General features: G+C 47.8%; 1 protein-coding gene, 1 non-coding gene and 1 pseudogene across 2 annotated transcripts; 2 read left to right on the top strand and 1 right to left on the bottom strand.

Moving 5' to 3' along the window:
• Positions 1-21,877: 21,877 nt before the first annotated feature.
• FAM241B (family with sequence similarity 241 member B) lies at positions 21,878-24,715 on the top strand. Its single transcript, XM_045842322.1, has 3 exons — positions 21,878-21,920; positions 23,153-23,302; positions 23,994-24,715. The coding sequence occupies exons 2-3, from the start codon at positions 23,210-23,212 to the stop codon at positions 24,261-24,263; spliced, it is 363 nt and encodes a 120-aa protein (XP_045698278.1). The 5' UTR covers positions 21,878-21,920; positions 23,153-23,209; the 3' UTR covers positions 24,264-24,715.
• A 32,780-nt stretch (positions 24,716-57,495) lies between these two features.
• Positions 57,496-57,602, top strand: LOC123821221. The gene has a single exon (XR_006786073.1). It is a non-coding gene; the product is annotated as a U6 spliceosomal RNA (small nuclear RNA).
• An 8,941-nt stretch (positions 57,603-66,543) lies between these two features.
• Positions 66,544-67,596, bottom strand: LOC123821170 (annotated as a pseudogene).
• Between the last annotated feature and the right edge of the window lie 3,725 nt (positions 67,597-71,321).

The following is a 71,321-nucleotide window of genomic DNA, read 5'->3' as shown; positions in this document are numbered from 1 at the left end:
AGGAAGAACTTAAATACAATTTCTGTGTCTGGTGAAAGAATACTTCAGGAAGGGAGGGAAGAAACCCCAAACACTCCCTAGAAGTGTCTGATGGAATAGTGTATTCTATTTCCCTAGAACAATTTGTCTTTAGCAGGCCTATCCTTAAAGGACAGATAGAAGGCAAATTCTTTAAACAGGAAGAAAGTGATAAAGGAAAGTCTCTTGGGGGGTTTGGAAAGAAGGGAAAAACAAGAGAAAGAGCAGAAATATGGATTTTCCTTCTCATGAATCTTATGAATTCATATTATAATGATAAAACAAAAATTATAACACCATCTGATATTTAAGAGAATAATATTTAAAAGTGGGGAAGGTAAAGATACCTAATTGGAAGTCAGGTTTGTGTACTTGAAGTGGGAGAACGTCGATGGGTGCTGGTGGCTTGTGTAAGTCACACAATAAAGGGTATAAAGGGTGTGGCAAAAGTAGATTTACAGTTGTGAGTGTGCAAAACAGTTTATTCTTGTGTTACTATTTAATAATTATTATATTGTTTTTCATAGGAACGACTGTAAGCCTGCTTTTGACCCAGTCTGTGTATTATAGTTCCAGAGAAACTGACAAGAAAAACATACAAAATGATACACTCAGAAACACAATAAATAAGTAAAGTTGGAATCCTAAAAATATGCAAGGAAGGCAGGAAAAGAGAAACAGAGCTGCCTTTGTAAAGTTCTGGCTGCCTGCCTGATAGAAGAACTATGTCACTCTCAGCAGGCGCTAGAAGTACTAGACAGAAAATCAGCAAGGACCTGAACAGCACAGATCCGCAGGAAAACAGCTCTTCCAAGGCAACTGTTTGGTATTGCATCATACATGCATTTTTTTTAAGCCTGAATTACTTAGCATGGAGTTGAGGCTCAAAAATATCTTTAAAATAAATAAAACAACAATTTATAAAAGGGAGAAGCAAGAGATCAAAGAAACAAACAGAAAAAAATTAAACAGTAGAGTAACCTATCAATAATTACTTTAAATGTAAAGGATCTAAATATACTAATTAAAAGGCAGATGGCAGAGCAGACAATAAATACAGTACCCAACAACACACAGCTTATAAAAAATACTATAAAACAACATAAGTAAGTTAAAAGTAAACTAGTGGGAAGAGATATGCCACATGAACATTAGTTGTAAAAAGTATGATTACTTATGTTACTATCAAATAAAGTAGACTTTACACTAGTGAAAATTACACCAAAGATACACATCACTTAGTGATAAAAGCATCAATCTACCAGGAAGATGTAATGATCCTAAATGGGTATGCTGCAACCAATGGAACCTCAAAAAACATGAAGAACTGATAGAGCTGAGAGGAGAAATGACAAACCATGTTTAGAGATGGGATTTCAATGCTTGACTCTCAGCAGCAGCTAGAAATACTAGAAAGAAAATCAGCAAGGATCTGAACAACACAGATCCATAGGAAAATCTCTAAACACTTGGAAATTAGCAACACCTTCTAAACAATGCATGGTTTAAAGAAAAATGAAATAAAAATATTTAGAACTGGATGAAAGTGAAAATATATCAAAATGTGTGGGATTCAGCTAAAAAGGTGAAAAGTTCCACCCTCTAATCATATAGTTTGTTTCCCCGGCAACTAGTCCTCATCTTCAGGGACTTTCCAAGTCACCTCTGTGGAGGGGCTCCACCCACAGGGCCCCACTGCCACCATGGATGAGAATAAGTCTACCAAGACATGATCTGCTTGGGGAGGAAAGGTGGCCGATCTCTCAAAGGAGAAGGGCCAAGAGCCTTTTTCTTGATGGGCTTTTATTGGGTTCAATTTGCACAGGAATACAGGTAAAACTCATCAATCATTGTCAGGCAGTAAGGATCAAACAATAGATAACATACAAAGAACTAAGAGGGCTTAGTCTGAGTCAAGGTCCAGTAGCTGAAGGGCTATAAAACTCTGGGAAACAAACTCATCCTGCTTGGATGCTTATCAGAAAATTGACAGCATTCTTAGCAAAGCAGGTTTCACAGGATTTTATGTACTCTTTTTCAGGACCGATCTCCCAGGGGAACCTGTCCTTTCCAGTACGGGGCTGCACCGCCCTCTGTCATTGTTTCAGGCTTAAATCAGGCAGGGGGAGTAAGACAGCCAAGAGATTAGGAGACTTCTTGCAGACAGAATGAGGACTCAGGCTATGTCAAAGCCAAGGGGTGAGGGTCTATCACCCACTTTTGCTATAGCCCCCAAGTCCTTCCCTGAGAGTCCCCTCATGATCATGCCTGTCTTAGGTCGTCCCTCCCTTGAGGAATCTTACTCGTCATTGGCTAATCAATCATGTAGTGGGGGCCAGGCAGGGTGAAGTAAAAGGTGCAGAGGCGGCACCCCTGCCAGGGAGATAAGCTTTGTCTCCTTAGTGGCTTATGGTCCCAAGGTCTTTCACTCAGTCTTAGCCATGGGGGGGTTACAGTTTCTGAAACCAGGCAGGGCGGTTCCCAGCATACCCCTTAACACAAACTTGGATTTGGTTAATGGGGCTTGTTATGGATAACAAAGGACACCTTTAGCTCTCTTATCACTTAAGAAATTCCAAGGGTTTTAGGAGCTCTGTATGAGAAAAGGGTATAAAGACAAAATACCTATTTATTATTTTAAACCACAATATCACAAGTGGCTTTATTTCTCATAGCCCAAAACTGGAAACAACCCAATTGTCCTTTCATGGTAAATGGTTATATAAACTGTGGTATATCCACACCATGAAATACTACTCAGCAATGAAAAGGAATGGACTATTATTAGATACAACAACCTGGATGAATCTCCAGATAAATATCTGGAGTGAAAAAAGCCAATCCCAAAAGATGACAAAATGTGTGGTTCCATATGTAACATTCTTGAAATGACAAAGTTATGGAAAAAAATTATGGAAATGGCAAACAGGTTAGTGGTTGCCAAGGAGTAAAGAGGAGGTGTAAGAGGGCCACAGGAGAAGTCCTGGTAGTGAAGGAAATGTTTGGTGTCTCGACTGTGTCAGCGCCAGAGTCCTGGTATACACCAGATTGCACTAGAGTTCTGCAAACACTACTATTGGAGGAAACTGAATAAAGAGCATAAGAGATCTCTTTGCATTTTTTTCTTGCAACAGCATGAGAGTCCACAATTATCTTAAAATACAAAGTTGAGTTAAAATAAGCCACAGCATCTGCTTGAATTTACTGAGGTCGTAGCAGGTAGATTGTGGTAGATTTAGGTATGGTAGACTGTGAGATGACCAGACTCCTTCCACGCACACCTTCTGCACTGACACAGTGCTGCTCCTGCCAGTGAGAGATGGGGGTCTGTTTCTCCATCCTTTGCAACTGGTATGAAGAGTCCATTTCTGGTGTGCATTGACTGATAGGACATTAGCAAACATGATGCAAGCAGAAGCTTGAAAAGCATTTATTCATGAAAGCTTGCTCTTTTTGCTGTGTTTCAAACCCCGAGACCATGATGTGAATGGGCCTGAGCTAGCCTGCTGGAGAATGCATGTCCAGGAGAACCAACGCTGCCTGGGCAACTGCCTGCAAACTGCCAGAGATATGAGTGAGTTGGCAACAGAATGTAAAATATCCCTCATCTTTCTTAAATAAAAGATATCATCTAATATGTTGTTCTGCACCTTGGTTTTTTTCACTTGGCAATCATCATTCTGTAGCTGTGTATCTGCAGCTGGATTTTGGATGAGCTGGACTTGCTAGGAGGCAAACAGAAAACACCTGTCATTGGTCCCCATTGCCTCTGCAGACTGGCTCTCCCATCTTCTTCACCGTCCCTCGGCGAAATCTCTGGCCTAGCTTCCTCTTAGTGGAAGCACTGAGAGAGCCTTCCCAATCACTGACAGCTAACAAACAAATAGCATCTTTTCCCAAGTATTAGAATGTCCATCTAGTATGATATAAAAACTCCAATTTTATTTTGGGCTTCTCCCCTCCCTCAGCTCAGACTACCACTGGGACCCTTGCTGTGGGACAGGCATGCTCCTGGTCACCTCTCTAGCCGCTCATTTGAGCCCAGGAATGGGGAGAATTAGGACAGTTCTTGCCTGATTGATTGCTGCAGTCGGGACCTGGTTCTAGTGCTCCCTGGGAGGGGTTGTTTCTAATTGCGGATCATCTCCCTCTAGAAGTAGCTTCATGGTTTCTTTGGAGACTACCCCCATCACTCAGCTCTCTCACCTACAGTTCCCTTGGCTCAGGCTGGAGTCCTGCTATCCCCACAGTGCCTTCAGGCTCCAAACCTTCCACGGCTCCCTGTGCCCTACAGTGAAGCATGGTCTTAAAAATCCTTGAGTTCAGGGCTCTCTTTGGAAAGCTAAGGAAAGAGATGCCCAGAGTCCTTGGCTGATTTGCATTCACGTTTCATATTCTGACTCAAACAACACTCAGAGCATTCTGTCCCACCACGCCCCAACAGGATCTCCATGTAGCCAGGTCAACCTGCCATCCTTAAACACACTGCTTAAAGCCCCAGCCTCACACCTCTGAGTTGCTATTCCCATGCTCAAAGGCCACCCCACCCTCAACATACTCGGGTTTTGCAAGACCTTCAACCCTCCCATCTACAGAGCTCTCTCCTCATCTTGAGCTTCTGCAGCAGGATGGGCTGTGTTGAGGTCCTATTCTTCACTCTACTCTCAGTGTGCTCACGGGCTTGTGTCCCTTTTCTTTCACCACCAGGGCTCCAGGTGGGGAAGGTTCACCGGTAATGACCATGGATGCTTGTAACAGTAGACACGCATGAGGCACTATGAGCAGAGGCTTCCACACAGATAGTCCTCGTCGATTCCCACTCCGACTTTACAGGTGAGGAGACAGATTCAGAGAGACTGAGTCACTTGCCCAGGGTGACACAGCTGGTGAACAGCAGAGTGATGATTCAAAGTTTGCCTCCCCTCTAGCTCAAGCCTTTATTGTTGGGTTGGCAGCTGCTGGGGTGGACCCTGCCTCCGTGGAAGCAGGTATGGGTGGCTGTCGATGACCTCAGCCAGCTTCATCTGAATGGTGCACACTGGGAAACTGGAGCTCACTGAAGGTCACACAGCCTGCTAAGGTGGAGGTATTTCCCACACTGGGGCAGGGCAGGGGGCTCTGCTACTGTCTCTAGTTGTTTTGTTTCCCGTTCCATCAAAGGAGACTCTGTGAGATTCTAAAGATCTCACAGATTGTTGGGCTTCGGAAAAGCCTCCCCACACCGCCTCACCTGCCCCACCTCCCATGGCAGGCCATAGGGCCCAGCACCATTGAAATTTCAGTCCCAAACCTCAGCCAGGCCCTGAACATATGTTTCACCCTGAAAGGAACAATGGGGCCCAGGCTTAATTAAGACCCCACAAAAAGCACTTGGCTGGACTGGCCCCATTCTCTGCTTTTGGCTCCTATTTTGTTCACCCCACCCCCACACTTCTGTTTCTACTCCCTCTGTGGAAGGGATAAAAGGCATCGAAGACCCCCCAGCTCCTCCCCTGTCCCTGCTCTTCTTTTCTCACAGCCTGACCTCCCTCCACTCTCTGAACCCTGGAGTGGAAGAGCCTGCCTGGGTTGTGATGCCAGACTGCCCGAAGCCCCCAAGGCCAGCTGAGGAAACAGGCAGCCAGGGGAGGCCTTCCTGGCTTCCTGTCCCTGCAGGAAGCCCCAGCCTGGGGCTCTCAGGCTGGCACCCCTGCCAGCGTGTGGGCTCAGCCTGGCCCAGGTCTGCAGTCTGGTCTGGATTTTAGTGGAAAGTAGCAGCATTGACTCTAAGGTGAAGCCCCAGTGCTGAGAGCTCTGTATGCACCCTCAGGCCTAATGCCCCTGGCCTGTGAAGGCTTATTGAAGGGCTCAACTCAGCCCAAGCACTCAAGGAATTTTATGTTGAATGAATGTATGAATGTTACTCATCTAACAAAGCTCCTGTACTGTTTACTGCATGTTTAATTGCAATTAATTTCTAAGTTAGGTAGTATTATCATCCATGATAAGGCAATCAAGGCACAGGGAGGTTAAGCACATTGTAATCAGTCACACAGCAAGTAGTAGGTAGTAGAGCCAGAGAATTCAAATCCAAGTCAACTGGCTCAGACCCCAGCCATACGCTTAATCCCTACTTAGGCTGCAGCTAATGCAAACAGGCCTATTTGACCCCACCTGGATAAACCGACTCCTTCCTCAGTTCTGCTCCTCCCTCTTCTGCTCTGCAGTTTAACAAATTATTATAAAGTAAACTTCCATGAAACCATCAACCCAGTCAGGAACTCAAATATTGCCGCACCTCACAGCTCCCCTGCTCACTGTGTATGTGACCCTCACTATGCACAATTCCTCCTTCTCCTCTAGAACTAATCACCAAGTATTTGGTGATAATTTCTTTGCTTCTTATTATACTTTCACCACTCAAGTATGCACCCCTAAACAAATATAATTAAATTTTACCTTCTGTTGATCTTTATATAAATGAAACCATGCAATGAGATTTTTGCTTTTACTTTCTGTAGTTTAATATAGTGATTAAGGTTTCACTGTGGTATTGCAGGCAGTGAGAATGAGAGTTCACAGGCTTTTTTTTTTTTTAATTATGTAGCACTCTATTGTATGGCTCCAGTACAAATTATTTACCCATTTTAGTTTGATGGACATTTGAGTTGTTTTCCAGTTTCTAATATGAAAGATGCTTGTTCACGTGACCTGGTGCATATGAGCATTCACTTTGTGTCCCAGGTCTTAAAGAGTGCAAATATTTACCTCTCCTGGCAATTCCCAGTGGAATTTCTAAAGTAGTTGTAAGAGTTTACACACCCACCAATTGTGTATGGCAATGCCCATTGCTGCACATCGTTGCCAATATTTTTTGTGAGACTTCTAAATTATAGTCTGCTTGATGAGTGTGTGGTAGTCGTGCAATGATTTTTAGTTTGTATTTCCCTGATTGCTAATGTGCTGAGCTAACGTGAAAAGTGCCGAACATCTTTTCAAAAGTTTATTGGCCATTTGGTTTTCTTCTTTTGCAATATGCTCAATCAAATTCTTTGCCTACTTTTTTTACTGATTGTCCATCTTATTCATTTATAGAGGCTCTTTACACATTCTAGATGTGAATCCTTTGTTGGCTGTGTGTATTAGAAAAACCATTTCTTGTATATTGTGCTTGGATTTTAACTTTTTTAAAAAATGTATTTTGTTGATTATGCTATTACAGTTGTCCCATTTCCCCACCTTCATTCCCCTCTACCCTGCACACCCTCTCCCACCCACATTCCCCCCTTTAGTTCATGTCCATGTGTCATAAGTTCTTTAGCTTCTACATCTCCTATACTATTCTTACCCTCCTCCTGTCTATTTTCTACCTACCATCTATGCTACTTACTCTCTGTACCTTTTCCCCCTCTCTCCTCCCACTCCCCTGTTGCTAACCCTCCATGTGATCTCCATTTCTGTGGTTCTGTTCCTGTTCTAGTTGTTTGCTTAGTTTGTTTTTGTTTTTGTTTTAGGTGTGGTTGCTAATAATTGTGAGTTTGCTGTCATTTTACTATATATGTTTCTCATCTTCTTTTTCTTAGATAAGTCCCTTTAACATTTCATAAAATAAGGGCTTGGTGATGATGAACTCCTTTAACTTGACCTTATCTGAGAAGCACTTTATCTTCCCTTTCATTCTAAATGAAAGCTTTGCTGAATAGAGGAATCTTGGATGTAGGTTCTTGCTTTTCATGACTTGGAATACTTCTTTCCAGCTCCTTCTTGCCTGCAAGGTCACTTTTGAGAAATCAGCTGACAGTCTGATGGGAACTCCTTTGTAGGTTACTGTCTTCCTTTTCTCTTGCTGCTTCTAGGATTCTCTCCTTCATTTTTATCTTGGATAATGTAATTATGATATGCCTTGGTGTGTTCCTCTTTGGGTCCAACTTCTTTGGGGCTCTCTGAGCTTCTTGGACTTCCTGGAAGACTATTTCCTTTGCCAGATTGGGGAAGTTCTCCTTTATTATTTGTTCAAATAACTTTTCCACTTGTTGCTCTTCCTCTTCCCCTTCTGGTACCCCTACAATTCGGATGTTGGAACATTTCAAGATGTCCTGGAGGTTCCTAAGCCTCTCATTTTTTTGAATTCTTATTTCTTCATTCTTTCCTGTTTGGTTGTTTCTTTCTTCCTTCTGGTCCACACTGTTGATTTTGAGTCCATTTCCTTCCCATCACTATTGGTTCCCTGTGCATTTCCCTTCATTTCACTTAGCATAGCCTTCATTTTTTCATCTAATTTGTAACCAAATTCAACCAATTCTGTGAGCATCCTGATCACCAGTGCTTTGAACTATGCATCTGATGTGTTGGCTATCTCTTGGTCGCTTAGTTGTATTTGCTGTGGAGCTTTGATCTGTTCTTCCATTTGGACCATTTTTTTTGTCTTGTCGTGAGTGTTACATAGTGAGGGGTGGAGCCTTAGGTGTTCACCAGGGTGGGGCAATCTATTCACTGGGTTGTGATGCTGTATGTGGGGGTGGGGTCCGAGAGGGAACAATGGTACCTGCTCTGCTCTCTGTCAGACTCCAGTCCCCTCCACCACTTCCCCCAAGCAAACTGGGCCTTTCTGGTGCTGATTCCCATGTGGGTGGGCTTGTGCATGTTCTAGGACACCCTGTGGGTGTCTCCAATGAACTCTCCTGTGAAGCTGGAAGTATCTTCCTGCACCTCAACCCCCAGAGGTGCCCCAAAGCTCTATTTCCCCATGCTGGGACCCTGGGTTGAGCAGTCTGTCTTGCTGCCCAGTTTCACCTGGTTTATCTGTGTGCAAATGTGGGACCACCTGGTCAGCCAGCTGCCTTGCACACAGTGCCTCGCTTCACAATCTCCACCTTGCTGGGTCTGCCCATTGCTACCCTGCATATGGGGTCTGCCAGCCACCACTTGTATGCCCAGGGTCTGCCCGCTGCCGTCTTGCACACCTGGGGTGCCTTGAGTACCTGGTGCCACAGCTTTTTGTGCTGAGACCCCTCTCTGCCCCACCTACCAGTCTGAATGAATGCATCTATTTTAACTCCTTGGTTGTCAAACTTCCATACAGTTTAATTTTCTATCAGTTCTGGTTATTATTTTATTTCTAAATTGTTGTTGTCCTTATTTTGGTTGTTCGAGGAGGCACAGTGTGTCCACCTACGTCTGCCTCTTGGCAGGAAGTTCTCAGATTTTAGTTTTTTTAAATCAGTGGCTGCCCTAACTGGTGTAGCTCGGTGGGTTGAGTGCGAGCCTGTGAACCATAAGGTTGTCAGTTCGATTCCCACTCAGGGCATGTGCCTGGGTTGAGAGCTGGGTCCCCAGTTGGGAGCGTGCAAGAAGCAACCACACATTGATGTTACTTTCCCATTCTTTCTCCCTTCCTTCCCCTCTTTCTAAAAAATAAATAAAATCTTAAAAAATAAAGTGTCCAGTTTTCAACAAATTTATGAGAATGAAAAGAACCCAATGTGGTGATGGTTGCACATACCTGTGAATATACTAAAAAGCATTGAATGGTACACTTTAAATGAGTGAATTTCATGGTATGTAAATTATATCTTAATAAAGCTCTTAAAAGAACAGTTTCCTGATCAACAGGAATTTTAATTTTTTAAAAAGATTTTATTTATTTATATTTGGAGAGGGGAAGCGAGGGAGAGAGAGAGAGAGAGAATCAATGTGTGGTCCTCTCACATGGCCCCCACTGGGACCTAGCCTGCAACCCAGGCATGTGCCCTGACTGGGAATCGAACCTGTGATGCTTTGGTTCGCAGCCCGAGCTCAATCCACTGAGCTATGCCAGCCAGGGTATAGAACTTTTTAATTTTAATGCAAGTTTAATATAATAAAGTTTATCAATACTTCCCTTTATGGTTGTCACTTTTTTAACATGTCAAGAAAATTTTCCCTACTCTGAGGCCTAGAATGACTATATATATATTCCTATGTATATACTACACACAGGATCTAGCAGAAGTAACTTGGGTATGGTTGGTAAGGTAATAATAGGGGTGCAATAATTTATAGTTTTAATTTGAACATTTCACCTAAAATAATGGTGTGCTTGAGTGTGATATTGTTATATTACAGAATTTCATGCTTATAATTTTGTAATAGAAGTTTTTGTAATAAAAAGGGGTGTTATTTATGCTGGACCCTGTGTGAGTGTGCATGTGTGCATGTGGCCTGTCCAGAAGGTACCCAGCCAGGTAATATGAAAAATAGAGACATTTATTGAAGAAGATACAGGATACAAGAAGCATTGCACACAGGACAATGACGCCTCAGGCCCTTTCAAAGCAGGCACCTTGGGAGCTCACAGACTTCTCCCAATCACCATCAGCTGCCCCAATGTGCTTTCCTGAATCTCATCAATGGTTTGAAATCTCTTTCCTTTCAAAGGTGACTTTAGTTTTGGGAAGAGCCAGAAGTCACGGGTCACCAAATCTGGGCTGTAGCAGGGCTGAGCCACCTGGGGGACTTGATGTTTTGCCAGAAAACTCTGCACGAGACATGATGCATGAGTGAGCACATTGTCATGATGAAGCTGCCAATCACCTGTTCCCCATAGCTGCAGCCTTCTGAATTATCCAAGTAATTTCTGCAGAGAATGTTCAAGCTTAATGCAAAATTTGTTGCAGATTCATTGCTCTACTCACTCAGTCATTTTGAATGCAATGGCCACACAGTACACATGCTCACTCAACACGTCTATTGCCCCCACTGACTAGTACAGTGAAGTTGTCATTGTTCATGCATGTGCATTCCAGTCCTCTTGCTTTGGCTGCCAGGTTACATAGATGTCGCATGAACCGTTCTCATTAGATTGCAATGTTTGGACTTTTTCCCGACAGACCTCATATATTCATAAAGGATATTGGTCTTTTTTTTTTACTGTCCCTATTTGATTTTGATATCAGGGCAATATAACTTCATGAAACAAATTAGTGTGTTCCCTCCTATTTTCTGGAAAAGATTCTATAGAATTAGTATAGATTCTTTTAAAATGTTCGATAAAATTTACCAGTGAAATCATACAGGCCTATGGAAAAAAAAGTTGTCAGACTTAAGTCCTAATGTATCAATAATTACATAGTCTAAGCACACCAAACAAAAGGCTGATTGGCAGCATGGATTAAAAACATGCTGTCTATTAGAAACTCAGTTAAAATATAAGAATATAGACAAGTGGAAAATAAATTTATGGAAAAAGACATACTATGCAAATGTTAATGAAAAGAAAGCAGGATAAATAGACTTCAGAACAAGGAATGTTACCAGAGGCAGAGGGGAATGTTATATTTGATAAAATAGTCAATCTACCAGGAAGATACAACGTAGTAACAGAACTGCAAAATATGTGAAAAAAACTGATAGACTTGAAAGGTGAAATAAGCAAACCCACAATTTTAGTTAGAGATATAAACGTCCTTCTCTCAACAGTTGATAGAGCAACCAAACAGGAAATCAGCAAGGATAGAGAAGACTCAACAGCATCATCAACCAACAATACATATTTACATGTATAGAACAATTCACCCAAAAGCAGCAGAATATAATTCTTCTCAATCACATATGGAACATTCACCCAGGTAGAACATATCTTGGACCATAAAACAAACTTCAATGAATTATAAAGAACTGAACTCATACAGAGGTGTTCTCTGACCACAGTGGAATTAAACTAGAATCAACAACAGAAAAATAACAGAAAATTTTCCAAATACCTGAAGACTAAACAATACCCTTCTGAATAATCCATGAATCAAAGGGGGAATAAGAAAATGTTTAAATTCATTTAACTAAATAAAAATGAAAATAAATATATCAAAATGTGTGTGGTATAGATAAAACAGTGCTAAGAGGGAGATTTGTAGCACTAAATGTTTACAATAGAAAAGAGGATATCTCAAACAAATAATCTAAGCTTCTACCTCAAGAACTTAGAAAAAGAAGAGCAAACTGAACCCAAAGCAAGCAGAAGGAAAAAATAGTAAAGAGCAGAAATCAATGAAATTGAGAACAGAAAAATAAAAGACAAAATCAAGGAAAGAAAAGTTGGCTTTAAAAAAATAATATAAAATTGACCAAATTCTAGCAAGAGTGAAAGGAGAAAAGAGAGAAGACACAGATGCCAGTATCAAGATTGAAAAATGGAATATCTATCACTGCAGACCCTAAAATATTAAAAGGATCATAAGGGGATACCACAAATAACTCTAAGAACATGAATTTGACAACTTGGACAAAATGGAGCAATTCCTCAAAAAAGCACGCCACCACAACACACTCAGTATGAAACAGATCATTTGAACATCTCTATAACCATTAAGAAATTTGAATTCATAATTTTAAAACTCCCCAAATGAATCTGTAGGCCTATATGATTTTGCTGGTAAATTTTATCGAACATTTTAAAAGAATCTATACTAATTCTATAGAATCTTTTCCAGAAAATAGGAGGGAACACACTAATTTGTTTCATGAAGTTATATTGCCCTGATATCAAAATCAAATAGGGACAGTAAAAAAAAAAGACCAATATCCTTTATGAATATATGAGGTCTGTCGGGAAAAAAGTCCAAACATTGCAATCTAATGAGAACGGTTCATGCGACATCTATGTAACCTGGCAGCCAAAGCAAGAGGACTGGAATGCACATGCATGAACAATGACAACTTCACTGTACTAGTCAGTGGGGGCAATAGACGTGTTGAGTGAGCATGTGTACTGTGTGGCCATTGCATTCAAAATGACTGAGTGAGTAGAGCAATGAATCTGCAACAAATTTTGCATTAAGCTTGAACATTCTCTGCAGAAATTACTTGGATAATTCAGAAGGCTGCAGCTATGGGGAACAGGTGATTGGCAGCTTCATCATGACAATGTGCTCACTCATGCATCATGTCTCGTGCAGAGTTTTCTGGCAAAACATCAAGTCCCCCAGGTGGCTCAGCCCTGCTACAGCCCAGATTTGGTGACCCGTGACTTCTGGCTCTTCCCAAAACTAAAGTCACCTTTGAAAGGAAAGAGATTTCAAACCATTGATGAGATTCAGGAAAGCACATTGGGGCAGCTGATGGTGATTGGGAGAAGTCTGTGAGCTCCCAAGGTGCCTGCTTTGAAAGGGCCTGAGGCGTCATTGTCCTGTGTGCAATGCTTCTTGTATCCTGTATCTTCTTCAATAAATGTCTCTATTTTTCATATTACCTGGCTGGGTACCTTCTGGACAGGCCTTGTAGATACAAAAAGTCTTCAAACATTAGCAAATAAATACCATTCAGCAATGTCTGAAAACTTATATTATGAACAACTGGGTTTATTTCAGACATGCCAGTCTGGCTTAATATTCAAATATGATTCAATATAATGTATCACATTAACATGGTAAAGAAGAAAAATCACATGATATATTAATCAATGCAAAAAAGAAATCATTTGACCAAATTCAGTGATAAAAATGTTCAGAAGAGCCTTGGTTGGTGCTGCTTAGTGGATTGAGTGTTGGCCTCTGGACTGGGGGGTTGCTGGTTCGATTCCCAGTCAGCGAACATGTCAAGTCCCCAGAGTGGGGCGTGTGAGAGGCAACCATACATTGAGGTTTCTCTCCCTCTCTTTCTCCCTCCCTTCCTATCTCTCTAAAAAATAAATAAATAAAATCTTTTAAAATTTTTTTCAGAAGGATAGAAACAAGGAGGATATCCCTCAATTTAATAAAGAGCATCTTTAAAATGAAACTATAGGTAACATTATATCTAATGGTGAAAGCCATGATTTTTTTCTTAAGATTGGGAATAAGGCAAGGGATGTCTCCTTTCACTGCTTCTGTAGAAATTCTGAATGGAATTTTTATTCAGTACAGTAAGGCAATAAAAGGAAATAAAAGGCATAAAGATTGGGAAGGAAGAAATAAAACTGTCTCTTTTTGCAGATGACATGATTTTTATACAGGAAATTTCAAGAAATCTACAAAAAACCTTAGTGCTAGTAAGTGGGTTCGGCAAGGTCATAGGATACAAAACAAACATGCAACAATTAACTGCACTTTTATGTACGAGCAATGAACACATGGACACTGAGATTAAGAATTTAACACCATGTACAATCATTAAGACAATTAAAGAGATAGATTGTATTGATGGATTCACTTAACATAGTGAAGATGTCAATTCTTCTGAAACTGATACACAAATTTAACACAATTCCTATGAAAATTCCAGCAAGATGTTTTTGTAGATATAATCAAGATTATTCTGACTTTTATATGCAAAAGCAAAGAAACTATAAAAACTATAAAAATTTTGAAAAATCAGATAAAAAGGGAGGAAACATTCTACCCAATCTGAAGAATTGCTATGTGGCTACCTTACTCTAGACTGTGTGGCACTGGCCAAGGGGCAAACACACAGATCAAAGGAGCAGAACAGGACCAAGTGTCCCTCTCTGTTAGGTTACTCGTAAGTGCTTGATATTTTTTAAGTTTGTTTCAAATAGTATTACCTTGGTGATTTAATTTCCTAACTCTTTGCTGCTTGTATTTAGCAATTTTTCTAAAATCTCTTATTAATGCTGATCATTTATTTTGGATTTTCTAGCTACCCAATAATATCATGGATATTAGATGATAGTATTGGGTAGCTAGGGACCTGTTGGACCTTAGTGGAGAGGAGGGCTCAGTTATTAAAAGGCAAAAGGGGACTATGGATCTGAAGGACATTTTACTATCTTTGCTAGCTATCAGGGAAGGGGGCTGTCTCACAGTAAGTATTCACTTTTCCGCAGTCCTGCAGAGTGCGGACTTGGCCCGTTTTGGGTTTTCTGGAAGCACAGTGAGGCAGAACTTAGAGTCCAGTGTATGTGTTGCAGGGCAGAGGAAACAGGGTTGAAGAGAGGGAGACTTAGCCACGATGCAAACCTGACGACCTCAGCTGACCTCAGGAGGAGCCCGGGAGCTGAAATGGCCCATTGACATCTTCTGTCCCCGCTGCTCATTGATGTGGGCAGCCTTGGGAAGGGCTTGGACTTGGGTGAAGTGTCTCTCCCTGTAGCAAAGCAATCTGTGAAGGGACTGACAGATGAAAGCTGCCACTGTCGCTCTCACAGGAGTCAGAGCAACATGTCCTTCCTTGGCAGGGAATCTTGTGGCACATCTTCACCTTTGCCACAGTTCATGACTCAGACCCACTTTCTCGGGGTTCTGGGGGGGGGTCTCTCTTCCTGAGCAATAACAGTGGGACAAACTATCGTCCCCAGTGCTGAGGGAACAAATGATCAACATCTCCATCCCTCACTAGGCATTTTAAGATTTTATTTATTTATTTATTTAGAGAGGGGAAGGGAGGGAAAAAGAAAGGGAGAGAAACATTGACATGAGAGAGAGAAATATCCCTCAGTTGCCTCTAGCTTGCCCCCAACTGGGGATCTAGCCCACAACCAAGGCACATGACCTGACTGGGAATCGAACTGTCAACCTTTTGGTTTGTAGAATGATGCCCAATCCACTGAGCCACACCAGTCTGGATCACTAGGCATTTTAGACTCCCCTCCCTCTCAGCTAGCATCTCTGTGGATTCCAGTGACTCACCTGCTGGCGTCATCCAGGCCCTTATCCCTGAGGGCTGTAAGCTTCTGGTTATGTGCCCATCTATGACAGAATTTCCGCACTTGCTCTTTACCATTGCTTTAAGATAAAGGTGAACCAAGAGTTATCCAGCCCCAGGTGATCCTGGCTGCCAAACACAGTCCTCCTGTCTCCATTAGATAAAAGCAGCCTTCCTTCTCCTGGTGGCCAGGACCAGTTATTCCTGCCAAGACTCCTCCTCCTGTCTTTTGGTCTCCAGGAGTAAGAGCCCGGAGTGCTCAGGCTGCAGCCTTAGCTTACTGTTCTCTGGCAGTTGTGTCCCTGTTTTGGGGAGCAGGGCTTCCAACCCTGCAGAGCCCCGAGCTGTGGGGATGGAAAGCCCAAATTCCCCACATGGGTCATTGGGGATTATGTTAAGTGGGGCTACATTTTTGATTCCCAAATCCATGTGTTTTTTCTAGATGGAGACACAACACCATGTAAAGGTCTTTGATTCAAGATGTAGAATGAATCCTTGAGGATGGCACCCCACTCTTGCAGACGGTGGCCTCAGAGCTGGCACTTGGCTGCACCTTCAGTGGGCTGTTCTCATGTTCTCTCAGTCCAGTAGCTTCTGCTGGTGTAGTCTGTGATATGACCAGTAGGTGCCACAGTCGTGTGCACACTCCCGCACCTGCTTTCCTGTGAAACGGGACCCCTGGTGCCACGCAGTGTTATGTGGGACCCGTGCCTGTAGATGAAACACTTTCTAAGATGTGTGGAGCTCGCTGAGGCCCTTAGTCAGGACAGGCAAACACACTCTCGGGATATGTGTCCGTCCTTGCCAGCAGGAGTCTCTGGCCCTTCCAGGGTGGAAGAGGCCCAGTGAAGACAGCTTGCCACCAACTAGCCAGACGGTCTCCTTGAGGACTGGTACCATACAGAGGGCCCAGGGATGGTCTTTGTTGCTGGCATTGGGAGAGTCAAAGGAGGCGAGTAACTGCAGTTATGAGGATGATGTACCCTGGGCAGTGTTTCATGTTTGGGGCTCAGGGCTCATTATATGAGCGTCTCCTTGTTAGCACACTGCTAGAGCTCGTATTAGCAGAGCTCACTGCTTTGTGTCTTTAGAAGCTTTAAGTGCAGTGGTGGCTGTCTGGCAGAGGATCATACCCTGCAGTTTTTAAAAATTTTCCATCAGTGTCCACAACCTGAGTGCATATTAAATCACATGGAATAGACATGCCAGGCTTCACCGCACAGAGGTTCTGGTTCAATTGGTTTGGGCACCAATAGTTAACAAAAGTTTCCTTTAGTGGTTTTAATGTACAACTAGGTTTGAGAAGGACAATATTAGTTGATAGTGGAATCAAATGAAGTCTTAACTGGCATTTTTTCTTACAAAAATATATTACAAATATATTTTCCAAATATCTGTAAATATTGTGTGTGTGTTGTCGCTATTAGGGTGTGTGATGTGCAATGTATTTCCATCAAAAGATTTTGAAAAACCCTCTGGTCTAAAGCACTGCTTCTCAAACTTCAGCATGTGTAACAGTTACCTGGAGTTTGTTAAAACACGAATTCCTGGGTTGCAGCCGCAGAGACTCTGAGTCAGCAGCTCCGTGGCAAGGCCTGAGATTCTGCCTTCTCTCCAGCTCCCGGCTGGTGCTAGTGTGGTTGGCGGTATGCAAGCTCCGTCGAAGACTGTTACCCAAGCCTGGAACAAAGAGAAGCTGTTTTCCTCCCACGCCATTCTCGGAGCGCTGCTCCAGGGCACTTGTCTGTGTACAGCAAGTGCTAGGTTTTACTTACTTTGTGTGTTTATTTGTAGTAGTTTTGGGTGGTGGAGAGTGGCTACAGGCTCCCAGCCCCTCTGTTTGCGTTCTGGCATTTGGTTGCGATAGTGAAGCTGCCCAGGTCAGGCCTCAGTGGGGAAAGGGTGCGTTCTGTCTGAAAGGGGTTCTCCCCTTATGCTGTCGTAATTGTGTTAGTCAGCTTGGGCTGCTATAACCAAATACCACAGACCGGATGGCTTAAACAACAGATACTCATTCCTCACAGTTCTGGAGGACGGAAGGCAGTCCAAGATGAAGGCACCAGCCATTCCGTTCTTGGTGAGAGCTCTCTTCCTGGCTTGCAGACAGCTGTCTTCGGGTTGTGTCCCTAGGTGGTCGAGAGAGGAAGCTCTGGGGTCTCTTCCTCTTCTTGTAAGAGCATTAATCCCATTAAGGAGGCTTCACCCTCAAGACCACATCTAAACCCAGTTACCTCCCAAGGGCCCCACATGTTATCACATTGGGGGCTTTTCTCGATCATTACTCTCCTCCATCGAGTGTCCATGGATGGAGGACACTGCCCTCGTCTGCCTGGCTCCTTTAGCTCCAGCAACTTTTTCTGGGGCAGCGGGGGCGACAAGAACACTGCCATCACACCCAAGCCATGATGGGTCCAGGGACCTCTGCAAGGCCATCTAAGGGCCCTCCTGTCTGGACTCACTATCCGGCCATTGCCTATCCCGGGTTTCATGCCCTCCTTTGAGTTCTGGAACATGGCGCCTAGACTTCCATCATTTCCTTCTCTCCCAGTGTTCCACTGAAGGGCACCCCACCCTCCTCAGTGGGCACAGACCTGCAGTAGCACCAAAGTCCTCCTTTTCTTTCACACCATTCTCTGAGCAGTGAACACAGGGATTATCCATTTGTATGGGACAAACAGAGGGGAGGAAACACCAGGAGAGAAACATAGAGATGCATTTCAAATTACATTGCCACGACCGTTATCATTGGTATAGAGCAATATTCTCTTAATAAAGCAAAACCATTGTTTTCATCTGCTGGTATGGAACAGGAGCCAGGATACCTGTTGCTGGTTAACAAATGAATAACTTTGCAACGACCAGCAAAAGCAAAATCAAAAGCACCCGCTGGAGTCAGTCTTATGCTAACAGCATTGCATGGGAGGAACACGAAGTGAAGAGGTGGCAGAAATGAGAGAAAGCTGGGAAAGCTGTCTGATGGGTGCGGAGAGCCTAGAATGGAGGGGTTGGGGCAGGGAATCTGTGTTCCTTTGAATCCTGGCTCTGCCACTGACTCCAGGCTGGTCATCGGGAACCTCTCCGAGCCTCAGTTTCTTTATCTGCAAAAGGAGGACAATAACATCTATCCTTATTTCATAACCCCAAAAAGAATGATATGATTTCTGGAAAAGCACTTTTTATAGTTTCTGGAAAGTGGTAAGGACTCTGCACACAAAGGAGTTATTATTACATGGAACAATAAGAACTGAAGTCTGTGCTGTTAGCATAAAAGTTTGGGGATGTGGGAGGTTGCAAATGTAGATCAGTTGAGGAGGTTCTTTGGGCAGATAGACAGACCCAGACAAAACAGGGCTTCAGGTGATACACTTTTTTTGTGCTTTAGGGACAGTGAAGAGCTCAGGTGGGCGGAGCTGAGGGAGGGAGTTGGTCAGGGTGCTGGGGCCAGAACTGAAGGCTGTCGAAGCCTGCCAACCAGTTGGGTTGTGTTGGGGTGGATGACAGGGGCCACTGCAGGCCCTTGAGTAGGGAAGACCTGAAGGAAATGCTGAGGTGGGAAAAGTGATTCATGGCCTCCTAAAGCTGTTCTAATTGTTAATGATAGGCCTTTTCCAAGTCCTGTCAAACAGAACTACCTCCTGAAGCTGTTCTTGACCTTCTTTGGAAAGATTTACTTCAGCCTCTGGGCTCTCATGGTTCTCTCCAGTTGGCTTGTCTCTTTGGCAACCGCTGTACCAGCTCAAGCCTTCCTGGAAACATCCCTTATTCCTCCTTGGTTCCCCCGCCCCGCAGAGGTTGTGAGCCCCATTTATGGGGCTCTGTTCATGGAAGGCAGTGATTCTCAACCCTGGCTGCCCATTAGAATCACCCAAAGATTGTTTTTTTGAACTGTCTTCATGCCCAGGTTATACTCCCGGCCAATGACATTGTCACCCCGGGGTGGAGCTCTGCCATCAGGATGGGTTTTAATGTCCCAGGGAATTCCAACGTGCAGTCAGGGTGGAGACCCACAGACCGCCTCTGACAATCCGGCACCTGGCCTTGGGGTTAGCGCTTATGCATGGGCACTCTGCATGCCTGGGGGGTGTCAGAGTGTGGGAAGGAAGCATTCGGGTTTCAGTTTATATTTATTTGAAATCCCATTCTTTTTTAATGTGCGTACTTTAAAATCTACTTGACATGATGGGCAGCAGTAAACAGTAATGGCCCACAGCCTTTGAGCGCTTACTGCAGCCAGGCTCTCTTCTGAACACTTTACACAAAGCAGTGCTTAGTGCTTCACGAAAGCCTGATGGATGGATACTGTCATTTCATAGACGAAAACACTGAGGGCAGAAAGGTTAAATAGCTGGCCCAGCACCACACCACTGGAGAGCAGCCTTCCCAAGATTCAAACCCAGGCTAACTCTAGAGCTTCTTTCTTTCTTGCTTGCTCTCTTGCTTTCCTTTCAATGTACTATTATTGGGGTGACATTGTTTAATTGAATTATATGGCTTTCAGGTGTACAATTCCACAATATATCATCTGTGTATGGTATTGTGTGTTCGCCACCCCAAGTCAAGTCTCCTCCCATCACCATTCATCCCCTACACACTCTTCTCCCTCCTTGCCCCCTCCTCCCCTCTGGTTCTAGCAGCTACCTTGTATTCACAATGCTAATCGGTTGTCATAGTACACGTGTCTAATTTATAAACAAATAAATAGTACACAAATAAGACACAGATATCAGGGAGGCCTGATCGACATTTTTTTACTGAAAAAATTTCATAGTCAAATAATTAAACCGCGGTGGCATCAAGGCACAGTCTAAGTCTCACTCTTCTTTCCATTCCCCCACCCCCGCCCAGAAGCCAGTAGGCGTCTGGGTCCTCACATCCGCTCACTAAATGTCTGCTTGCTCCCAGAAACACCCACTGACTGATGACCGTGGAAGAGGCAGTATACATCTACAATGGAATATTACTTGGCCATAAAAATGAAATTTTATCATTTGTGACAACATGGAGGGACCTACAGGGTATTATGCTAAGTGAAATAAGTCAGACGGAGAAAGACAAATACCACAGGATTCCACATATGGAATCTAAAAAACAAAATAAACAAAAGAGAAACAAACTGATCCGGAGGGCAAACTGATGGTGGCCAAGTAGGAAGGGGTTGGGAGGCTGGGTGAAAAAGGTGAAGGGATTAAGAACTGCAGATTGGTGGTTACAGAATAGTCATAGAGATGTAAACTACAGCATAGGGAATACAGTCAATAATAGTGTAATAAGTATGTAGGTGTCAGGTGGTACTAGATGTAATGAGGGATTACTTTGTAAGTTATACAAATGTCTAACCACTAAGTTGTACATCTGAAACTAATGTAATATTGAATATCAACTGTAATTGAAAAATAAAAAACTAAAAACACTAATGTTTATCAACACTTGCTATGTGCTGGGGACTCTCGCACTAACCCTCACACAATCCCGTAAGGCAAGTGCTGTGAATATATCCACTTTGCAGATGACCACGCTGAGCAGCTCAGCAGTTTGCTGGAGTCCAGAACCTGAACCCATGTTGTGGGACTGCAGAGCTTGTGTTCTCCCACGGGTGACCAGGCCCAGCCCGTAGGGAGCCACTTTTGAAAGGGGTGGGGTTGGGGTTGAAAACATCAGGAAGGAGGCAGTGGCTGATTATTCCCTCCTTCACCAGGTGGCTCCCTTTGCCAGGAGTGTCCCTCTTCGCCTTGCAAGCAGACTCCTACCTAGCCCTCTGGCGCCAGTGCAAAAGCCGCCTCTTTCGGGAAGCCAGCCTTCCCTCACACTGCAGTTAGTTGCACTGCTCTATGTTTCAAACCTTATCTTCCTCACCGGAGTTGGGAATTCTTGAGGACAGGGCTAGGTTCTACTCAAGGGGCATCCAAGGAGCCGGCTCAGCAAACTTACATAGACAGCCATAGCCTGTGCCCACATTTCCTCCCAGGCTAGGGGAGTTCCATCCCCTGGATTTTTCCTCTGTGGGCTCACTTCCTTTTCCGCTTCTTCTCCCTCCTCCTTCCTTTCCTTCTTCCTCCAGATTTGTTTCTCTCCTCTCCATACTCTTTTCTTCCTGCTCCTTCCCTCCCCTCTGGACCAGTCCTTCCCACCCACCCCCAATTTCTCCCTCCTCCCGCCCTGCGTGCGTCTCATCCTCTGGGCCTGGCAGCTGCAGTTCCCCTGGAGGCCTGCAGACAGCGCTGCTACGCCGCATCGCTGCTCTTGCTCTTCCTGTGAGGTCAGGTGGGAGGAATCGGCCTGGAAGCCACCGCGAGTGGACGCGCCTGCAGGTGGGTGTCGGGGCCCGGGGCGCAGGGAAGCGGGGCGCATTCTTCCCCTACCGCGGACCTGGTTTCAGAGCTGGGCTCAGCGGCGTGGGCCGGGTTCCTCCTGCCGCGGCAGCACCCCACTTCTCCCATCGGTAGGGTCAGGTGTACCGAGGACCGGCGGCGCCCACAGTCCACGCAGGGGGTCGGGATGACAACGCACAGAGGGACTGCGGAGGACCCACTTGGCCTTCCGCAGGGGACAGCAGGCTTCAAAAAGGGGATCCGCCTGTCTCAGGCTCCAGGCCAAGAGCAAGAGATGGGGGCTCTTAACCTTTTTTTGGCGTGTGTCACAAAGGCTTTTGAAAATTTAAATGAAAACTGTGGCTCGTCTACTGAGGAAAAAAAATGGCCTTTACATAGACTCGGGGAGAGGCATGGAAGGGCCCCACCCCCAGCCGCAGTCCACAGGCACCCTTGCGGTCTGCGGAGCGGGCCCTCCCAGAGCCACAGAAGCATTCCCCATCCCGTATTTTAGGGAGGCGGGCCCTGCCCTCCTGTTAGCAAAGGAGGCACTGGTGTTACCCGAGGTGTGGGACAGGTGAGGGGTGTGCCCTCTGCAGGTCTGTTCCTCCCCCAACTCTGGGGCTGCAGGACCACCAGTGCCCTCTGCTGCCAGGCGGTGGATCCTAAGTCGCTCTGAAAACGAGCCTGGATCTCCTAGGAGGGGGAGGAAAGCTCAGGCCCTTGGCATTTACTCCCTAGGGAACAGCACAAGGGGCCAGTTTTTTTTAACAGAAGGAAATTGAGAACCTGGGGTTCCTGGGGCCCTGGACTTGTTAATCAGTACCTAGAGAAGGCCTTCACTTTCTTCCTCTGCTGCCCATAGATGAATGGTCCTGGGCAAGCTAGGTACACCTCCAGCTGGGCCTGCCTCAGAGGGGCATTGGGAGGTGTGAGATGAGCCTTCTCGGACTTTCCACAGTGCAGGGGTGCAGCACGGGCTCTCGGCTCCACTGCTGCTGGTGGCGGTCTATAATAAAGTCTCCTTCTCCAAGGATTTTTTTGATAGTCTCCCCAGTGTACTCTATGTCTGAAAGGTTTTTGTTTGGCAAACAACTTGCATTTTTTTCCTCTCCTTTTTATTAATCAGACACAGTGCCTGCTTAGTCTGGATCACCCATGTGAGCACCTAGAATTGCAGTTTCTCCATCGAAAGCAAGCATCTCTTTATCTGTGGTAAAATTTTTTTCCAGCCTTTTTGAGGTCTGAGGAAAGCGGAGGCCTAGCAGGGACCCAGTGCTCCAGGGAGGATGGTGCGGATCTTGGCCAATGGGGAAATCGTGCAGGACGATGACCCCCGCGTGAGGACCAACACCGGGCCACGCAGCAGCACCTCTAGACAGGTAGGCCCCCAGCCCCCGTGGAAGGGGTGCAACTGTCCTCTGCCCTCTGTCCTAGATACTTCTTAGCTCCCAGAAGCTCCCTTGCTGGTCATTAACCTCTAACCTGAAGTTCTCTTTGCAGAGAGCTGGGCTGGGGAGGATGGGGTGCCAACACTCAGGGAAAACCTGTGGTAGATTTGCCCAGCCCCTTCCTCCCCAGCTCTTCCTCCTTCTGGCAGCCTTCCCAGACTTCAAAATCCAAGAGCTCTCTCTCCTTTAACCTGGTTAGCAGACTCCACTGGAGGCAGCATCTTTCTTTTAAGGCTCATTGGAAGAGAGAGAAGCTGAAGGGTAATCGGAGGAGATGAGCCCTTGGCCACACCATGCTGATTTCAAAGGAGGGAGTGAGGAATGTTAAAAATGCCTGCCTGAATGCTGTGCCCAGTAGTCTAACCTGCCTTGACCCCTGGGCACCTTCTTCCTGGCACCACTGGGGGAGTGCAGACTGGCAGTTTCTGTGCTCTGAGAGCTTGTGACCCAGTAGCTGGGATTCCTGTGGCTGGCTTGTAGGGATTGCTGAAAAAGGGGGGCGTGGCCCTGGTGACTGTAGGGGAGGGAGGGCACAGCTCACAGGGTTTGCCTCCGCTGGGTACCTTACTCCCAGAGAAGCTTTCTTGGGATTCATTTGTTTTTCTCTGTCTTTACCTTCCAGAGCCTTCTCAATAGGGGCCACGGTGCCTCACTGGGGGGTCCTGGCCTCCGGCAGCAGCAGGGGGGCGCCAGGCTGGGTGCTGCTCAGTCCCCCTTCAACGACCTCAACCGGCAGCTGGTGAACATGGGATTCCCCCAGTGGCATCTTGGCAACCACGCGGTGGAGCCCGTGACCTCCATCCTGCTCCTCTTCCTGCTCATGATGCTCGGCGTGCGTGGACTCCTGCTGGTGGGCCTCGTCTACCTGGTGTCCCACCTGAGTCAGCGGTGACCTCTGCTGGGGGGCAGGCGCAGGGGAGAGGGGGTTGCTCGGCTTTGGTGTGAGAGCAGGTGCATTGGGAGGGGATCCAGTGGTGCCTTGAAGGTCTGCTTAGAGAATGTTTCCACATTATGGTAAGCATGATGCAGAGGGAACTCCTAGTCCAGCATTCCAAAGTATCAGGTGAATCCCTTGAGATGTTTTTAAGTGGTATTGAGCCTGCGTTAAGCACAAACTCACAGCAAGAAAGGGATCCCCTTCCCCTTCTCTTCCAATCCTTTTTTGCCAAGAAGACAGTCTCAGCCCAGTGCCAGTATGCCTCGTGCCGCCGGCACACACGCTGACTTCCCCTGTTACTAGGGAACAGGCCTTGGGCATAGGGCAGGTGGGAAGTTTCCAGACTTTTATAGCCCTGTTTTAATGGTATATTTTTAATGGCTACCTTTTATTTATGACAGGTGGTACTGGCATCCTATTAATTGTGGTGATGTTTTCAATAAATACATGCCAGTAAAAATCAGTCCATGTAGAAACATTAATCAATAATGGGGATGCTGTACGTGGATCTGGAAGACATGGTGAAGTTGGTTGGGAGTGGTCGGGATTGGGGAACAAGGTAGAAGTGGGTATTTGACCTTGAAGTGTAGTTCATAACTTTTTCCCACAGGCCCTGGGACCTGAGAGGGGCCCAGGTACAGCCTGAGCTGGGCCTCTTGTTTGGTGCTTAGGTAACTTCTAGGCTCACTCTGAAATGCTGGCCAGAATGGCTGATGGGCTGTGGGGTCAGGACCCTGACCAGAGAGGCCTCTTAACCTCCCAAGGCCCTCACAGCCTCTGACCGTGGCACCTTCTCCACAGAAAGTGGGAGTTTTGGTGCTGACCCCCAGGGCATGTGGGGTGAGAGCTCCTGCTTTTTATGAGAAAAGGCTGTGAGTTGTGGCTGGTGAGCCCTGAGCTGCGCAGGGGTCCTGTCAGGGTATGGGGATGGCATCGGGTGGTTGAAGGTTAAGGGTCAGAGGGAAGCTGGGTGAACTTGAGGACTTCCCCAGCTCAGGGACTAGATCGCTCACCATCTTCTTAGGGTCCTTTGGGGTTGGGCAGTTTGGGGGAGAAAGGCAGGATCTGGGGGGATTCTCCAAGGCCAGTGCTGGAAGAGCACTGTGTGAGGGGATGTGTGAGGGGAGGTGGGGGAGAGAGACCGAGGTGGGTGCTGTCCCTCCTTTGACAACCTGCTGTGGTGCCCAGAGGCACCGCCCACCCCAGCCGGGATCCCGCTGCTGCCCTCAGGGAGCTAGCTGGTGGCCTTCATCACAGTCATCCCTGGGGAGACTTGTGTTGGGACAGGACTCCTTTTCCAGTGTTTTCTGTGTCTTTATTTCCCAGCAGCTGTTGGAACATGTCCCCTTCATGATGGCTTTATAGAGGGGAGGGCACTGGGCCCTTGGCCTGGGGGACCACAGACAGGGTCTGACTCCCGGTGGCTCCTCCAGGGCCTGGACAAGGGAGGTGGTGCCCAGCCGCGCCATGGCTGGCTGTTCCCCCTGCATCTCCTGCCCTGGCATATCTGTCCTTGCCCAGCAGCCACTGGGGAAGGGATGTTCCCACCCACAGCTCCCTCCCCTGAAACTCCCTGCTCAGCTTGTGTCTCTGGTTGGGTTTTCCTTTTCTTTTTCCTATGGGACTCTCTGATGAAATAGTAAATCTTAAGTGGGCTCCCAATCTATAAATACTTAGAAGGGATATGCATCTCAGTCCATAAGTTCAGGGCTGAGAATTGTGTCTTGTTCTAGAATTCAGTTTCCATTCCCAATGTCCAAGCCCTGGGAGAGGAGGGGGCTGGTGCCTCACTTCCAGGCTGACTCGGGGGAGCAGGAGGAGCCCGGGGCAGTGTGACTGCACTGGGGTAGAGGCACCTCCCAGAGGCTTGGCAGCCTGAGGGAAAGGGCTGGGGGCTCCCAGTGCGCTGTGGAAAGAAGCAGGAGTTCTGTGTCTTGTCCCGTGTGTTGACTGAGCTCCAACACACAGGACAGGACCCAGCAGAGCTGCTCTGGTGGGATTGGGCTGGGGGCCTAGGGGCCACCTCTTGACCCTTCTTTCCTCCACCCACCCTCCTGGTACCCCTTGGGCCGTGGCAGAATGGGCTAACCTCTGCTCTGCCCCGCTCTTCGAAGTCCAGGGTCTGAAAGTGTGCCGTGCCTTCCGACCCTGCAGGCAGAGGCAGTGTCTCAGAGGGAAGGCGCCCCCTGGGGTTGTGCAGCCTGTGTGGGCTGTAAGTCTCTCTGCCTCCGGTTTGGATGCCCTTCAGAGAGGCTCCTGCCCGCATGCACAGAAATTCTGGCATGCTCGTGCTCTGAGCAGGCAGAGAGGCTCTTCACTCCGGCAGCCAAATACAGGTCTTGGTGGGCCACTGAGTGAGGCCGTGGGTCACCTTGGTCTAGCAGGTGTCTTAGTCCTTGAAGAGGGTGGGCTCTCCTCCTCTGCCCGCCCTCTGCCCCATCCCACCCACTGTGTGACAGGACCCCCCAGACTGGGCCACCTCGAGGGCAGATTTCTGGGGAGGTTTCTGCTAATCTCCAGGGCTAATCCTCAAAGCTCTGTGTCTCAGTGTCAGGTTGGATTTGCAGCCTGGCTGCCTCTGGGGGCGATACTGTGCTCCCCGCCCCCCGTGTGAGCCACAGCTGGATCCCATCAGGCCTCTGCCACCCTCTGGGGCTGGAAAGGGGAGCTCCTCCCCTCTGAGGAGTTATCTTGACTCCCCGGCTGGGGCTACCTGGTGAGCAGAGCTGCCGGTTTGACCGCCTCAGCCCCATCTCCTGGGCTGCCAGCCTCCTGGGCCATTTCTTCCATATGTTCTAAGCCCTTTGCTCTGTGAGCTCTACCTCTCCCCACCCTCCAGATAGTCTGCAGGTGGGGGTCATTATTTCCATCTTCCCAAAGGGGACATGAAGCCGGAGATCAGGCAAAACAGCACCTCCAGTTTGGCCAGTTCCCCAAGGAGGCTCCCCTGGGCTCCCCACTCTCTGGGCCTGGACTTGGACTCCCTCACTGAGGACTCTTGCCCTGTGAGTTGAGGAAGCAGCCTTGGTGTGGTGGGCAGAGCCTCTGCCCTCGGACTCCTGGCCTGGCTTTTACCCCGGCCTGGCCAGCTGGGCCCCAGAGGAAGCCTGTTTGCAGGCCCTGCTCTGCTTTGTGGGTCCATGACCTTGGCCGCTGAAGCCTGTTCCTCACCTCTGAGAAGGTGTAATGATCTGCATCCCTCCTGCCTTGTGGGGCCTCGTGGATCACGCTTGGCATGGTGGGTGAAAGAGATAGACAGGGGGTGGAAAGGAGGGACTGTGCCAGACCCCGCTGCTCCACAGACGCTGCACCTTGAACTCCATGCAGCCCCTGTGCTGCGGGCTTCACCCAGGGTGGCCGCAATGCCATGGGACTCCAGGCTGTGCTTTTCAGGCCAGGGCTGCCCCTCCTCAGCTGATAGAGAAGAAATGCAGCCACTTCTCTGCTTCTGGAGGCCCAGGGGCTCATTGCAAGTCTCCAGTGTCAGGACGGATGGATTTGCTGAGAGTGTCGTGTGCCTGACACTGTGCTAAGCAGGTGATGTCATTTAATCGTCACCAGAACTTTATAACAGGTACTGTCACTGTCATCTTTATTTCACAGCTGAGCACACTGTGGAGCATTTATAACTTGCTCCAGGATGCTGAGGGGGCTGGGGTTGGAGCTAGGGTTCAAACGGAGGCCCAGGCCCTCGTTCTCAATCACTCTTTTGCCTCTGGCTGTTTGTCAGAATCACTTGCAGACTTTTTACAGAGGCAGATGACCAGGCCCCATGTCCATCCCCAGAAGTGCTGGGATATGGCCCAGGGCCTACCTTGCATGAGGGTGGCTGACAGATGAGAGGGGAGTCCTCCAAGTTCACTCAGAAAAGAGGGAGATGGGGAAGGAGCAGGCCTCACTACCTGCTGGGACCCCCAGTCACCTTCAGACCTTCTCTGGGAGGGCAGAGGGCACAGGGTGGGTGTGAGGAGGCTTGCAGCATCTTTCCAGCTAGGTGGTCTCCATAGCTTCCCAGCTCTGGGTGCAGTCACTGAATGGGCTGTAAGCCCTGTTCTCTGCGTTCCTGAGTATATGATGTTTTCATTGCAAACTGACGGGGGAGAAATCCAGTTACTTCCAACAGGGTCCTTGAAGGGCCTTGCAGGGGTGGGGCGGGGCAGGGGGGGGTGGCAGAGGGCTTTGCTGCCACAGCTAGACAGAGACAGGCCTGCAGCCTGTCCAGCAGGGCATGCCAGTGGGAGATGCAAAGCTCAGTCCTCCTTGTGCTGCTTCCCAGGGCCCCAAAGAGCAGTGAGATAAAGCTCTAGGAGACTGAGCACTTCAGTGTGATTGCAGAGGGCTGTGTGTATGTGTGTTTCTGACCCTCCAGTCTGGGGGGGGCGGGGGTGTGCTGAAACCATTTGCCTGTAGTGACCCAGAGCTTGGGAGGGAGAGGAGGAAGCTATCCAGAATGAAGTCGGAGCTGTTAGGTCAAGGGCCCCACGAGCTGGGGAGGCTGAGTGCTGGCAGAGGCAGGAGGGCTGGTTTGCGTTCACTGGGCCACCGGCTTCAGTCCTGCTGGTATGTGGTGGGGAGGCGGGATGGGCCGTTGCAGGAGGCCGAATCCCAAATCCACCTCCAGTTAACCGGGGACCTTGGGCACAGTCCGCATCCTGCTGTGTCCTCATCTGCCCCGCACAGGGGCAGGAGGATGCATATATTCATACGTGGGAAGCACTTAGCAATTTCTGGACCAAGGTCAGTATTTGGTAATAATACCATATTCACAAAGCAATGGCATTAGGGTTTATATCTATATATTACATCTATATATTACACACACATATATGTTAGAGCAACTCACATTTTACTTAAATCTAGTACTTTAGAAAGGAAGCCTCACATTATTATTATAAATGAAAAGCCAACATTACTTGCCATTATAGTAGACATTAGCGCAAGTAAATTCAGTGTCGAGGAAATAACGTGATTTCATTTTAGCTAACCACTGACACTGGCCACGGCTCTAAGCCAGATGCCTGCTTTCTTTGCGTACCAGGACTTAGAGAGGTATTGAAGACCACTAGCATCCATCCCACAGAGACATTCTCTTCAATGGGTTCAGAAGACTAAAATGAAATGAAAAGGGAATGTGTTTCCCACCATATGATTCAGTGCTGTGTTTGAGAATTGTCACAGTCACCTTGCACACTGTCCCAAAGCGTTTCACATCCCAGCAGGGGAAAGCATCTCGTGGCTGTGGGAAACATGGTATGATCTTGGGCAAGCTGTTTTAAAATTCAGACTTTGAAAGGTAAAACATTTGCACAGTTCAAAGACCAAGCAGTGGGCAAACGTGCACAGAGAAAAGTCTTTCTTCCTTCCCTGCCCCCCCACCCCCATCCATCCCCCTCCACCCTGTGCTGCCATTCCTGGTTTCTCTGAGATCCTTCCAGGGTTTATTCACGCGAATGTGAGCCAACACAAATGTACTAATTTTGTTCTGCTTTTATACACATGATGGAAAATTAGATAATTTGATGCCTTTGCTTTTTTACTTAATAGTACATCCTGGCCAATTTCACATTAGTACAGAGAGCGCTTCTCCACTCTGTGCCATTTCCATATTGGGGTGAGTTGCCGACTCTCTCTTGTCTCAGTGGAGTGGTCTGACCACAGTGGGTGGGCCCCTGAGGACTATGCCCCTCTGACCTGGAAACACTGTTCCTCTGAAACATGGGAATGCCAGCAGATGTCTTCCCTTCATCCGGTTGGAGGGAGAAGCCCCCTGGGTGACTCAAACGTAGTCCTGGGCCCTGAGTCAGTTCAGCAAACCTTCAGGGAGTGTCTTCTGTGTGCCCGGAGAGTCTGGGGCGGAAATAGCCTCGGAAGTCACACTCGATTAATTTTCTCGTTCCCGGTACAGCTGCGCAGGGGTGGCTCCTGTCTTTACCTGGCTTTGTCTGGCTCAGGGAGGAGGCGTGGCGGCCTCACCTGAAACCTGTCCTCCTGAGTCATGCGGTACCCTGGGGCGAGCAGCCCTTCCATTCTGGGAAACAAAGGGGCAAGACAATTTACTCGACTGCCCCTTTCAGCTCTAAAACTGGATGATAACCTGGCACAGGGCCTTGTCGGTAATAGCTGCTCAGTGAACTTGGCTGCGACTTGGCTTGGCATTACCAGCGTTACTGTCCCTCCACCCTCCTCCCATCATGTTTTTGATAAACATCTGGAGTAAGGAGATTTAGGGAAGCCATGAAGACTGACAGAACCTCAGGTTTCTTTAGCTCTGAAATGGCGGATGAAATCGCTTTCCCTTCGTGCAGGAAGACCCTGGAGGCCCCAGCGCTCTCAGCGAGCCGGCCTGAAGGGCGTGAATATTGTACCATGGCGCCATCTGGTGGAATGTCTTTGTGGGAGCATGCCTGTCGTCCCCAAACCGGGTTTCTTAAATCACCCTTCTCCTGCTTCAGGGGAGCGCTCTCACCTCAACCAGCCCAGGCTTAGGATGGCCTTATATTTCAGTGATAGAAGAACACAGGTTTCTGGTGGAGAATGCATGCAACTCCATTGAAATTAATTTACTATGGTCTTGTCTTGGGCTAAGCTCTATGCTAAAGGCCTCTTCTCATTTCATCTTCCCCCAAAGAAAAACATGTCTTTCCCTTTTCACAGATGGCCAGCCTGAGACCAGGAGAGTTTAAAGGCAACTCTCTGTGGTTGCACAGTTGGTAGGTGGTGGATGTGGGCTGGGAGCCCTGGGGCTAGGGGACTGCAGAGAAGAGGCTCAGTGACCACGGTGGTCAGGGCTCCTTTTGAGGCAGATGCCCTAGTACTCGAGCTTCTGGAGTGGGGGAAGAACGAGGAGTCTTGCTCTTGGTTGTTTTCTGGTCCAGGTTTATGGTCATTGTGAGGCAGCCCCGGTGGGAAGGGCTCGCCCGTTTTCTAAGGCTGGGCTCTCGCTAGGTTGGGGTGGCCACGTCTAGGGCAGCTCTGTCCCGTGCATTGCCCATCAGCACCTTCACACTCACCTGTCTTCACTTGGCCTGGTTTCTTTTGATGAATGTGATATTGTAACCTGGTATCATTCAGGACACGGTGTCCTTTGTCCTTTTCATAGGGGCAAGGCGTTGGGAGTCAGGCAGGTCTCCACTTGCTAGTTGTGTGCTTTCGGGCAAGCTGCTTATCTTGCCTCAGTTTCCTCATCTGTGAAAGGGGAATAAGGTGCCATTCAGGGCAGTTGTGAGATCCACATGGCAGACATGTATCTGGTATCTTGCCACTGGTGCACAGTGGTGAGCCCTGGATGATGGTTTGTGTGAGATCACTCCTTGCACACTCGCTGGTGAAAATTGGCCATGCCAAGCTAAGAGTATTCAAAATGTCATCTGCTTTTGAAATATCAGGAGAAAAAAAAAACAAAAACTTTGCAGTATGACTACTTACCAGTGTACCGCACTTAAGAAATTGACCTCTGAGACATTGGCCTGTGCTGGCATCCTCTGCGGCCGGGGAGGGTGTTTCTTCTGCAACTTTCAGCTGAGTCCATCCTGAGAAACTGCCTTCTTCTGACAAAGTGACCGAAATCCAGATGCTATCAGTAAGGGAAGGGATGAGACAACCTTGGGTGCCATGGACAAAGTGCTCCTTTCCCTGTGACAATGGTTCTCAACCCCAGCTACACGGCAGATGGACCTAGACCAGCAGCTCTCACCCCTGAGTGCAGGAGCCGCAGGTGGCTCGCTCCTGGTCTGTGGTGCCTGACCTCTCCTCACACGCCAGTTCTGGGGCAGGGACTGTACTTAGTTCTCTTTTGTTCGTCCAGCCCCTGACGAAGGCCTGGGCCACAGTCAGAGCTTAGGCACTGTGGAGGGAACTGCAGGAGAAAGCACAAGCCACCAGCCCAACCGAAAGGAGAAGGGTGACCCCCATGCCAGGGCCCACCCTCCTTGCCTTGTCTGGGTTGGATCCTGCTACTTCCAGTGGGGTTGGGGGAAAATGTCACCTGTGCCCTCAGGCTTCATTCTCAAGTTATAAGTGCAAACAGCCCTGCTCCCCACCCACTCCAGCCGGTGGGGTGGAAGAGGAGGGAGGAAACAAGGGAAGGAGGGCGAGAGGAAGGAGGGGAGGAATGGAAGAACCCAGGTCAACAGTGTCAATGCAGCCCCCAGTCAGGGCTCCTAGGGCTCACGGTGACATATGCCTGTGTCCCTCTGTCTCTCCTAAACGAGGCAGCAACCAGCCCACGGAGACCACCAAGTGAGAATTCTCCCCTTCCCCTGGTCCCCTAGTTGCCCCTGCTCTTGGACCTGGAAGGTCCCCTCTAAGGCTGTAGTCTCCATGTGCCCCTGTGACATCCTGGGATGCAGGGGGTGAAGTGACACATTGTGACGCATGTGGCCTCGCAGCCTGGGAAGCAGGTGCAGCATTGTTTCCTCTGCTTCATCCCCAGGCCAGTTAGGCTCATGCCCTTTGCTCCGAGGAAACAGGGCCTGTTCTACCCGAGCTCTGACTCCCGGTGCCTAGGTTATGTGGGGTGGGGTTGGAGATTCCAGTGCCCTCGGGAGCCCAGCAGGTGGCTGAGAGAACCATGTGAATGGAGCAGCTGGGTGCCGGGCAATAGAGAGGGGTGGGGCTTGCAGAGAACTGGGCAGGGTGCACACTCCTAAAGGCCTTTATGTAGCTACATAGCACCATGCAGGCTAAGGCTAATGCCACTACCCACAGGCCAGCCTCAGGGCTCTTCCTCATGCGGGCTCTGGAGCCTGTCCCAGCTCCTCCTCCCCCAGTCGAGCCCCTTCCCCAGGCCTCAGTTTCCTCTCTATAAGTGGGGGGAATAATAACCCCTCTTAGGGGTGATATACAGACAAAAGTCAAGTGACATATTCCTTAAATGCTGAGCAAAATATTCTTGATATAGCACTTGCATTCATTTTCTATGTTTGTGACAAATTACCCAAAACTTATCATTTAAAGCAACTCATGTTTATAGTCTCACAGTTTCTGGACATGGCTTAGCCTGGTCCCTTGCAAGGCTACAAACAGGAGCCCCAGGTCTGGGTTCTCACCCACAGGCTCCACTGCCAAGCTCCTGGGGTTGTATACAGGCAGGATTCACTCTCTTGCAGCGACAGGACTCACGGCAGCTCTTTCTTCAAAGCCAGCAGTGGAGAGAGACTCCAGTGCAAGTCCACTGACAAGAAAGAGTCTTATGTAATGTGAGGTAATCGCAGGAGGGGCAGCTTGTTATCTTTGCCACATTCTGTTTGTTAGAAGCATGTCTCTGGTCCCACCCGCACTCAGAGCGGGGGAGGTGAGCCTGGATACCAGGAGGCTGGAATCCCAGGGCCACCCAAAGTCCAGCCACCACAGCACACGGTAGATCATTGGCCATTATTTCAATTGGTTGGGTGCCCACCCTGTGCCAGGTAGTGAGTATATGGAGGATTTCATCTATGTGAATTGTTTTATGGGTAAACGGAAACTCAGAGAGGCCAGATGACTTACCTAAACTCACCTGCTAGTAAGTGGCACAGCAGGGTTTAATTCCGGGTCACTCTGCTGCTTAAGACTCAGATTTTCCCTTGACACTACACATAGGGTCAGGGTCAAGTTGAAGCTACCCCAGAGGAGCCCTCTAACATCCCCAAAGTACTTTGTTTTGGAGGCCATTTCTTTCCCTGGGTCCAAGTCCTCCAGCTCTTGTTCTGCTAGGTCCTGTCCCTGGTTGCTGAGTCTCTCTGTCCTACCCTCTAGCTCTGTCCTCAGGCATCTTCGATCAGGCTTCTCGCCTGGATGTACACCAGCCCCGCTTTATCAGCTCAACGGTTCGTGTGTTTCTCATCAACTGCTCCCAATTCAACTAAACTAATTCTGCAAACAGCTACTGAGACTCCCTCCTTTGAGGAAAGTGCTGGGCTGGACACTGCACTCCCTCTGCCCCCAGGGTTCTTACAGTTTATTAAGGAGGCAGCGTATTTATTACTAACTCTAGTTCAGTGTTTCAGAGCTTTGGAGGACAAGGATAGAAGAACAACAACAATACTGTTTTTAAAGAAGAAAAAGGTCATATTCTTTCAGGAAATGAAAAAGAAGCCAGAAGTGGACAACACAGTGCAGGTTGGGCACCTTCACAAAGTTATCAGGCATGCAATGCCCCCTTTATCCAGCAGCTCTGCCTCATGGTCCAAGATAGCTGCTAAGCTCCAGCCATCATATCCTCATCCCAGTCAGCATTAAGGAGGAAGAGGCATCATTTTTTTCCATTCAAAATGCAGAGTAATTCATTCTTTGTGTCATTGTTTGTTTGATGTCCACCCAACACTCTCCTTTGCCCTTTACCAGGTTAGAAACTTCATAAAGTCTGGCATCATATCTGTCTTTGTTTCTTTAGCCCTGCTCTCCAACACGATGTCTGGCACAGGATAGGTGTTCTGCGAATAGTTTTTGATGGGAGGAACACTTTATATATGTTCTTGACATTATGATGAGTCAGAGTTGGCCTGGCCCAAATCCCAAGTCCTTGCACTGAGTCTGTGGTGGTGAGTGCTGCTTTGGGCCAGTCCCTGTGCTAAGGGCTTTCCCCGCCTGATCTCATCTAATCCTCATCAAAGTCCCCAGAGTGAACTGCTATTATCTCCAAATGGCAAGTGAGAAAACAGCACAAGGCTGTGGAACTATTTGGTGGGAAAGCTGTGATTTGAACTTGGCTCCCCCGACTCAAAGCCTCTTCACTTACTTCCTGCCTTTGGGGACCAGGAGGATGCCCACAGCCCTGGCTCTTAATTGTGAGCAGAGAGCTTGGCAGTCATAGAATCATTTATGGGGGCTCAGGAAGGCTTATGCACTTGGAACCATGTCCCAACGTGGCATCTCCCTGTAGGAAATGAGGAACCCCTGTGTTCAGAGGCAGTGGGCACCATCATCAGTTGGGAGAATGCTGGTTCCCCAGATTTCCTCCTCTGACACATTTCTAGGCATCCTTGTGGACCCAGGAGCTTTTCCAGACCACAGAGAAGGGCCAGGTGGGGCTGCAGGTGCCTGGAGCATGTCTTGCAGAGGGTGCTGTGCGTGCTGGTGCTTAAGCTTCTGTCTCCCTATCAGTGGGCCCACCTGGTAAAGGAAAGGAGATGGGGAAACTCTGGTACCCTCCGGGCCAGGCTGCCCTTGAACTACGTGAGGCTTACAGAGCCCCCAGCCCAGGAGCTGAGCCGCATTAGGGGAAGGGTCTGGTCTCTCCCTTCACACTCAACAAACAACTCCAGGTAGGAACTAAATTCTGGCTCAAGTCCAGGAATCACAGACTGCCCATGCTTCAAAGAGCCCTGAGCACTAATTTAGTCCAAACCTTCACTTGCCCAGGTGGGACACGGAAGCCCAGAGGGGGAGTTGACTTGCCAAGACGACATGCCGAATACATCCTGTGGCTCATTTGACTGAAGAGTTCATCTGGCCCACAGGCCATTCGAGGGGGGTTTGGAGGTTACCAGTTGGGCACCTGGCTTGAAGAGGCCTGTGAGTCTCAGCGGTGGAGGCTACTCTCGGACCAATCTGGTCATGGCTGCCTTGCTTCCAGTGGTCACCAGCAGGTGGCACTAAGCACCCAGTGGCCACTTGGTTCCCAGAAAAGGTGAACTGAAAACCTGTGTCTGGGAGTAATTAGGGCAAGAGGCCAGCTGTGAGGACCACTTCCAATCACCCTGGCTCTGAAAGCCTTGTGCTTGGGCCTCCTGGGGCGAGGAGGGACTGGAGGCTCCAAATTGGGTGCTCCTGGTCCCAAACCCTTGACAGCGTTGTTCTGTGGTCAGTGAACAGGCACCCCAGAGTGTGCTCACTTTGAATAATGATGGAATAAAAGCACTGAGGATCAGTGGGTACCTCAGTTCCTCCCAGCGTGAGACTCGGCCTGGGCTCCAACTCAGGCCTCCACCCCTCACTCAGCTCATCCCGCGTGCTCATACTTAGCTCACAGGGCCCTTCACTCTGCGGAGCAAAGTCCGGAGAACTTCGGGTCCCCCTGAGAGGCTGCCTGGTTCCTGGAGCCTTGTTCCTGGAGACTCCCCCTTCCTTCTGGCGCCCCCTTCTTTCTATCTCCCCTCCCCTCTCTCCTTCCCCTCTTCTCCTACTCTCTTCCTCACCCCAGTTCCCCTGAGGGACCCTGCAGGTCTAGCCCTCACCCTCAGCACCTCATCTGCAAAGGCAAACAGGGACCCATACTAGTGGGGCTTCAGGATGTTGTTTCCATGGCAACAGTGCACTGCCTGCCTCTGTGGTTCTCAGCCCTGGGCAGGTTGCCATGGAGACTCTTACCTTATTGAAGAGTGATTTATGGACTGTTTTTCTTCTTGGCTTTATCTCCACCCTTCTTTCTAGAAACTCTGCCATCCCAAATGGCCTTTCCCCCTCTGACCACAGGCCTGGAAGCCTCCCCGAGGAATCACCCCTTGCAGGTTCTCCTGGTAACCTTCTCATACTCCCGTAGGCAAGTGAGGCACTCCTGAGGCCTGGCGAGAGGACCCCACAGAGAACCAAAGCTGATTTGGGTCCCTTGTCTGCCCACCATGCCCTCCAAGGCCCCTTGCCTTGTTTCATGTGGCCGATGGATGCCAACCCTAAGAATCCTCATGGCTTTGGAGGCAGTGAGAGGGGTGTGGCAGGGAAAAAGAGGGATGTGAAGACAGGTAAAAGAGGCAGGTTAAAAGAGGGGAAAAGATTGGAAATGTGAGGCGAGGAGACCAGGGGGTCTTAAGGGGAGAGGAAGAGGGTGAGAGTCCAAGCAACCCCAGAGAGCCAACCCATGTATCTCTTAGCAGCAGAATTTCTCTGGAATGAGTTATAAATATCTCCACAGCCCCAAACCCCAAACAGGCCTCTTCTTTCTCTGCCTAGTAGAGAATGTGTTTGTTCACATGAAAACATATTAAGCACCTTGTGTGCCCCTTTTCCTCCCCCAAGTTGAAAGCCATTACAGTAATTAAGGCAGAAGGTTACTTACAGGTGTCTCCTGCCCCATGCTCCCCAAATAGATCACTTGGGGGATGGGGAACATATACCACAGATAGGAGAAGAGGGTTTAGAGAAGAGACTGGGGGTGCAGAGGGGCACTTAGAGTCACGGCTGGGGACAAATGACATTACTGGAAGGGGCAGAGGGGCTGGGAGAGACTGGCAGTGAGGCCCCACGAGGAGAAAAGCTCCCGGGGCTTCCAGGAACCTCCTGGTTTACACAGCCCAGGGGCTTCTTCACCATGGAACAGCCCTGAGGGCCCGAGGACAGGAGGGAGTATCGCCTCTGTGACGGTGCTCAGGCCAGAGCACCCTCAGCCAGGTGAGCACAGGCAGGAGGCCCTTCCGTGGGCTGGTGTGAGGGCAGGTGGCAGGCTCTGCCCCCCAGTCTAAAACCAGCTGCTTGCCACACGACCATGCACTGGTGGTCCAGCTTGGAAGTCATGTTCACCAGGTGTACCGCTCTGCAGGTGTGATGGGCCAGCATTAGCTCAGCTGAGAACTGTCACAGTTTTTAGGTAAGTTTTTCATTTTGCCAAAAAGTTTGATGTCTTAAGGATGCCTTTCTGCTCTCATTCTCTCCTCCCCTCTTCCTCTCTTATTTTTTTGGCCAATCTATTTTCTATTTCTAAGAAATATTCATATAATGCAGCGTGTTTCATGTGTGACATAATAAATTTAGCCTGCTCCATCCTGAGTTTCTGCCTTGCTTACTTTTGAGCCTTTGAGAACTTTGTTGTGTTCCAAAGCATTATCTTTATGGTTTCATATTTTGTCTGGAGTTTTCATATTTGTAATAAAAATTATAGAAAGGGTGATACTCCAGAGATGACCCCACATCACTTTCCCTGGTAGCTTTCCATCCTTTCTGTTGTTTTATTTAAGGTGTGGGTATCTTTGTGTGTTGTGTGCACTTAGCAGGCAGTTAGCACTTCCTGCTGAGAGGAGACAGTTCAGCAGACATGAGGGATGAGGCAGAAGCTCGTGCAGCACCTGTTGCTTTGTATTCTGATATTGACAAGCATGTCACACGCATACCTTCTATTCCCCTGTCACTAGGGGTAGGAGCCTAGTGGGTATTAGACTTCGGGGACACATAGTAGACAAAACAATGTGGTCCCTGCCCTCTGGGGAGTGAGTCTTCTAAGGGAGACAGACACCAATCAATGAACATGCAAAAATAGAACTATAAGTTATGAAAAAAACTAAGCACAAGGAAAGCAGGGTTCTATGAGAGAAAATAGCAAGGCCCTATTTTAGACTGGGCATCAGGAGGAGGTGACATTTACACTGCGGTGAAGTCAGCCAAAGTGAAGGGTGAAGGTCCCTGGCAGAGGTGGTGCCAGCGGAAGCTGATGAAGCTTCAGTCCCAGGGCCCCTCAGTGCACTGGAGTCTTCCAAAGCCCAGGTGGGGCCCTAACAATGTGTCCCCATGGCCATGTTTTGTAAAATTTGCATATGTAAAACACTTTACTGCAACCTGTTAAGAACACTGACTTCTCCTCCCTCCACTCTGCTTGGTGCTCAGAGTGGCAGGCAGGGCATTACTAGGATCTGGCTAAGGGGATGCTGAGTTGGAGAGCCTGCTTGGGTTTAAGGAGGTTGTCACAGTTCAGCTGACTGACCTGGGGCGGAGGTGGCTCCTAGGAGCACTTCTGTACATCGTCCCCCCAACTCTGTGCCAGGCAAAGAGGTGCAACGCATGGGAAACATGTTACAAGCCAGAACAGCCCCGAAGCAGGTGGAGAGTGGAAGGGAAACGAGGTTTGAACTGTGCAAAGGTAGAAGCTAGTCTGGAATCCAGCACCCATTTGTGATAAAAACACAGCAAAGTGGGAATAGAGGGAGCATACCTCAACATAATAAAGGGTATATATGAGAAACCTACAGCCAACATCATACTCAACAGGCAAAAACTAAAAGCTTTCCCCCTAAGATCAGGAGCAAGACAAGGATGTCTGCTTTCACCACTCTTATTCAACATAGTACTGGAAGTTCTAGCCACAACAATTAGACAAGAAAAAGAAATAAAGAGCATCCAAATTGGAAAGGAAGAAGTAAAACTGTCATTATTCACAGATGACATGATAGTGTACATAGAACCTGATAGTCTCCACCAAAAAACTACTCAACCTAATAAGTGAATTTGGCAAAATAGCAGGATAAAAAGTCAATATTCAAAAATTGATGGCATTCTTTTACACCAACAATAAAGTATTAGAAAGAAAAACTAAGGGAAAAAATCCCGTTTACTATGGTAACAAGAAAAATAAAGTATCTAGGATTAAACTTAATTAAGGATGTAAAAAACCTGTACTTGGAAAACTATAGAACACTGAAGAAAGACATTGTGGAAGATACAAGTAAATAGATGCATATGACATGTTAATGGATAGGAAGGATTAACATCATTAAAATGTGTATGCTACCCAAAACAATCTGTATGTTCAACACAATTCCTATTAAAGTACCAATGGTATATTTCACAGATTTAGAACAAATATTCCAAGAATTTATATGGAACCCCCAAAAAAGACCCCGAATAGCCTCAGCAATCCTGAGAAAGAAGAACGAAGTTGGTTGATCACAATATCTGATATTAAACTATACTTACAAGTCCACTGTAATCAGAATAGTCTGGTACTGGCATAGGAACCAACACAGATCAATGGAACAGAATAGAGAGCCCAGAAATAAACCTGTGTCTCTATGGTCAATTAACATCTGACAAAGGGAGAAGAAGAATACAATGTAGTAAAAATAGCCTCTTCAATAAATGGTGTTGGGAGAACTGGACTGTTACATGCAAAAAAAACCCCCCAAAAAAACCAAAGAACAAAAAAAATCTAGACCACCAACCCACACCATATACCAGAATAAACTCAAAATGGATAAAGGACTTAAATATAAGTCGTGATACCATAACAGTCCCAGTGGAAAACATAGGCAGAAAAATTTCAGACATCCCATGTAGCAATATCTTTGCAAATATATCTCTTAGGGCAAGGGAAGTAAAGGAAAAAATAAACCAATGGGACTATATCAAATTTAAAAGTGTCTGCATGGCTAAAGAAACCATCATCAAAATGAAAATAGAACCAACTGTATGGGAGAACATATTGCCAATGATACATCGGACAAGGGTTGAGTCTCCAAAATATATAAAGAACTCATATGACTCAACATCAGGAAGACAAACAACTAATTAATTTAATTTAATTTGCCACTTTAAAATGGCCAAAGGACCTGAATAGAGACTTCTCCAAGGAGGACATACAGATGACCGAGAGACATATGAAAAAATGCTCAACATCACTAGCCATCAGAGAGATGCAAATTAAAACCACAATGAGACATCACCTCACACCTGTCAGAATGATGATCATTAATAAATTAACAAACAAGTGCTGGTGAGGACGTGGAGAAAAGGGAACCCTTGTACACTATTGGTAGAAATGGAGACTGGGGCAGCCACTGTGGAAAACAGTATGGAATATCCTCCAAAAATTAAAAATAGAACTGCCTTATAATCCAGTGATTCCACGGCTGGGAATATATCCCAAGAACCCTGAAACACCAATAAAAATGAACTTATGCACTCCTGTGTTTACAGCAGTACTACTTACAATAGCTAAGTGCTGGAAACAGCCTAAGTGCCCATTAGTAGATGAGTGGATCAGAAAACTGTGGTACATTTACACAATGGAATACTATGCGGCAGAAGGAAAGAAGGAGCTCCTACTTTTTGCGACAGCATGGATGGAACTGTAAAATATTTTGCTAAGTGGAATAAGCCAGTCGGTGAAAGACACATACCATATGATCTCACTTATAACTGGAATCTAATGAACAAAATAAACTAATGAAAAAAACAGAACCAGAGACATGGAAACATGGAACAGACTGACAGCTGTAGGAGAGGAGGAGGGAGAGGGGAACTGGCGGACAGAAGGGGAAGGGACAAGTCAAAGACATGTATGAACGACTCAGGGACACGGACAACGGAGAGGGGATTGACTGTGGGGGGGTCGGCTGGGGGGAGGAAAGCAAAGGGAAAAAAAGAAATTGGGACAACTGTGATAAACAATAAAAAAAGTATATTCAAAAGAAGCTAGTCTGGAATATTGTTTTGGATTTTGTGATATTTGTGAGATTTCTCAGCTTTTTAAAATTTATACTTTATTTGAGTGACTGTTTATATTTTGCTTTTTCTTTGTTTTGTTGTTTAGGTTCCTGTTAAAGGTGAGGTTATATGGTATTTGTCTTTCACTGCCTGGCTTATTTCGCTTAGCATAATGCTTTCTAGCTCTATCCAAGCTGTTGCAAAGGGCAGGAGCTCCTTCTTTCTTTCTGCTGCATAGAATTCCATTGTGTAAATGTGCCATAGTTTTTTGATCCATTCATTTACTGATGGGCATCTAGGTTGCTTCCAGCACCTAGCTTTATAAATTGTGCTGCTATGAACATCGGGGTGCAAAGGTTCTTTTGTATTGGTGTTTTAGTGTTCTTAGAGAAGAGGGAATTTCAGGGAAGAATGGGTAGGGTTTACAGGAACAAATTTAAAGGACACATGGACAAAAACTAGGGGGAGGGTTGTAATGGGAGGGAAGTGGGAAGGGTTGTGTGGGTGAGCTGGAATGGGAGTAAAAGGGAGAAAACTGTACTTGAACAAAGATTAAAATAAAAAAATTAAAAAAAATTAAAAAAATTTATACTTTATTTGGATTTCTCTCATTCTAAATAAGTTTTCACTTTTGTATCTAATTTTGGTTTTGGATGTCTGCCTTCTTTTTCTGAGGACCCTCTGCCCTCCAGCTGGACATCTGGGACCTGCCCCCATCTGAGGAGGGTGGGTGTCACCTCCTCCATGGCCAAAGCCAGGTTGGCACTCAGGGGCATCTCTGGAGTCAGAGCAGAGAAGCCCTGCTCTAGAAACTTCCCAGGGTTGTCCCTGGGTGTTTACTCCACCTGAGGGAAGGTGGGGCAGAGAGGCAGACAGAGAGGGCCCCTGGTGTAAGACCAGGGCTAGCTGCTGCCCCACCGCCCCCCAGGTGCCCGCTGTGTGCTGGGTTCAGTGCCTGTGGCTTTGCTGAGTGGGCCCTTCCAGGCTTCCCTCTCTCTCCCACCACCTACCCTGAGGCCACAGTGCCTGGAATTATACCATCCAAGCATCATTTGGAAGCAAGGCATCACCCACACCACTTGTTCTCTTTTAAGACAGCCATCAAATAATGTTTATACACAGAAACCTGCATGCGATATATTAGGTGGACAGGGTAGAATCAAAATACATCCATAATTTTTATATATAACACATAAAACGGTCTAAAGAGGAATGTGGGTACACTAAGATGGATGGCAGGCACCCACAGAGGTATAAAAAGGGCTTATATGTGTGTGTTTTATGAGAGTGTGTCTGTGTGTATATGGAGGGTAGGGAGCAGCCTGTGAGGGTAAATGCAAAGTAACCTGAAGAATTTTCCAACAAAATCTGTAAGCTCTGACGAGCCCTGGCAGGGGATGTCTCTGAAGTGGGGAGGAAGCAGCCTGCTCAGCCTGGGGCCGGAGCTGGAAACCTGACCCCGCCGGCTGTCCCCAGCTAGCCTTCCTCAGGCCGAAGCTGGACAGACCCTGGCCCCCAACACACAGCCTAGAATAAAAACTGGCTTTGAAAACTGGGGTTTGACTCTAGTTAATAACACTGCATTGTCTATTTGAAATTGCTAGGAGAGTAGATCTTAATAGTTTTCATCCCAAGAAAAAATTTTTTTGTTTGGTGATATATGGGGACAGATATTAATTAGAGTTGTGGTGATCATTTTGTAATCTCTGTAACAAATAATCTCTATAACAAATACTGAATCATGATGTTATATACCTGAAACTAGTATAATATTATATCAAAAAATAAATAAAAACAAACTAAAGTGTGGACTTGTACACAGCCTGCTCCTCTCAGCCACACAGAATCTGGCCCAAGTCCTTAGCCACCCTCTGCTGTTACCTGTGCCAGGCTCTCCCCTGGATGTGGTTTGGGGGTGGGGCTGTCTCTCTGCAGCTCTGGAGGTTGTAGCTAGCTGCACCCTTTACCCCTCAACGACCCCCTGCAAGCCTGGAGCTCTGCCACACCATGCTTAGATTCTGGGGGCTTTAGAGCCAGAGGGGTCCTCAGAGATGCTTGCTGAGAGAGCTTGCAAATGCCATTGGCTCTCAGCAGACCTCTTTGCTCCCCATCCTTGTTCGGAGGCCCTGTGTGTAGCTGCTGTGGCTTAGCTGGGCAGGTCTTTGCGGGGTGAGGGGTTCTGGAGCCTCACCCCTCTGCCTCTACCTCTGCTCAGAGACTAGAGCATAGACCTTCCTCCTCTTCCCTGTGACTTTGCCCTGGACCCCAGAAAGCTTCCCTCTCCTTGCCTCCAGCACCTACTCCTCTTGCCCTGAGAAAGGCCTAGAAGGTGAGGAAGAGCTGGGCCACCTGCCAGGATCCTCAAATGCCAGCTGTGGGGCTTCTGCAGACCCAGCCCTTGCTTGCTTCTCACCTTGGGGCTCACATCGTGTGTCCCTCCCGGTCTATACTTTCCAAGCAGTGAGTCAGAGGTTTGTTGAACATTAGGTGGAGCCTTCAGTCTCCTTCAGGAGGAGCAGCAGTGTTTCTCGGGGCTGCGGGCTGCTCTGTTTCTGACAGTGGCTTGTGCTCTGACCCAGTTCTTACCACGACCGGCCCCAGTGGGGGCAGGTTTATACAGCTGGTTTACTGGAGGAACCGAGGTCTGGGAAGTGGCCTGTCACAAGCTCCAGGTCCCCTTGGACACGTGACTGAATGTCCTCACTTGTATTTGAGGCTTTGAGGCTGACAGAAGCTGGGATCTGGACACTGGTCCTTTCCACACCCTGGGCCCTGGGACAGGCCTGGTAAGGCCAGTGCAGGGGGTGGGGGCTGCGAAGCTGCAGCTCTCCTGTCAGGATCAGAACCCCAGGATTAGACAAAGAGCACAACGAAGGAGACAGGGTGGCTTGGCCGACCAGCCTGCCTCCCATCTGGAGCTGTGGGACCCTCCTGGGAGCAGCGTGTGATGAGCTCCTGCTCTGGGGGTGGGGGGTGGGGGTGGTTTCCTCCAAAGCGAGAAGAACGCTTTGATCCACTGTGGCTGGTTTTCCTGATGCTGTGTTTTAACCCCCAGTCCAGGCTTGTGATGTGCAGAACCTTGAGCCGTGGGGTTTCCTGTGACATTCCAGTGCTTCTGGTGCAAGGATGTCGTGACTGGGCCAGGAGCAGCTACAATGTGGTGTCCACCATGACCCCGATGGGGAAGAGGGCACCCCAAGGGGGAGCAGGGCCTGTGCCTCCACCCATCTCTGCCAGAGCAGGAAGCTCGGGCAGCACAGCACACACACCCACGCTTCCTGGAGCTGTGGGTGCTGTCCTTCCGGATGGAAAAGATCAAGTTAAGAAATCGTGCAAGGAAAAGACTACATACACTATTTTAAAACAAACAGGAAGTTGCAATGGCCTCTTTGGGCAAAGAGACGTCTATTCCATGAGAATCCTGCTCTGGATTCCCATAAACTGTGTACACTGAGCACCCTGCCCTCGGAGAGGGCCTGAGACCTGAGAGCACAGCAGCAGATACGACGGGGTCCCTGCTCTCAGCCAGCCCCCAGCCGAGTGTGGCAGACTCACAGGAAAACACTGCCGGCCTGCCTGCTGTGACAGTTGTGCAGCTGTCCCCCTTTATCTGCGGCTTTGCTTTTTCAGGTTTCAGTTACCTTTGGTGAACTGTGACCCAAAAATATTAGGTGGAAAATTCCAGAAATAAACGATTTGTTTCCAATACTGTGTTGTTCTGAGTAATGTCATAGAACCTCAGGCTGCTTACACCATCCATTCTTCCTGCTCGGGACGTGCATCGTCCCTTTGTCGGGCGCATCCACGCTTGCACGTTGCTGCCCGGTGGTCGCGTAGCAGCTGTCTCGGTCTCAGACCGACTGTGTCCCTGTGTCACAGAGCTTGTTTCTAGTAACCCTCATTGTGCTCAGTAGTGGCCTCCGGTGCAAGAGTAGTGATGGTGACTGTTCGGATATGCTGAAGAAAAGCTGTACAGTGCGTCCATTAAACCCGAAGAGAAGTCCGCCTAGGAAAAACCATGGTATGGGTAGGGTTGGTACTGTTCGCAACTCCAGGAATCCACTGGGGGCGCTGGGGATGTATCTGCCACAGAAGAGGGGGCACTACTGCACAGACAGGGGGAAACAGGTTCTTGGGACTCAGAATCTCGCTGACCAGAGTCGGGGCGGGTGTAGTGGGCTTTTGGTGGTCGCCTCTGCCTGCCCTCAGTTGGACATCCACTGAGCTCTGCACACAGGACCCTATGCCTTGGACACCATTGGCTCAGCTCTAGCTTCAGGCAGAAATGGTCCCTGCTGTGCCTAAGCCGATGAGCACGTTCTGTCGTCCCCTGGTCACAGCCATTTGTTGGTGGAGGCTGGGTATGTGGTCCATCTGAGTGAGTGTTGGGATTTTACTCAGATTGCTTGGAGACAGAGATACTTGTCTGCTCCTTTTCTGGATATAAGAGATAAAGATGTAGTCTGGGAACATTCTGGAAGCCACCTTGAGACCACAAGGAAACTGGCTTTAGGATAAACATAACGTGAAAGGCAGAGCTGCAAAAGAAAGAAACCAGGGCCTTAGTGACATTTTTGAGCCACGGGGTCAAACCAGCCCTGAGATACACTCTACTTCTGAATTTACCACCTTGTGTGAATGGTGCATTCCTTTTTCCTTTACTCCATTTGATAGGGCTTTTGTTGTTCCTTCACTTCCAATGCAAGGTCCGAAATGATGTAGGCTCCCGCTCCCAGAAGCCACTGACACGTGAGCTGGGTCTAGAAGCGTGTGCTCCAGAGCGATCCAAAGCCTTCTTTTCTGATTTAAGCCCCCGTCCAGCGAACACTCGCCCAGCGGCGACTGTGTTCCAGGCCCTGGGCAGCAGCTGGGATGCTCAGGTGAACAAGATGCGGTCTCCTGGCAAAGCTCATACCTGTTGGAGATCCAGATGGGCTCACTGCCTGCTACAATGGAAGGGCGCGTGGAGGGTGTGGTGCCCGGAGGGGAGGGGCAGCCTTTAGCGAGGGTCAGCGAGGATGCGTGGAGTGAATGTTGTTGTCCTGGCAGCCTGACCAACTTTCACTCCACTCCCCTGGCTTTCCTTTGAGAGCTGCTCCCCCACACTGCCAGCTTGCTCTCCTGGCCATTCAAGGACTGACTTCTGGGCTGGGCAGGGGGTGGAGAATTTGGGGTTTCTTATGTTGACATTGCTCCAAGAAAGACACAGACAGGGAGTGCAAGCAGCCCCCAGTAGACACCCAGAGGGAGTTAGAGAAAGCAAGCAAGGGGAATGGGGAGAAGTGGAGGGGCAGCCAGAGCTAAGCAGCCAGCTTCCCCCTCAGAGAATGACCTTGACTGGCATGGCTTCCATTCCCAGGACTGGCTACAGGACTTGTGGAGCCCAGTGGAAAAGGAAAAGTCTGGGCCCTTTAAAAACAATTATGCAGAGGTTTGAGATTACCTGTTCAGAGCATTAAGGCCAGCGCGGGGCAGTGAGACAGCAGCTGCCCGCCTGTGAAGTAGGCCCCACCTGCACCATCCCGGTGTTGGAAAGAACTTCGTCCAGTGTTTAGACTGTTCATGAGCTGGCTCAGGGAAGTGCCCAGGAGCACAGCCTGCATCGCATCCTGGGACCTCGGCAAGTCATTTCACCTCTCTGGACTTGGGTTCCCTCATCCGTAAAATGGGGGCAACAATAGGGCTGTTGCAAGGATTAAATGAGTTGATGTGTAAATTGCTTAGACGGGTTTGCTGTTGTTGTTTACATGTATATTCTTCCATGGTGAAAACTTGTCTACACCTTCTTGGTTCCAGCTGCCCCTTCCCAGTTCCCACTGCTCAGCTGACTCAAGAGGACTGCCCTGTTTGTAAGGTGTGGCGGGTGCCAACCATCCCACTCCGCTTTTCTCCCTGCAAAAATGGGCCAGGGTGCAGGGGCTGTGGGGCAACTCCTACCAGGAGCACTCAGCCGAGATTGCTGGGAATGCAGCCTGTAAACCTGCCGCTCTGACCGCTAAGCCATTCTCCCCGGAGAGCTGAGGTGGGGAAGACTGCCAGGGTGCCAGAGAGAGGTCAGAAGGTAAGTGCATAGGCTGCATCACCCCAGCTGAGGAGGGAAGGAGGGTGGTGGGAGTGGAGGGAAAGAAGGTCCTTTCCTCCACCACCAGGGCAGTGGGGTAAGAAGGGGCAGTGCCATGGAGATCTGGGCAGGAGGTGGGCATGGGGATCCACTACGGGGTCTCCTCAGCCTCCTCCAGGCCAACCAACCGTGGAGGGGAGGTGGAGCGCTCAGCTCACTTGGGACACCCTAGTTCTGGGTTCTTGGCCTGGCTCTGCCACTGGCTGACCCCAACCAGACTCTCAGCAATACTCATCTGTCAAATGGGATTAAGACCCTTTAATTCAACAGAGATTTTCTGAGGAGCAAAAGTATGACAGAACAAGTGTGTGTGAGAGAGAGAGGGAGAGACAGAGACAGACAGAGAGAGAGAGAGGGAGAGAGAGAGAGAGAAAGGCAGAGACAGAAACAGAGAGTGAGAAACAAAGAGAGAAAGAGTCAGGGAGCAGACAGAGGAACACAGAAGCTGGAGGAGCCAGTGTGCACACTGAGAGGGGCTTTATCCCCGCGCCCCCCCTGCCCCGCCCCACCGCCCCACTCCACAGCGCTCTTGTTTCGGGAAAGGGGTGCTCAGGACCCTGCTCCCTGAGTGGAGGAGTGGGGGCACGTCCCCTTCCCCCCAGGCCAGCAAGCCGGTTTCTAGCTCAGGAGCCTTCCTTTGAAGCCAGGCAGTGAGAGGGCCTCTCTGCGCCGGAGCGCTGAGCTGGACACATCCGACGAGGTTGGCCTCTGAGCCCCCTCAGGGCTGCAAGCTGTCAGGGGCTTGGATGTCAGGGTGAGCTCTTTCTTAAGGACTTGACTATCCCCCTGGGTGTGCTTCTCAGCCAGTGGCCCCCAGCTGACCCTTGCTTCTGGGCCCCCAGACTCAGGCCCCTTGAGGAAGAACAGCAAACAATCCCGGATTCCAGCAGGCACAGGGCCAATGTATGACCTTGGACTGTTTGCTTTTTTAAACTTAAAAAATATACAATTTTAATTTTCATCACGAAAACAATTGTGTTCTTAGAACTTCCAGGCAGCCCCTGACTTGGCCAGTTCCTCATTTAGGCTGCCTCTCATGAGGGAACGCTGCAAAAATACAATCACCGAGGAAACAATGGACTGGGGTTATATTTAACTCAGCCTGCGCGGGAGCCCCGCGCTGCACCACCTGGCTGGCTCCTCTCCCTCCAGTCTCAGTACACACCTTCCTGTCCCTCTGTCTGCTTCCCTCGGTCTCCTAGCAGCCCACCTTGCTGTCTCCAGCCATCTGCACCCCAGAGGAAAGCTGGCAAGTCCCTCCCAGGACAGGGATGCACCCCTCCTCCCCTTCCCCCGACCCCCAGATCCTTCAAGCATCCCCTCACCCCTTCACTTAGGTCACGCCTGAGTCAGAGGCATCATCGAGAGAGATGGACATGCTTGGGGATTGATTTTCTGAAAGAAAGCCATCCCGGCCTTTATCGGCCGCCTTCAGACCTGAGAACCTTTGCACCCCTGTGCTTCCTGCTCACAAAAGACCTCCACTGCCCAGGTCTTGCTTTGACCTCGTAATAATCGTTTGAGGCAGGCCCATTCTACAGATGGACAAATTGAGGCTTAGAGAAGTTAAGTAGTTTAGCTATAGGAGGCCCCATGAGAGTGACATCCAGTGGCTGGGAGGAAGCCCTCTTCAGCTGCGGGCATGCACTTGGCGGGCGGTGCCGTGGGAAGCCTGCGCAGTGCATTCAGACGAGGGCCAGGGCGGCGGGACAGGACACAGGAGGCCTCAGACAGGCAGCTCGTCACTCCCTCAGAAAGGCCTTCCCAGTTGCCTCCGTAAGGTCAGACCGCTCTCCTCCCGCCTCCCATGGCTCCTTGACTTTTCTTTCATTCAACTTTGTACTTATCCCTGTGGCTATTTTTCACTCTGTCTCTTCTAAAATACTATGAACTTCTTGTGGACAGGGAGTATCCTTCTGGGCCCCATGAATAATTTCATGGCTCTTCCTCTTGGATGACAAAGGGCTACTTGAAATCCAGACACATTTGGAGTGAGTGTTCATAGATGAGTTAGGCCCGCCTCGGCCAGCCTGTGGGCTGGGGGACGTGAGATGTGAGACTCGGAATTCATCCCATTCACAGACGATGCTCATTACACCCTGGCACCCTGGCACCCTATTCGCACCCAATTTCTCAGGGATCCTCTGCTCAGAGGCTATAATCCCTGGTTTTGAATGCTCTTCCTTGGAGTTTTCCTGAAAAAGGGCTCCTTCTGACTGCAACAGCATCTTAAGTGTTTCTGGAGGGTTGAAGGTGAAGGGAGTAATGAGGGGAATGTGGGGTGGGGAGAGGTTGATAGCAATGACAGGGGTGTGGACAGGGCTGTGGCTGCCTTGGTGGTGACTGGCTAGAGGAGAAACCTCTCAGTGGATTGTGACCAGCCGGCAGGATCTCCTGGCGTGGGTGTTTACCTGAACACAAGGCGGGTTAAAGGTGCAGCTCACACCCTTCTCCCAGGTGCTAAGTGCACCATCCTGGGGGACCAGACCAGCAAGAGTGAAAAGTCACACTAGTGTTCAGAGAAGGAGGAGACTGATGAGACTGTGGCTCCCGACTGTCCCAGGGAGAGGCTGTCCCAGGAGGGAGAAGGGCAGAGAGCACTCAGTCAGAGACCCCACAGTGCCCAGCCTGCGGAGCCTGGCAGCCAGTCCGCCACAACTCAGCCCTTTCTCACGGTCAACAGAGAGGGTCTTCGAGAACAGACTGCTAACAAGTGCAAATAAGTGAGAACCAGGACGGCTCCCCAACCCTTAAGTACACACGGGGAGAAAAATAAATTTTGAAAGTGGCCTCGCTGAACGTGCCCTGGGCTCATTCCAACCAAAGTACCAGACAAATAGTCCAGAGCCTTTGACAAGCTGGAAACTCCGCCAGCTCTGCCCTCCCTGGTTACTCGTAACTCCGAGGAGCTGGCAGCAGCCAGCAGGTTTGACTAATAGCACCTGGGCCACATGAAGCCTTGCTCAGTTCAGCTGGCGCAGACCCCCATAACCCTCTTCCCCATCCAGCTTCTTGCAGCTTCCCCAGGCTGGATCTAATAGAAACGCCTTGTCTTTATAGAGCACTCAGCTCCAAGGGGCTTTGCTGCTATAATCTAATGGAGGGGAGCAGAAGGGTGGGGTTGCAGGGCGCAGGGATCCTCTTTTTCACTGGGAGGGATGCTGGGCAGGACACGTAGAGATGCCGGAACGCCAGTGCCAGGTGCCTAGAGCCCTTCAACTTGCACCTACCTTCCCAGCCTCTGTCTCCCACACCAGCCACTGTTTTCAGGCCACTGGCATGTGCTGGGTGCCCTCACGCTGCTGTCTCTGTGCTCCTTGGTGCGGGCTAGGGTGTGGGGTCCCAGAGAGGTTGCCACTTGCTTAAGGTTAACTGAGAGGTGAGAGCTGGGTTCAAATCCAACCTGAGCTTGTTGCCTAACATACTAAAAAAAAAAGCAGAGCATCGAACAGGACAGACAGAGGTGGGCTCTGGGAGAAGCTTTTGCATCGTTGGAGGTGCGTGGGCTGGCAAGCATGCCCTGGGCAGAAAGACATGCACAAGGGCATGTGCAAAGGCTCTGGGCCAGGACAAGGCTGTCCTTGTTAACCAGACAGAAGGGAAGCCAGGTTGGGGAGGGGGGTGGGTAGGGAAAGCCAGGGGGTGGAGCATGAGCTGGAGAAGGGACAGGTCCCAGAGGTAGAGAGGACAGGCAATATAAATAAAGCTGAGGTGGTGCTCCAGTCTACCAGGCCAGCATGGGGACCTAGGTCCTTATCTGCTTTCACTTTGCCAGTGAACCTGTTTTGGCTGTGTCAGCCTCACCTGTCATCCCTGTCCCATGCCTAGCACAACTTCCTGCCAGGTGGGATGATTATAAATGAGTGTTAAATGACCAGACCTTGGAGGATACTGTGACATGGGGCTTTGGAAGCCTGGCCAGACAGCTGATAAGTGAGAGGATATTGATTTTAACCGAAGAATCCCTGAATACACAGTGGAAACCTAACACTGCCAGCTGGTCCTCGCCGCTTCATCCTTTATGCCCAAGAACCAGGATAACAAAAGTAGCTACTATTTATTAATCATTTTCTTATGCACTAGAAAATTTACAAACCATTATTTTAACTCAATCCTCACAACCACCTCATGAGGTAGGTTCAGAAAGGGTAGGTAAGTTTCCTAAGGTCACACAGCTAGAATATTACGACTACAACTAGAAAATTATGGTTCCCAAGGAGAGAACCCTTTCAAAATCCCCTGCCACTGAGTAGCTATGGGGCAACATATGTGTTGGCTCAGAAATTGAATTTAATTGGGTCTTTAAGTGTGGGTGGGATTGCATCTGTTGAGAGGAACAAATAGCAACCAAGAGCTCTCCAGGCTGGGGTGGGGGTGGTAGAGGGGAGCGCAGCTCACCAGCGGGAAGACTCTGCTCTGAAGAGGGATGTGAGGTAGAATAGGTAACTGGAGGTGGTGCTGTTGCTGCGTTTGGACATGAGGGCAGTGGGGAGCCCCTGTGGGTTCTGGAGTGAGGGAAGAGGAAATGGCTGTTGCATGTTGGCTCTAAGTGCTGGGAGGAGGGAGGAGATGGGAGAGACTAGAGGAAGAGAGGCCAAGGGAAGGTTAAGGCAGAGAAGAAAAAGTAATGTAGACAGAGAGAAGGAGGGGAGGAGGCGCAGGGAGAGGGGAGCCCACTGATAAGTGGTAATTGCTACCACTTGTACACTGTATTTCACCAAGCTGTTGCACACACACTCGCATTATCTCCTTGGACCAAGGCCTCAGAACAGGCCTATGAAGTAACAAGGATGAATCCTGCTCGCTGAGCGCTGCTCCACGCCAGGTACTCATGTCCGTTTCCTGCAGCCCTGTCGACAGCCCTGGAGGGTGAGTGCTATTGTCTTTCCCCTCTGCAGATGATCTGGCTGCAGTTCTGATAGGCTAAGGAACTTTTCCAAGATTGCAGCTCAGAGCTGGGGTTTGAACCCTGGCCTGTCTAGCTCCACCGCTTAGGTCTGCCCCATTGTCCAAGATTTTAACCCATTTACAAATGAGGAAGCTGAGGCTCAGGGAGGCCCTGAGAGGCTTCAGGGGCAGTGAGCATATTCGCAGCAGCGATTCTATCTGGCTCCAGGCCGGGCATGCTTGGCCTTAGGGGCTTGGACAGCGTATGGCCCCTTCCCTAACCAAGACCCTGGGTTCGTTCCTGTAGGACCCTGTGTTTCCTCAAATGGATGGCGGCCCCACTGACCCCTCTGGGGGCAGCTCTTCCAGAGGCCTGGAGTCAGGTCTTGAGGCCCATGAGAAAGCCTTGGGGAGTGGAAGCAGGCCTCTGAGAGAGAACAAACTCCAGATCACTTCTGGCTTTGCCAAATCTGTGTCAGAGCTTGGCACTGTGAGGGATGGAGGGCTCTTTAGTGGGTTTCAGGCCCAAATGGTAAGAAAGCTCCAGGGGCATAAGAATGTGAGAGGGGCCAAGCCAGGGGCGGGCGTGTGGCCAGACCAGCCAAGGGCTGGTCAAGGGAGAAGGGGTGGGTGGAGGTGGCAACCCTGGACCTCGTCAGGGGTCATGCCCAGCCCCACCACACACATCAGGTTCTTAAGAACCACTTAGCCAGCTCTCCTGGCTGCCGCCCTTGCTGGAGGTTGGGGTTCTGGAGCTCAGTGGGGCCTGCAGAAGGTGGAAGCTTGTGGGCTCCAGGAAGCACGTGTGTCTTCCCAGCAGATGACTGGTGGGAGCCTCTGAGAAGCAGGCCCCGGGGCATGAGGTAGGCAGGCAAGTCCACTTGTCAACAAACCGCTGACAAGTGGACTTGCCTGCTTGGCCATTAGGAGGGGTTCCATAAATATTTGTTGACTAACTAACAAGAAAGAAGGCTACTCTGATTGAATGTCCTGAAGAAAGAAAATGTATTGAATGACGTATTCAAACCAGACATCAGAGAGTCTTTGAAGGACTGGCCACAAGGAACAGAGAATGGCTGTCATTTAGCGTCTTTATAATATTAGCAGAAGCAAACTGAGCCTTTTTTGAGGGGTCGAAGTGCTTAAAGCCTGTTTGTTCTCCTTAGTATCTGGAAGTGTCCTCCTATGAGCCTGTTTATAAGGGTCTAGAATCTCAGCAGTGAGCCTTTGCTTATCAGAGGCAAGCTTCAGGCCTGTTCTTGCCCAGAGAGCTCAGCTCCCAGCCTGCAGCTGTTTGGTCGACACGAGGAACTGCAGAGCCCTGTGTGTGTTCATGTGCCATCCTCCAGCTGCCAGGCTGCCTGAACCCGGACAGCCATCCTTCCTCCGTAGCAGGGTCCCTGTCCTTCCATGTGGGGCTCTGCTCAGACCTCAGGTAAGCTGGGCCAGTGATGGGGTCTGACTCTTCTGATCGCCTCACCTGTCAGTCCAGCCAGAGTGCAGGCTGGGGTGATGACAGTGAGGTGGGGGCTGGGGCAGGGCAGGTCACCAAGCTTACCCTGGATGGACAGAATTCTGTGTCATGGGGGCTGGGTTGGATCCTAAGCCCACTTGTGCTCTGTGGCTCCTTATCTCATTCCCCGGCCTACTTGGAGGCCTCTCTGGTATGTGACCAGGCCAGGGACTGACATCCTGATGGTTCTGCGCTCACTGTGGGAAGACAGACCATCCTAGAACCCTGGCTGTGGATGGACAGAGCTCCTGCCAGGGAGCCAGAGTGATTTTTAGTGTAGCCCTCCTGCCCATGACCTCTGGCAAGTAATTTACCCTCTGCCAAAGAGAACCTCAGAAGAGCTTTCTCACTAGGGTTTTGTGAGGCACAGAGGAGATTCCAAATAATGATAGCTAATATTTGTCGTTGAATGCGGTGGGAAGTCCCACCCAGTCTGCTCAAGCACCCACTCCTGAAGAAAAACACTGTGTCAAAGCCTGCAGGATGGGCTCGGAAGCTGGTGTGACCCTGGGCTTCCCCAGGACCTCCCCAGGACCTGCAGGAATTAGCAGGAGTTGGGGAGACCCAGATATCCTGTGGACCCTGCTCCTGCTGCCCACACAGTGCCCAGGAAGCCCGGTGGAGGCAGGTGAGGGGGGCAGGCAGGAAGTATGGCCTCGGGTTTAGGGGCACTGGCTAGGTCAAGCATCAGGGTTCAAAGGACAACACCGCCTCTTCCCAGACTTTACGCACATTGCTCACTCTTCTAAACCATGGTTTCCTCATCTCCAGTGAGCACAATGGCAGTGTGTGTGTCACAACACTGTGGTATGTGTGGGTCAATGAGATACCATCTGCCATACAAGATTTTAATAGACCAACTGGTATTTTTTCCCAGTGTATTTCCTTCCTTTTCACCCTTCTCCTGTTCCTGCCCCAGGCCCTGCTGTGCTCACTGCCTCAGGGAAAGGATGTGACAGAAGGGGGCAAAGGGAAACAGAAGGAGACTCTCCCTAAGTTTTATGTATGAAAGCCTTGACCATAGGGGAAACTGCAAAGGCACCCGAACAAGAGAAAAGCATCCTGAGTAAGAACCCATCCCCCAGCTAGGAAAATACCCCAGGGGAGGGAGGTGGAGGCACAGTGTCATGGCCGGGTCCTGGGGAAAGGCCGTTTTCCACTTGAGGTCTGGGATCTGGGAGTGGCGGGAGCCCATACCCCTCCTTCCCGGGAGAACCTTGGGGAGGCAGCAAGGCCCAGAGAAATAAAAGTGTTTGCAGCGTGACAAGGTCACATTCTTAAGTGGCCCATTGTGAGTTCTGCCCCACTAGGCTGTGGAGGCAGCAGATGGGTCCCTGGTATAACAGTAGCCCAGAACATGTGGAGAGGCTCCCCCACCCTCCCAGATTGAAAGGGTCATGCAAAAAGGACCACAGGCTACCTCCATGGTGACCAAGTAGATTCATGACATTGGACTCTCACTTAAACCCTGTCTCTATTGACAACCCCACTCCTCCCACTCGTGAGAATTCAAACATCCTCTGGAGAGATGGTGTGAAACTTGGGTTGTCTGAGATTAGCAAAACTATGGAGACCATAAGAAAGTCAGTTGTACCCAAGGTTTGTAGGGAGGAAAGGATGAATGGTTGGACCACAGATTTTTAGGGCAGTGAAACTATTCTCTATACTTAATGGTGATACATGTCATTAAGCATCTGTCAAAACCCATAGAGTGCACAACGCCAAGAGTGAGCCCTCATGTAAACTGTGACCGCTAGACGATGATGACAGGTCAGGGCAGGCTTGTCAGTTACAACAAACACACTACTGTGGTGCAGGATTCGGACAGAGGGGGTGCTGGGCACATGTGGGGGCAGCTGGGGGAGTCTCCGTACCTTCTACTCAGTTTTGCTGTGAACCTGAAACTGCTCTAAAAAACAAAGCCTATATTGTAAAAAAAATCAACATGAGACAAATATTGCCTTTCAATATCATGCTATCCTTCTGAAGATCTTCTCTTTTACATTTTACAAATTGTGGTTGAAGTCACTGTTACTTGAGACTTTGTCTCTTTGACTGAAAGTTAAGAGAATGGAGTTCTAGTTCATTTAAGCTCTCATTCTTTCTTTCTACACAGTGGTGGTGTTTGGTGCTCTGGAGGTTGTGCGGTGGGGCTGACTGTGGCGGTGGTGGAGATGGGGCACTTGTGTTAGGCATGGTGGTGATGGTGGTGGTGCTGGTGTTGGCCAGGATGGTGCTGCTGTTAGTTTGGGCATAGTGGTGTGGTGGTGGTAGGCATGGTTTTGGTGCTTGTGATGGTGGAGGTGGTGTTGGGCATGGTGACAGTGATTGTGGTGGTGAGGGTGGAGATGTCAGGAGGAGTGGTGGTGAAGGAGGGGTTTCTGTAGATGGTCTCTAGTTTCCTTTCAGATCTACTATTCTTTGCTCTTTGATTTCTACTGCCATTTGTGTGGGCAATGGTTGTCCACCGAGGCTACCAGTGGAACAAAGGAGAAAGGAAAAGATTAAAAACTAGTGTTGTTGAGTGCTTTCACTCACTCTAATTCTCTTTGTTAGTTCTACATTTGCCTTGTGCGATACTCTCCTGTTCTACCGTATTTGTAGAGTAGGAAAAAAAGTTGAATTAGGGAGGTAATGATTGGTCAGAGTCCATCAGACATCTACCTCTTCTACCAGATTCCCAGAATTGAGAAGAAAGAAATAGAACTGTGTTAGAATTTTGCCACGAGGTCTCAAAAAGGAACAAATGGCACACTCAAATTGCAATAATTTGAGGTTTAATTTACAAAGGGATGTTTATAGAGGTGTGACCAGGGTGGAGGGGATACATAATGGATGGTGCAGAAACCTGGGCTAGTAACAGGGGTTACCACCCCAGGCTCACTTGCAGGAGGGGGAGATGGCCAGCACCCAGGAGAGACCCTGCATGGGAAGGGAGCCTGTGTGAGAGGGGCTGCTGGGAGCATCCCAGCCAGCAGAGGAGATTCTGTAGGGAAGGAGTTGGGTTCCCCGATCTCACTCTCCCCCCTCTCTCCAATCTCCTGCATGTGCTCCCCATTGTCCAAACTGTTAACCTAAAAATAAAAGGCCTTTCAGAGTGAAAGGCAGCAAGCATTTATTTGAAATTAAAAAATAAAAGCTATTCAGGAAGTGCTGATTCCTGGTAGAAACCCAAACAATGTTCCGGTTGAAAGACAGAGCAGCAGGTTGTCATGAGGAAAGGAAAGGGAGCACTCACAGCCGCAGAAGGAAGGCGTTCCCATTGGTGTGGAAATCTGGCACAGTGATGCTAATTCTAAAGAACGTTTAAAACAATTTTTGTCAACTACAGTTTGTATTCAATATTATTTTGTATTAGTTTCAGGTGTGCAGCACAGTGGTAGACGATCACATGCTTTGCAAAGGGTTCCCCTGATATTTTCAGTGCCTGCCTGGCACCACACGTAGTTATTACAGTATCACTGACTGTGTTTGTTGTGCTGGACTTTACATCCCCATGACTGCTTTGTAACTGCCAATCTGTACTTCTCAATAAGAATGCTTTTTAAATTTTCAGTTTGGTGCTTGCTTTAGCAGCACATATACTAAAATTGGAATGATACAGAGAAGATTAGCATAGCCCCTGCGCAAGGATGACACACAAATTCGTGAAGCATTCTATATTTTTCACAAAAAAGAGTAGGGGGAATTTGTGAACACCAGGATACATGAAGGAGACTGCACCACTGAATCTCACAAGTATTCTACCACAGAAGTTCACACCATAATTACAGGGAACCAGAACAGATCAATTTAAGAAACAGAGGCTAACAAGAAGAAACCCACGAACAATGAGAAAACAAAGAAACAATCCCCAATTGAAGGGAAAGGAGGAAGCCTCAGGAAAAATGCTAAATGAAATAGAGGCAACTCAACTATCAGATAGTGAGTTCAAAACAATGATTATCAGGAAGTTCAATGAACTCACAATGAGCTATCAGAAACTAGAGGGAAGCTACAACAATCTCACTGCAAACTATATAAACATGAAAAAGGAAATAGAAACTCTCAACAAGGGCCAAGAGGAAATGAAGAATGCCATTTCTGAACTGAGGAACATAGTAGAAGGAATGAAAAGCAGGATTGATGAAGCAGAAGATCGGATTAGTGAGCTAGAGGACAAAGTAGAAAACAACACCCAGAAAGAGCAAGAAAAGGAAAAGAGGGATTAAGAGAAATGCAAGACAATATGAAATGTAATAATATCCGTGTAGTAGGGATACCAGAAGGAGAAGAAGAAGAGCAAGGGATCAAAAACCTATTTGAAAAAGTAATGAAGGAAAACTTCCCTAATTTGATGAAAAAGTCATACAAATCCAGGAAACACAGAGAGCCCCAATCAAGAGGAACCCAAAGAGGCCCACCTCAAGACACATCATAATTAAAATGACAAAATTTCAAGACAAAGAGAGAATCTTAAAGGCAGCAAGGGAGAAACAGGAAGTAACATACAAGGGAGCCCCAATAAGGCTAACAGCTGACTTCTCAATGGAAACACTTCAAGCCAGAAGAGAATGGCATGAAATACTCCAAGTAATGAGAACCAGAGGTCTGCAACCAAGGCTACATTATCCAGCAAGGCTCTCAATCAAGATAGAAGGCCAAATAAGAAGCTTCCCAGACAAAAGAAGTCTAAAAGAATACACCTCCACCAAACCAGCTCTGCAAGAGATTCTAAAGGGACCGCTTTAAGGAAGGGAAGGAAAAGAGAGAGAGGAACACACGTACATAAAAGACAATGAGTAAGTACCTATCAATAATAACCTTAAACGTAAATGGATTAAATGCTCCAATCAAAAGACATAGAATAGCTGAATGGATAAGAAAAAATGACCCACATATATGCTGCCTACAAGAGACCTACCTCAGGATAAAAGACCTGCACAGGCTGAAAGTGAAGGGCTGGAAACAAATCTTCCAAGCAAATGGACAGGAAAAAAAAGTCAGGGTAGCAATACTCATATCAGACAAAATAGACTTCCAAAAAAGGTCCATAAAGAGAGACCCAGAAGGTCACTTCATAATTCTCAAGGGAAGAATCCACCAAGAAGACATAAATATTGTAAATATATATGCACCCAACATAGGAGCACCCAAATACATAAAGAAAATCTTAGAGGACTTCAAGAAAGATATGGACAGCAACACAATTATAGTGGGGGATTTTAACACCCCACTATCAAAAATGGACAGATATTCCAAACAAAATATCAACAAAGATATTGTGGCATTGAACAATACCCTTGATGAAATGGACTTTACTGATATATACAGAGCCCTCCATCTAAAAGAAGCTAAATAAACATTCTTTTCAAATGTACACGGAACATTCTCAAAGATTGACCACATGATAGGACACAAAACAAGCCTCAAGAATTTCAAGAAAATTGAAATCATACCAAGCATTTTCTCAGACCACAAGGAACTGAAGCTAGAAACCAACCCGAAGGAAAAAACCCCAAAACACTCAAAATCATGGAAATTAAATAGCATGCTATTAAACAATGAATGGGTCAAGAATGATATTAGGGAAGAAATCAAAAGGTTTCTGGAAACAAGTGAAAATGAACTCACAACAACCCAAAACTTATGGGACACAGCCAAGGCAGTCCTGAGAGAGAAGTTCATAGTGATACAGGCCCACCTAAAAAAGTTCGAAAAATTCCAAACAAACAACCTAACCCTACGTCTACAAGAACTCGAGGAACAACAACAAAGACAGCCCAGAGCAAGCAGAAGGAAGGAACTAACCAAGATCAGAGCAGAATTAAATGACATAGAAACTAAAAGCACAATTCTAAGGATCCATGAATCCAAGAGCTGGTTCTTTGAAAAGATAAACAAAATCAACAACCCTTTAAGCAGACTCATCAAGAAAAAAAGAAAGAAGACCCAAATAAACACAATCAGAAATGAAAGGGGAGAGATTACAACAGATGCCACAGAAATACAAAGGATTATAAGAAATTACTACAAAGAACTGTATGCCAAGAAATTTGAAAACCTAGGTGAAGTGGACAAATTTCTAGAAAAATATAATATTCCAAAACTCAATGAAAAAGAAGCAGAAAGCCTGAACAGACCAATAACAACAAAAGAAATTGAAGCAGTAATCAAAAACTCCCAACACACAAAAGCCCTGGGCCAGATTGTTTCACAGGAGAATTCTACAAAGCATTTAAGAAAGAGCTAACCCCTATCCTTCACAAACTATTCCAAAAAAATCCACAAAGATGGGAGACTCCCAAAATAATTCCAAAACCAGATAAAGACACAACAAAGAAAAAAACTTCAGGCCAATATCACTGATGAACATTGACGGTAAAATCCTCAACAAAATACTGGCAAACCGCATCCAACAATACATTAAAAAGATCATACACCATGACCAAGTGGGATTCATTCCAGGGATGCAAGAATGGTACAATATTCGCAAATCAGTAAATGTAATACATCACATAAACAAAAGCAAAGACAAAAACCACATGATCATATCAATAGATGGGGGGAAAGCATTTGACAAGGTACAGCACCCATTTATGATAAAAACACTCGGCAAAGTGGGAATAGAGGGAGCATTCCTCAACATAATAAAGGCCATATATGAGAGACCTACAGCCAACATCATACTCAATGGGCAAAAATGAAAGTCTTTTCCACTAAGATCAGGAACAAGACAAGGCTATCCACTTTCACCACTTCTATTCAATATAGTACTGGAAGTTTTAGCCACAGCAATCAGACAAGAAAAAGAAATAAAAGACATCCAAATCAGAAAGGAGGAAACAAAACTGTCACTCTTTGCAGATGACATGATAGTGTACATAGAAAATCCTATAGACCCCACCAAAAAACTGCTTGACCTAATAAATGAATTGGGCAAAACAGTGGGATACAAAGTCAATATCCAGAAATCAAAGGCATTTATGTACACCAACAATGAAACAGCAGAAGCAGAAATCAAGAAAAAAATCCCATTTGAAATAGGAAAAAGAAAAATAAAATATCTAGGAATAAACCTAACCAAAGAGGTAAAAGACCTGTATTCAGAAAACTACATAGCACTCAGGAAAGAAATCAAAGACGACACAAACAAATGGAAACATATACCATGTTCATGGCTTGGAAGAATTAATATCATCAAAATGTCCATACTACCCAAAGCAATTTACACATTCAATTCAATTCCTATTAAAGTACTAATGGCGTATTTCAGAGACATAGAACAAACACTTCAAAATTTTATATGGAATCATAAACGACCCTGAATAGCTGCTGCAATTTTGAGAAAAAAGAGTAAAGTCGGAGGGATCACAATACCTGACTCTAAACTATACTACAAGGCCACTGTAATCAAAACAGCCTGGTACTGGCATAAAAACAGGCATATGGACCAATGGAACAGAACAGAGAGCCCAGAAATAAACCCAAGTCTCTATGGTCAATTAATATTTGACAAAGGAGGCAGCAACATAAAATAGAGTAAAAATAGCCTCTTCAACAAATGGTGTTGGGAGAACTGGACAGCCACATGCAAAAAAATGAAACTTGAGTACCAACTTACACCATATACAAAAATAAATTCAAGGTGGATAAAAGACTTAAATATAAAATGTGACAGCATTAAAGTCCTAGAGGAGAATGTAGGTAGGAAAATCTCAGGTATTTCATGCAGAAACTTTTTTACTGACTTGTCCCCTAGAGCAAGGGACAGAAAGGAAAGAATAAACAAATGGGACCTCATCAAAATTAAAAGTTTCTGCACAGCTAAAGAAAACAGTATCAAAATTAAAAGAGAACCAACTGTATGGGAAAAGATATTTGCCAATGATAACTCAGACAAGAGTTTAATCTCCAAAATATATAAAGAACTTACAAGACTGCACTCTAAGAAGACAAGGAATCCAATTAAAAAATGGGCAAAGGACTTGAACAGACACTTCTCCAAGGACACATGAAACGATGTTCAATATCGCTAGCTGTCAGAGATATGAAAATTAGAACCACAATGAGATACCACTTCACACCAGACAGAATGGCCATCATAAACAAAGCAACAAACAACAAGTGTTGGAGAGGTTGTGGAGAAAAGGGGTCCCTAGTGCACTGCTGGTGGGACTGCAGACTGGTACAACCACTATGGAAAGCAGTATGGAACTTCCTCAGAAAACTAAAAATGGATCTGCCTTTTGACCCAACAATTCCACTGCTGGGACTCTATCCTAAGAATACTAAAACACCAATCCAAAAGAACCTTTGCACCCCGATGTTCATAGCAGCACAATTTACAATAGCTAGATGCTGGAAGCAACCTAGATGCCCATCAGTAAATGAATGGATCAAAAAACTATGGTACATTTACACAATGGAATTCTATGCAGCAGAAAGAAAGAAGGAGCTCCTACCCTTTGCAACAGCTTGGATAGAGCTGGAAAGCATTATGCTAAGCTGAAACAAGCCAGGCAGTGAAAGACAAATACCATATGATCTCACCTTTAACAGGAACCTAAACAACAAAACAAAGAAACAAGCAAAATATAACCAAAGACACTGAAATAGAGGACAGGCTGACAGTGACCACAGGGGAGAGAAGAGGGAATTTCAGGGGACAATGGGAAGGGTTTACATGAACAAATTTAAGGGACACATGTACAAAAACTAGGGGGAGGGTGGTAATGGGAAGGAAGTGGGGAGGGTTGGGAGGATGGGCTGGATTGGGAGTAAAAGCGAGAAAACTGTACTTGAACAATGATTAAAATAAAATTAAAAAAAATTTTCAGTCTGTTAATCAGTTCCACAATCACAATATCTACTTTTTGTTATCCTTGCAAATGGTTCTTTGGGACACAATGTTGCTTGAGGACTAGTTCAAAGGTTATTTTGCCCTGTTTTAACATCCCAAAGGTTGGAGCATAGGATGTGCTAGGCAGTTCCTCTGGCATGGCAGCTCCGACTCCATTTTAAAGTGGACTGTGTGTGTGTGTGTGTGTGTGTGTGTGTGTGTGTGTGTGTGTGTGTGTCTCCCAAGCACAACTGGTGGACTGGGGAGCAAGCACACTGAGGTGGTTCGTGCTGAGTAGTCTCCTGGGCAGAGAGTAAAATGGAGTCAGGAGAAGAGTGGACCTGGCAGGGCAAACAGAAGACACCAGCCAGTACATGATTCAATTACGACTAATTCCTCCATTCAATACACATTTTTTAACATCTGTGATGTGCTAGCTATGTCTGAACATGGCAGACAAGTTCCTGTCCTCATGGAACATTCAGTAGGTTAAGGGATTGGGTGTGACATCAGGGCTATTGGGTCCAACGTTGGAATGGACATTTAGTTTGGAGTATCTGCTCAGCCTGACCTCCCTCTGCCCTCAGCGTGCATCTCATCACATGGTCAAGTGGGCCAGGTCCAAAGGTTGCCACACCTGTGCCCCTTTTCCTACTTATGACCAGGGTACACCCACTCCCCTGCATGGCAGGGCTTTATTTGAGAAACTTATGCCACCGGTAAAGACAGGGATGCGTTCTGAGAAATGTGCCATTAGGTGACTTCATCATTGCACCAACACCAGAGAGCGCCCTTCCCTAAGCCTAGGCGGTACAGCCCACCACACACCCGGGCTCTGCGGCAGAGCCTATTGCTCCTAGGCCTGTACGGCTTGCTTCTGTACTGAACACTGTAGGCAACTGTAACACAAGGGTAAGTAGTTGTATATCCAAACATGGAGAAGGCACAGTAAAAATATGGCATACATGATAAAGAGCGGCATGCCTGTACAGGCACGTGTCATGAACAAAGCCCGCAGGGCCAGCGGCGCCCCAGGTGGGCAGTGAGCGAGGGCGAGGGGCTGTGGAGGCCCAGGGCTCTGCTGTACTCTGTGCTGCTGCTGACTTCCTGAGCACCGTGCACTTGGGCTGCACTAAAATTTTTATTAATTTTTTCTTCAACAATAAATTGGTCTTAGTTTATTATAAACTTTGTACTTTATAAACTTTTAAGTGGTTTTTTACTTTTTGACCCTTTTGTGATAACATGTAGCTTAAAATATGAACATATTGAACAGCTACACAAAAATATTTCTTTATATCCTTATTCTACATCAGTAGCTATGAGTAATGTGCTGCACAAACTTATGAGGTCGATGGTGTCACTAGGTGATAGGAACTTTTCAGCTCCATTATAATCTTGTGGGACTACTGTCACAGGTACAGGCGGTTGCCGACTGAGGCATTGTTATGTGGTGCACGACTGTAGTTTCCTGGCTGTGGGGCCTGACCCCTGGCCCAGAAGCAAGGAGCTCTGGGCCCCCGAGCCTCGGAGGTGGCCTTGCGCTCAGAGAGCACCTGCAGCAACAGATTCCTGATCGGTGTTTAAGGCATGAATGAGAAATGGTTTTATGTGCTCATGAAACATTGTGCTCTTTCTTTCTACTTTGCTCACGTTCCCTGTTTACCCTTTTCCCCATAACTTGCCGTGCCTTTTGCCCAAGTCTCACATCCCCCGGGACGCCCTCATGGTCTCCAGTGCACAGCAGCCCCGGCCTTCCGTCCTGATGATGGCCTCACAGTTGTCTTCTGTGTGCACCACAGGGGTCACCTTGGTCAGCTGTGAGCTGGACTTCAAATCCAGGAGTGAGTTTCAGGGCCATATCTTACATCTCCTCCGTGTTTCCAATTGGCCACTGCCCAGCCGCAGTGTCGGTGACATGAAAACAGTGACAATAGCCATAATGGGCAGTCTTGGAACACACACTCCAAAGGACACACGGAGCCCCTGACTTGGATTAACATTTAATTTTCACAACAACCCCATGAAGCTGTAGCATGGCATTTTCATTTAATGGATGTGTAAACAGGTTCAGAGAGGTTTTCAGTAACTGGTCAAACATCCCACAGCCGGTAAGCAGTGGAGCCTGGCCTTGAACCCAGGCCGTCTGGTTCCAATCCTGCTATCCTAGCCCAATTATGGCTATCTCTGCATCTCTACTTTTTGTCTTTCTCCTTCCTACTGAGCATCTAGAACAGATCTGGGCACATAGAAGGTGCTTAATAAATGCGTATAGGTCGGTTGTTAGATGAGGTACACATGAATGATCAATGCTCATGAAACTCTGGTGTTTCTATTAGCACCACAGCACAGGAAGGCCTTTGTAGCCAGAACTCACCCATAGGAGCCAGCATGTCACCCTCCAATAGCCCGGCAGCTCCTCTGTCTCCCAGACTGTGGAACTGGCTGGGTTTCCAGCCATCCCAGACCACTGCTCCTGACAAGCACCCTTTACTTCCAGAGCAGAAACAACGTGCAGAAAGCCCAGGTCCCTCTCTCAAGCGCTCTGAATCAGAGAAATGGGGGCCCATAAAGTTCAGTTATGAAGTGTCATGGTGTCTGAGACAACTGCTTCTTTATTGCGTAAGCACACACCAGAAATCTGTTCATTTCTGGGCAGGGCTAATGGAAAAAGAGAAAGATTTTCCATGTATTTATTATGTGAAACATAACATACGGGGGTATGTACGACGATATGTAATTAGACATAAAACAAGCCAGACTTGAGGAATTGCCAAAAATCTGTGGCAGAATAATGAAACTGCTTTACAGGGCCTTGAGTGGTATCATTTCTTTCACAGTCCGTCACTGTAATCGACTGTCCCGGTAACCTGCTGAGTGGAGAGCTTGCTGTGGAAACTCAGAGCTGGGGTTCGCTCGGGGGGATGCCTGGCTAGGCACCATACTTGATTAATTCCTGTGTCCTTTCCAAGGCAAGGATATATGCATCTTGAGGTCCTGGCAGCAAGGGAACTGGATAGAGAAGGAGAGGTGTGGAGGGGATGAGGCCCATTTCAGACAGGGGGTGATGGAAGTGAGTCCCCTGATTTCCCCAGCTGGGTTGGGCTGGGCTGTCACCTTCCATAACACACCAGCTGGGCCCATGAGGGACAGCGGCAGCTTCTAGTTTTGGCTCTGCTGGCATTTTGCTTTGTGACCTTCCCTAAACCACTGGAATTTCCTGGGCCTCAGTTCCCTCCTATGCAGAACGGGGAATGTGATCCATCCAAGACACCTGTGCACAGCGACACGTGCCAGGTGACTGGTGACGACAGTGTGGGGAAGATCTTGCTGTCCTGGCCCTTACAAGATAACCCATCTAGCATATCATTTATCACCACAGGCTGATTTCAAGTTTTTCATGAAAAAATGCCAGAACGGATCCTTGTGTTTTTGAAAATGTACAATGTTTTATAAGCTGCATACATTTCAACAACAAAGTTGGAGGGGCACAGATTTGGTTATTTAGATTACTAAAAATATTTATTACAAGGAGATTGCTTTTCTTATATTAAAAAGGAAACATGTGACTGGAAATATTTAGAGACTGGAAACTGGATTAAACCAATTCCTAGGTCCTTATCAAAATAAGGTACCATTCAAGGAAAAGATACTTTGGAACTTAAAATTAGGGAAGCCTATACACAATTTAAATGGAAGGGAAAGAGAAAAAAAAACAAACTGACTAAAATAAAGTCAGAATTATCATTTACATTTTGCAGTCTGTAAGTAAGCACAGAAAACAGTACTATTTAATATATTTCTCCATGAACTTTTGTGAAGTCCAGATCACAGCACATCCCTGATAAACCTTCTGTCTTCTTTCTGATTGTCTGCACCTTTTGCACAATTCTTCAGAGCAACGTCATCACCCCGCTGTTGGACTTCAAGGTTGGCCTGGGGCTGGGATGGGCCAGTGAGATTAAGGAGAGGGTTTCCATTCAGAATGTTTTCCATGTGAATCCTTCCTTCTTCAGCTTTATGTTGTCATTCCTTCCTGGCCTGCTCTTCTGCTCTTTCTTTTTCAGTTTTCTCCAATTCTGCAAGAAGAGCTGCAGCATCACCACCGTCGCTCTCCTCTTCAAAATCTTCATCTTCCTCACCGGTTCAAGAGGATCGCCTGCATGAAGGTTGGCAGCGGGAATCCAGTCTAACCGAGGTTCCTTTGATGTGAAGAGGAGGTTCTATGTTCTGGGGCTGGATGACCTGTGTTTTTTTCCCTCCTGCAGCAGCTCTCTCTTCCAACTCTCTTCTGGAAGCCGTGTGTCTGAACCTCTTTGGGGCATCCTGTGTGGTCTGTCTATATATTATCTTTGTTTGAGAGGGCAGCTCTACCTGAATGTTGCTTTGAGAATTGGCTCAAATCACCTGTTCCTTTTCTTCTCCACCCTTTGCAGGTTGCAAAGCTGACCGAGCTGCTGTGGTCGTCTTGTATGGTTGGCCGAGGTCCGACGCAGCAACCTCCGGTGATCACACAGACACCATTACAACTCTGGGGTTGTAGCGTACATGTACACCTGGCACTCAGCAGGTATGCAAACTTTTCTTTGTCCTTGCCAAATAGGCCATCTTTCCTTTCTGAAGTTCTCACACATCTCTCCCCAACGCTTCCTTTTCCTCTGCAACTGCCCTCCTTCAGTCTCTCCGTATTTCTTCCCGAAACCATTACAACAGCTTCTAACTGTGGTCTGGGCAGGTGAGTCTTCTCTCTTCATCTTTGCATCCCCATCCCACATCCTCTCTCCATCTTTCTCTGTCCTGCTCCATGTCCCCAGAAACTGACCTCTGCAGTCTCTTCCATGGGGACTTTCTTGCTAGAAGCTCTGCCCACTGCCCTTGGGAAGCCCCAGGGAATGTGACAGGGGTTCTTCTTGCTCCATTCCTGCTCTGGGCCATGTCCTGTCAGTGGTCGCCAAAGGCCTGCACTTTCTGCTCTCACAAGGTCTAGTGATGTAATTGCCTGCCCTAGCCCCTCAGGCCAATGATGGTGACGGCTTCCCGCTGCTGGACGTGCCTGGGGCCTCTTCATCTCTCACTAGTCCCACCCTCCCCTCCACAGGCAAGGGGCTTGTTCACTCACTCATCGACTGAGCTTCCGGAGTTGCACGGTTTGCTGCCAGAATCCTCAGTGCACGTGCTATTCCTGCTTCCAGTCTTGCCCCTTCCCTGCTTCTGTTGACTGCACATGATTCCAGATTCCTGAAGCTGATTTCTGACTGTCTCTCCTATCCTGGTTACGCTTGCCTCTCCATCATCTTCACTCAGTGTAAAGGCGTGTTTCCAACCCTTCACCACTTGGCCAATGTTCTGTCCTCTGATCTGCCTCTTTCCTCTGTTGCCTACCATCCCTGACAGAGCCAGCCGCTCCCTTTCCCCAGATCTCCACGGCTCCACATCCTACCTGTCCTTGAAGGCTCAGCTGAAATGTCACCTCCGTAAAACCCCTCATTCCAGCTGGAAGCAGTCTTCACTTCATCTCAAATCCCCAGGGATGTTATCTGTTTCTCCCTTGGTCACTTATCACTTCCCCAACTTATATTAGAATAATTTATGTACAAGCCACGTCTTCCCTTCTGGGCTGGGTCTCATCCATCCTGCCATGACTGTGTGGCCTGGTTAGGAAACCTGTGTGTTCTGGAGACAGCCACCCAGCTTCAAAGCTTGGCTCTGCTGCTTTTTAGCCATAGGAAGTTGGGGTATTATGTTACTTCTCAGAGTCTCACATTGCTCATCATAAAATGGAGGGGGGTGGGAACTGTGACACCTGTCTCATAGGCTTTTTTGAGGATTACATGAATTAGTACATAGAGAACACACTTAGAAGGGGGTCTGGCACATAGCAAGTGCTTCATAAATGTCAGATCTCTTAGCTTTCTCATCTTATTGTAACTGTAAGTGGCACATGGATAATTAATTCCATGTGCTGCCGGAGATACTATGAAAGCAGATGGAATGATAGAATCAAGCCTTAAAAACTTCCTCATCAGAATGGTTTTCCTACATTGACCATGTAAAAGAATGTAACCATTTCCAAAGCTAGATTCCTGTCCAGCCCTGTCACTAAAACAGTGGGCAAACTAGTGCCTGGAGCCGTTGGGGGACTTGCCCCAGGCCACACAGTGAGTGACCAGAGATGGGCTTGACCACAGCTTTCTTATTGCAACCATTTTCCTCCTATGCTTGTTACTGAAAAATTAGTTTTAAAACTTCTAAGCTCCAAGGGAAGGTGACTCCCGTGGGAGCAGCCTGGCGAGTGGGGTCCCGCAATGGACGAGGGGCAAGGACCCATGGCCTTGGGGTTCCCTGGGACTCACTGGGCCTTCTTATAATTTGAGGTGGAATTCAAGGGTCTACAAACCCTGCCTCATGTTTGCCTCCTGGAACTTCACATCCTGCTCTGGGGACCAGTTTACCCTCTGAGTAAATCTCAAAACATTGGTATTTTAGGGAAGGGCTGACATAAAGTTGATGAAAGAAACAGTCGGTGAGACAGGCCAGTCTGAAGACTGAAAATAGATCTGATCTGATGACATTTGGGCAACTATTGACCTCGTCATGGATCCCAAAGCCCTCGGCTGGGTGGACAAGATTAAGCAAGAACATTTCAGAAAGAGTGCTCTCGTGCCTCAGCCACCAGGACTGTGGGGGTTATTCCTGTCCTTGTGGAGGCGGACTCAGGGGAGAGGAGCCCCATGGGGACAGCACACAGATAGGGCCTGTTATGAAGCCCATTTGGCCACTAACACTGATGCCTCACAAACCAGCTGTGGTGGGCGACACTCTCATTTCTTGGAACTTGACTCCACCTGTCATGGCACCTGTGTGGCAGGGTCTGGGAGGGAGACTGGTGATGCGGGTCCGGTCCAGGCAGAGAGAAGATGGAGGTGGCCTTGGATCTGGGGGCGGTGTGGATGTTGGAGCCAGGTTGGGCCTCTCACCTGGCCTCTGAGATCTCTGGAAAGTCTCCTTAACCCACCAAGGGTCAGCTTTCCTCATCTTTAAGAGAGGACATTAATACCTGCTCCAACTTCCTCAGAGTTATTGGGGGAAGGTAAAAAGACCGGAGATGGAGCAGTAGAAAAGGTAGCAGTCTGAGTCACCTGAGAGAGGTAAATTCAAGTCCTGGTTCTACCACTGAGCACTGTGTGTCCTCGAGAAACAGAAAACCTTGGTTTCATTGTCTTCATCTTTATAAGGGGGTCACTGTGCGGACCAAACAGTGATGCATATGAAGGACAGCACAGCACCTGTTCGTGTCATCACTAGCAAGACACAATGCCAGGCACAAAGTAAAAGCTCATTAAAGGACACCTGAATGGACAATGTATGGAAAGTTCCTTGGAAATTACACAGATCCACATAGAAGCAGGACTATTACTATCATAGACCAGGCAGTGGGGCCTTTTGGGTAGCATGAAGTGTTTTCTGCACCTGGGAGACCTTCTCGTTGCCTTTTTAGCACCTTGGATTGGAGCTCAGCTTGGCCTAGAAAATCCATGCAATTGACTTCCCCCAAGAGTGGGAAGGGCCCAGCTGGGATATGAGTTTCTAATCAGGGATTAACCTGTGGTCCAACCTTAGGTCTCTGTCCAGAATGTTCAGTGGTCAGGACACTAAGGATATGATAGCCACGAAGCTCCAGCTGTAGACTGGAGCAGTGGGAGGCTCTTTCCTTTCCTTTTTTTTCTTTTTTCTTTTCCTTTCTTCTCTCTTTTTTTTCTCTCTCTCTCCCCTCCCTTTATTTCTTCCTCACATGAGGATATGTTTTTTAATTGATTTTAGAGAGAGAGGAAGGGAGAGAGAGAGAGAAAGAGAAACATCAGTGTGAGGGAAAAACATCGATCAGCTGCCTGCCATAGACAACTCTACCAGGAATGGAGCCTGTAACCTTTTGGTGCATGAGATAACACTCCGACCAACCGAGCCACCCAGCCAGGGCAGTGGAGGGCTTCTTCAAGGATAGAGTAATTTCTCTGGGAGCAGAGGTATAGGAATCAGGAGGAGGGTCCCTTTGGCTAAGGTAGGCTGGCTGTCTCTTGGTGTGCTCCCCCAGCCCTGGCTGCCAGGCTGAGCTGGCTGTGAGGGAGGCACAGATGGAGCTTGATGCTCCATCTCTGTTCTCCCAGCCCTGTTCCCCTTTCCCCTCCCCTAGAACCAAGCTTTTCAACTTCCAAACACCAGGCTTGTCTACATGGAGAGGATGGAGTCAGTGGGAGGAGCTGAGAGAACTTAATGAGGCAAATATGTTAAATAATGAGTCCCAAGAACTAACCCCCCCACCCCCCCCCAGTGACTACCATTCCCCAGGCCACATACACATATGCTTGTGGATATGATACACACAGATCCACAGACTTACTTTGAACAAATATTTATTAAACTTCTATGGGGCCCTGGGAAGGGAAAATTGAATCCAGTTCTGTCCTCAGGGAGTTCACAGTCCCGGGCAAACTGGGGAGAATTGCCTTAAATAATGTGGTAGTCTGTGCTCTCCCTTCTGTGTGCAAAGCCAAGGGAGTTCTGGAG

The sequence above is a fragment of the Phyllostomus hastatus genome, unplaced genomic scaffold (assembly GCF_019186645.2).
Source record: "Phyllostomus hastatus isolate PE091 unplaced genomic scaffold, TTU_PhHast_1.1 phas_contig_38, whole genome shotgun sequence".
Lineage (NCBI taxonomy): Eukaryota > Metazoa > Chordata > Mammalia > Chiroptera > Phyllostomidae > Phyllostomus > Phyllostomus hastatus.
Note: the sequence above shows the minus strand (reverse complement) of the source record. Positions and strands in the feature narration are given on the sequence as shown.

Coding starts and splice junctions, on each gene's coding strand:
- FAM241B (XM_045842322.1), top strand. CDS start 23,210: ATGGTGCGGATCTTGGCCAATGGGGAAATCGTGCAGGACGATGACCCC. Junction 23,303..23,993: donor GCAGCAGCACCTCTAGACAG/GTAGGCCCCCAG, acceptor TTTACCTTCCAG/AGCCTTCTCAATAGGGGCCA.